The sequence below is a fragment of the Mangifera indica genome, chromosome 11 (assembly GCF_011075055.1).
Source record: "Mangifera indica cultivar Alphonso chromosome 11, CATAS_Mindica_2.1, whole genome shotgun sequence".
In the NCBI taxonomy this organism is placed as follows: Eukaryota; Viridiplantae; Streptophyta; class Magnoliopsida; order Sapindales; family Anacardiaceae; genus Mangifera; species Mangifera indica.
In genome coordinates this window covers 6,607,228-6,661,632 of record NC_058147.1, presented here as the reverse complement: position 1 = coordinate 6,661,632, position 54,405 = coordinate 6,607,228, and the positions used below count along the sequence as shown (strand labels likewise).

At 32.3% G+C, this 54,405-nt stretch overlaps 6 protein-coding genes, 2 long non-coding RNA genes, 1 other non-coding gene and 1 pseudogene across 18 annotated transcripts; 5 read left to right on the top strand and 5 right to left on the bottom strand.

Annotated features, from left to right (window-relative positions):
* The first annotated feature begins 3,088 nt into the window (after positions 1-3,088).
* LOC123229154 (transcription factor MYB56-like) lies at positions 3,089-4,999 on the top strand. Of its 2 annotated transcripts, XM_044654767.1 has the most exons (3): positions 3,089-3,211; positions 3,638-3,824; positions 4,144-4,999. In XM_044654767.1, exons 2-3 carry the CDS (start codon positions 3,668-3,670, stop codon positions 4,923-4,925), a joined length of 939 nt encoding a protein of 312 aa, XP_044510702.1. In that variant the 5' UTR covers positions 3,089-3,211; positions 3,638-3,667; the 3' UTR covers positions 4,926-4,999. The 2 variants fall into 2 exon arrangements, with proteins under 2 accessions (XP_044510702.1, XP_044510701.1); XM_044654766.1 differs by lacking the exon at positions 3,089-3,211 and having other exon boundaries at positions 3,445-3,824.
* A 6,635-nt stretch (positions 5,000-11,634) lies between these two features.
* LOC123229741 lies at positions 11,635-15,258 on the top strand (annotated as a pseudogene).
* Positions 15,259-18,522: 3,264 nt separating this feature from the next.
* LOC123229681 (carotenoid 9,10(9',10')-cleavage dioxygenase-like) lies at positions 18,523-23,536 on the bottom strand. Its single transcript, XM_044655599.1, has 11 exons — positions 23,456-23,536; positions 21,697-21,876; positions 21,552-21,604; positions 21,347-21,454; positions 21,206-21,268; positions 21,062-21,115; positions 19,754-19,838; positions 19,170-19,491; positions 19,015-19,085; positions 18,766-18,906; positions 18,523-18,651 (listed from the first exon to the last, which is right to left on the bottom strand). Exons 1-11 carry the CDS (start codon positions 23,534-23,536, stop codon positions 18,523-18,525), a joined length of 1,287 nt encoding a protein of 428 aa, XP_044511534.1.
* A 2,221-nt stretch (positions 23,537-25,757) lies between these two features.
* On the top strand, positions 25,758-29,142 carry LOC123228684 (ras-related protein RABC1). Its single transcript, XM_044654155.1, has 6 exons — positions 25,758-26,091; positions 26,177-26,245; positions 27,099-27,164; positions 27,607-27,728; positions 27,946-28,074; positions 28,801-29,142. The coding sequence occupies exons 1-6, from the start codon at positions 25,956-25,958 to the stop codon at positions 28,906-28,908; spliced, it is 630 nt and encodes a 209-aa protein (XP_044510090.1). The 5' UTR covers positions 25,758-25,955; the 3' UTR covers positions 28,909-29,142.
* A 1,029-nt stretch (positions 29,143-30,171) lies between these two features.
* Positions 30,172-30,243, top strand: TRNAQ-UUG. The gene has a single exon. It is a non-coding gene; the product is annotated as a tRNA-Gln (tRNA).
* Positions 30,244-30,366: 123 nt separating this feature from the next.
* Positions 30,367-34,213, top strand: LOC123229532 (chaperone protein dnaJ 10-like). Of its 2 annotated transcripts, XM_044655412.1 has the most exons (10): positions 30,371-30,779; positions 31,123-31,182; positions 31,367-31,449; positions 31,751-31,904; positions 32,297-32,426; positions 32,759-32,917; positions 32,990-33,168; positions 33,252-33,332; positions 33,594-33,731; positions 33,945-34,213. In XM_044655412.1, the coding sequence occupies exons 1-10, from the start codon at positions 30,693-30,695 to the stop codon at positions 34,023-34,025; spliced, it is 1,152 nt and encodes a 383-aa protein (XP_044511347.1). In that variant the 5' UTR covers positions 30,371-30,692; the 3' UTR covers positions 34,026-34,213. The 2 variants fall into 2 exon arrangements, with proteins under 2 accessions (XP_044511346.1, XP_044511347.1); XM_044655411.1 differs by having other exon boundaries at positions 30,367-30,779; positions 32,759-33,168.
* LOC123229534 lies at positions 31,542-32,979 on the bottom strand. The gene is made up of 2 exons (XR_006504906.1): positions 32,842-32,979; positions 31,542-31,878 (listed from the first exon to the last, which is right to left on the bottom strand). It is a non-coding gene; the product is annotated as an uncharacterized LOC123229534 (long non-coding RNA).
* Positions 34,214-34,256: 43 nt separating the features above from the next.
* LOC123229533 (F-box protein SKP2B-like) lies at positions 34,257-37,854 on the bottom strand. Of its 2 annotated transcripts, none has more exons than XM_044655413.1 (5): positions 37,714-37,854; positions 36,795-37,112; positions 35,386-35,734; positions 35,162-35,303; positions 34,257-34,879 (listed from the first exon to the last, which is right to left on the bottom strand). In XM_044655413.1, the coding sequence occupies exons 2-5, from the start codon at positions 37,049-37,051 to the stop codon at positions 34,506-34,508; spliced, it is 1,122 nt and encodes a 373-aa protein (XP_044511348.1). In that variant the 5' UTR covers positions 37,052-37,112; positions 37,714-37,854; the 3' UTR covers positions 34,257-34,505. The 2 variants fall into 2 exon arrangements, with proteins under 2 accessions (XP_044511348.1, XP_044511349.1); XM_044655414.1 differs by lacking the exon at positions 37,714-37,854 and adding an exon at positions 37,628-37,696.
* On the bottom strand, positions 36,041-36,787 carry LOC123229535. Its single transcript, XR_006504907.1, has 2 exons — positions 36,276-36,787; positions 36,041-36,167 (listed from the first exon to the last, which is right to left on the bottom strand). It is a non-coding gene; the product is annotated as an uncharacterized LOC123229535 (long non-coding RNA).
* A 6,014-nt stretch (positions 37,855-43,868) lies between the features above and the next one.
* On the bottom strand, positions 43,869-48,925 carry LOC123229967 (ACT domain-containing protein ACR3). Of its 7 annotated transcripts, none has more exons than XM_044656033.1 (10): positions 48,755-48,925; positions 48,451-48,520; positions 46,794-46,883; positions 46,384-46,496; positions 46,139-46,184; positions 45,806-45,920; positions 45,576-45,643; positions 44,698-45,315; positions 44,527-44,631; positions 43,869-44,406 (listed from the first exon to the last, which is right to left on the bottom strand). In XM_044656033.1, exons 4-10 carry the CDS (start codon positions 46,452-46,454, stop codon positions 44,074-44,076), a joined length of 1,356 nt encoding a protein of 451 aa, XP_044511968.1. In that variant the 5' UTR covers positions 46,455-46,496; positions 46,794-46,883; positions 48,451-48,520; positions 48,755-48,925; the 3' UTR covers positions 43,869-44,073. The 7 variants fall into 7 exon arrangements, with proteins under 7 accessions (XP_044511968.1, XP_044511967.1, XP_044511964.1 ...); XM_044656032.1 differs by having other exon boundaries at positions 46,767-46,883; positions 48,451-48,562; positions 48,755-48,924; XM_044656029.1 differs by having other exon boundaries at positions 46,767-46,883; positions 48,755-48,924.
* Positions 48,926-54,405: the final 5,480 nt, after the last annotated feature.

The following is a 54,405-nucleotide window of genomic DNA, read 5'->3' as shown; positions in this document are numbered from 1 at the left end:
TGAAGGTGATGGAGATGGGGTTGAGTCAAAGTAGTTTGTTGAGGAATTTTGGAGGTGTTTATGATGTTAAAATTAGCTGTGGTTGAGAACATAAGGGAGAAATGGAAGTTGCTTATATTGGTTTGTTTGGGGAAGATGATAGGAAAAGGTATATTATAGTTTTCATATTAAAATGACATTTGACGAAATTAATGGAGGTTTACCTGTGCAAGTAACTGAAATGCTTTGTATTTACTGTTTGAAAGCTATTTCAAACCCTTCTACTTATATATATATATATATATATATATATATATATATATATATATATATATATATATATATGTATATATATGCTTTGTGCGCATGTTCATACATACATAATGATCTTGATGGTCTTCATCTTCTTCTTAACGGTCTATTCTCTGTGAAAGAGATCCTCATGATGCCAAAGGAAGTTGGTATGTGCATTTCAAAGCATCATATTTTTGACACTTAATAATAATATGATTAAAACTTTATTATTTCTCATTGGGGTCTAGTTATTAATAAAAATCCTTATCTATATTGAAATTATATAACACTAAAAACTTAACAATTATCTGTTTGACTTTGAGTATGATACGAGAGAATTATACATAAAAAATTAGTTATTAAAATGAGACACTCTAAAGTCATATAAACTCCACACTAATTGTCTCTACAGCTCTGATGTTTATATGAGTTGGTTGTACGCTAATTTTCTGTTAGTCTTGGATGAACACACAATTGTAACTAAGAGATGCGAAGATGATTTTGACATCAAATGATACGAATCTCAAGAAAACCATACCTCAAAAGCTAGTGATTGAGATAAGAAAGTGTAAGATCATATAAATTTCACACTAATTGCTTATACTTTTCAATATAAAATTTAAATCTCATACATTATACTTGTGATTTTAATAAAGTATCAATTCAAGATCTTTTGTTTAATTTAATTTAATGAATGATATATATATATATATATATATATATATATATCCAATAAACTGTAGCATTATTATTATTATAATTATGATGGTGTAAAAGAACGATAACATATTGCTTTCCGCAATGAAGACTTTGCTTTTTTGCCATTAGAATGAAATCCTACATAAACACTTCAACTACTAAATAGATTTTAACTTCATAGCTAGTTCTGTTGAGGTCATTTTCCAATTTGAGGTATCACCTCAACTTGGCCACTTCTTCATCAGAAGATTTCTATATAAAGTTATCCCCCTTAATTACACCCATTAATTTTGACAGTCTATCTTTAATTTTGAATTTGAATTGGCTTCTTGATCTTGATCTTGACTTATTAAAAAATGCATAAAAATAAATTAACAAAATAAAAAAGCAGATTACCATATAGAATGATTCAAGACAATATTTCTCTGATGTGTACCGTTTGAGACTATTGTATTGAAGTCAATATTACCACGTTAATCAGCAATAACATTTCTTTCATGAAATATATGACAAATGCTTTCAAATTCAAGTTTACCCACATTCTAAATGTGAATTTCAAATTACTTGTGGATATATATGACAAATTAAATGCCGAAATTAGAAATATACATGTATGGAAATTAAATTAAAAAAAATACATAGACACTTTGGAGATGACATTTTAACTGATGGTATTATTGGTCAATCAAGAACAATAACATTTAATCAACCTTAGGAAATCAGAAAAAAATGAGAAAAAGATGGAAATAAAATACAATAATTAGGCTGACCAAATAAATAAATAGGCACATCCACTAATTACAATTAGACACCCAATTTTTTATTATACGCACCCATGACCAACTGATGCCTAATTTTCTCAATTTTCATGTTGACGTTAATGAATAAACTATATAAGTGTTCACAGATTTAGATGGGGTATTGTTATTATTATTATTATTATTATTATTATTATTATTATTATTTCAGGTGTTTGATTTCGTGGGGTATAAATAAAATCTTAATCAGTTAAGAAACTTACAATTTATATATAATAATTCAATTATTAAATTGCTATATTCAACAAAATGTTTATTTTCAGCATTTTGTATTTTGACTTGCCATCTGCATGCAAGTATGGAAAAAGGCAGACGGTTTAACCATAGTTTTCCTGATGCTGTCCTTACACGGCATAAGAGCTTGAATTAACCCTTAAGATTGAATAGATAAATCAGTTAAAGGTCTGCTTTCCATCTCATAACTATAATAAGTAAATTAAATTTTATTATCTATTTTTTAATTTCACTAATTGTCATTAGCTAGGTTGAAGCTTGATCGAGCTGAACTGTCGTTTATCATTTATAAATGTCTTTGTTCTGCAACTACCATGTAGTTGATCGATATTTATTACTGTCAATACTTTTCAAAGCATGCACACAGGTGGAGACAGTGTTCTGAACTTTTCTAATATCTCTTCATTTATCATCAAGTTAATGTAAGAAGCTTTTCATTATCAGACGTTTCTTTTTAATGGGAAAAAGTTTGGCTCAATGCTAATGAATTAAGATCCCTTTCCCTTTTTTGTCAATATTTGATATCATAATATATAAATTAATTACTAAGATTATAAATGCGAGGTTCTAATTATGTTGTATTTCTTGGAGTTCAAATTGCAGTGTTTCTCTGGAAATGGTAAATGTATATGCTGTTACAAGAAGGATAACACCTGACCTTTACCTTTGAATATAGCTAATTAAAGTTAATTATCTCACATAAGTTATTCTAACTAAAAGGCTTAATTAGCTTCTCCATATAGCAATTCTGATGATAGTGCATGTGGGTGATTTAAAGCTTTACCAAATCTAGCATAATGTCTTACCACAGGTGTGAAACTTTGAATTTACCAACTCTTACTAATTTAGAGAAACTTTGGCTTATATTTTCTATTCTATTACGCATCATCTATTCAGTCTTTATCACATATGAAGCATATGCACCAAATGCAGAAAAGTTTGATTAATGAAATATTAATTTTCTTTGATACTGACCTCCTGTTATTCTCTTTCTTTTTTATTTCCTAACAACATATATATTACTACAACGAAACTAAATTAATTGTTGCATACAGAGATTAATTATTTAATCCTTAATTAATCATGTAATAATAATTAATGAAAGCTAGGTACCTTGATAATCAAAGGAATTAGGAAGGCAGTAAGCTTTGCAATAGGAGAGCTGTCCCTTTATTAGAAACCTTGAGGTACTCAAATCTCTATAGTTTGGAGTTAACATATTTCAAATATGGTTTTAAAAGGTAAAAAAAGATAAAAACTAAAAATAATATTAAGCAAAAATACTGGGAATTAAGGAATAGACAAGTTAATTCACGGGCCAATTGTATAACAAGAATGAAAAGGTTAGTGATAGACAAATTGTGTGTGTGTATATATACATATAAATATAAATTTATACATAAATATATATATATATATACACACACACACACACATAATATAGGGTTAATGTGTCGTGTAAAACCAACAAAAGTGACTTCCCATCCACAACCCTAAACCAACCCCACTTTCTTATTCTGTTGGTGCTCATTTTCTTCTTCATCTATATATCTTCTTATGCACTACTTCTCTTTTATGTGTTACCTGATGACAAATAGTTCACCGCTGCTCAGCTGCGCAGTTTGTTTCGATCGCGCGGAACTATGGACGATTCTGGAGCTGCTTCTAGTGATGATGCCACCAAGACTTGCCCTAGAGGACATTGGAGACCAGCTGAAGATGAAAAACTTCGCCAACTTGTTGAACAATATGGTGCACAAAACTGGAACTCTATTGCTGAAAAGCTCCAAGGAAGATCAGGTTTATATACGATCTTGATCTGTCTCTCTTATTCTTGCTACATCATGACATGGATTTTGATTCTTCTATATTTCAAGAGACAAAAAAATAATTAATTATTATAATTAAATCTAGTTATTCTTGCTTGATACAAGGGTTCAAAGCTTTTTGTTTAAACTGGTTTATATACACAGGCTTATGACTGATGAGTATTTTCTGTCTTGCACCACCTTGAACATCTTATCAGTAATTTTGGTTTTCTTCATAAAGGAAAAAAAAAAAAAAAATCAAATTTCTCTATTTAAAATATTGGGTTTGGGTTTCTGTTTATTAATTGCAGGGAAGAGTTGTAGATTAAGGTGGTTTAATCAGCTTGACCCCAGAATCAACAGAAGACCGTTTACAGAAGAGGAAGAAGAAAGACTACTGGCGGCTCATCGGATTCATGGAAACAAATGGGCACTAATAGCCAGACTATTTCCAGGTAGAACTGATAATGCTGTGAAGAATCATTGGCATGTTATAATGGCAAGAAAGCAAAGAGAACAATCAAAGCTATGCGGAAAGAGAACTTATTCAGACACTCTTACTAATTCCAATCAATTTAGTAATAATCATATTTCTAGAAAATCGAGACCCGAAGACATGTTTTTTAGCTCGAGAAATATTGGGTTTCAGAATAGTAGAATCTTTGATTTCCGAAACACCAATTCAGATATTAACAGAACGTTTGCAGTCTCGCCTTCCGTTTCTCAGCTTTCTTGGAGTTTCGCCCCACCAATGGTTGCAACTTCAAACAGTATTATTTCACCGTCATCAGTGGATTTCTCAAGAAGAGAAGGAAGAGATTATTTGACTTATCCGAGTTCTTCAGTTTATGGTAGCAATTGGAGTTCTTCTATAATTGGACTCACAAACAACAGGAGAATAGTTCAACGTCCATTTGGCTCTTTTAGAGTTGGTGATCTTCATTATGATAGCCACGGAAAGAAGGAGCTGATTAAATTTTCTGATAACTCCTCGTTGAGAGTGAGTGCAGTGCAGCAAGATCAGGGAGATGAATCTATCAAACATGATAGTGTTCCATTCATAGATTTTCTCGGTGTGGGTATCTCTTCTTGATCACCAAAACATCCATAGTTATATTTAACTAATTTTCTCATTAATATATATTATGGTAGTTTAAATTTGCTTCACTCTTTGCTCTTAAAAAGACTTATAATGTGAATAGCTATTAATCTTTTATATGAAATTTTGTCTTGTTTAAAATTACTTCCATCTTTTATAATCTGTCGTCCAATGTTCTATGCATACTGGAATCAACATTCTAAGAATGTCATCATCTAGACTTATGAATTATTATTATTACAGCACATTTATTTATTGAATGCGGGGGGCACTGTGACATCAGTATGCAGTAAATGGTCAGTCTCAAGAATGTTTTATAAGTAAATGTCTGTGAACAGAAATATGATCACGCTTGTTTGAAATTTGTTTGCATGGACAGTCTTAACTCTGAAGCTTTGGTTGCTTGCTTGAAGGAAATAGAAAAAGATGAATAATCAATGGGATCGAATTTCTCTTTTACATAAATTCCAACAGGTACAATATGAAAGTCATATCAAAGGAAACTCCACGCATCAACGATATTTCTATATTTAATAGCTTGAAATGAGCTAATTACATTGAATTATTATCCTAGTTCTATCGTGCAAGAAACAACGTATATAGGAACAACAGATGTTTGAAAAATTATTGGGGCAACAATTAAATAAAGACTTGTCTTTTGAACCAGTCATTATTGGATGCCGGTTCTTTTCATTCACATTATCCAGGACATGATATTGGAAACTAAATGAAAGAAAATCAGTAAACTGTTTGGAGGAAAGTGTGAGGGTTTTGCTTATGTTGGTCCTGGTAGTATATAAAATATAAATACTGGAAAACCCAGATTAACTAACTTAAGTTTTCTTCATTAATTTTACAGTGGGATGGATTCATATATTATGGATGAACATGGGCTTGTATATGAAAGAGTAATCTTGTTCCAGAATTTTATTTTCTCATCTCACATTCATGGAATTATAGCCACTATGTTTGATTTAAGAGAGAATTTGCAAATAGTTGACTTAGAATGTTCAATTAGTTAAAAGCTTAAAATGTTTTCAAATTAAGAGATAATGAATTTTTGACATTTGGCAAAACTGACGTGGCTACCAACCAAGTTGAAACGTCAACCTTTCCTCTCTTCAGCACTTACAAGGGTATATAAGTCACTTTATAAAGGATAGATACAACAATAATCAACAACTCTAGGGTTACTTGTGTGTACACACACACACACACACTTAATTTTATGTCATTTTCTTCCATGCATTTTCAATTTTTTTTTAAAGTTAATTTTATATATATGAAAAAATATATAGAGTACAAGGGGTATAGTATAGGAGATGCTAGTATAAAGATGCAAAATCTCTCCTTATACAAATGTGATATCAGTACAAGAAAATATTAAAAGAGAAGGTTCCTTTAAACAATAATCCAAAAAATAATCATAAATTTACTATTTTCAACTTCAACCTCTATCATAGAATATGTTAAAATTGAAAAATAAAAGTCTAATTAAACAACAAACTAAGAATCTGATGCAAAATATGAAAATCAAAATACATGCAAAATGATGTCAAGAAATAAAATGTGGCTAATAAGATTAACCATGCAAGAATATGTCTAAAGTTATCTTTGCGACAAAGGTGAGTGATAGTTTATTTGAGCAAAGAAAATGATAGGAGAGTCGGCTAGGCCATAAGTGTCTTGTTTGAGACTTCGCTCCATACATAAGAAGAGGAAGCACAACTCAAGAAAATGTGCTAGTGGGATTTAAAAAAGGATTTGCTTAGCACACTCTCAAATGATATATACAATAAGACTACCTAGAGATGGTCCATGGTGCATAGTTTCCTTTGCGAGGCTAACCAAACAATGAAGGAGTGCCTTGGGATGTGCCTCAAGAACTATAAATGATGGTGAATGGAATTAACACTCTATTTGTCTCTTAATAAATCCTAGGCTAAATTAATTGAGAACTTATCCAATGAATGAGTCTTCTAGACATAGTGGTTAGGAAGCCCCACTTGTGAGGTAATAAAGATCAAGTCCTTAACTTGATAAAGGTCTAGGTTGCTCAATGGAAAAGCCCAAGAGCTATTGGAGATGATATTTAACACCCTGACATCCAAAAATAAGCTCGTGAAGGATAAAGTCTGAAGAGAGAACATCTCTCATAAATGTCCTTATGGAAGCAAATAAATTTGCTATGAAGAGGTTCTTGTCTATCCCCTATATATGAAACCATAAGACCTTCACACTAATCTCAGTTAAGAAGAATCTTCCTCCATGTTTATGAGGCCCTAAGGTTACTTTAATATTCCAAAAGAATTACCTTCTTAGGTAGACTAAACTAGCCCATTAGGACCATATAGATTGATAGTTAGTGAGCAGACATTACCAATACTCTCATAAGAAAGATATAGAAAAAGTGGCAGATGCCAATGCATTGTTTAATGAATAGTGATATAAACATTTATCAATGTTACCCTATGATAACTAAAGCTTCACATCTTCCACTAGATCAAGCTCCCCCATTCCAGTCCACACCTACATTATGTGGACTTGTTTCAATATTAACTTTTTCTTCAAACTCAAAATCTTCTTTTGGAATATCATCTTTCTATGCCCTTTGATTGAATACAACCCAAGTCTATAATTTATCCTTTGACCATGAATTTATTCTTCAACGGTTACATATGACTTTTATACCATCCTCAACATCTTCATCATCAACATTAATGCTCACATTACATCTTTTATCTCCTTTTGGGTCACATTATAGTTGTGTCATTTCCACATTAACTAGCACATGATAGTGATCATTTTTCAATGAAGTGGAAGGTTTTTCTGTGTGTTATTTCTTAAAATATTATTTTTAAAATTTTACTCATTTTTTCTTATAACTGATCGTCACATAAAGCGATTTTTTTTGTAAGCATAGTATATTAAAAAACACATAAAGAGGTGTTTCTTGTTTCATTTTTTAGCTAACAATATCATATATTGAACATCATGATCATCTTAGATCTCGTAACGCAATCCATTGATTGAGTTTTAAAATTTATTATTATGTGGATAAGCTTCCTCCTTGAATTGATTTCCAAATGAAAGCTCAAAACCTCAACCAATCATTCGTAAGTAGTTTTTTTTTTAATTATCAATATTCTTTGATTACCATCAATGTATCTTATTCTATTGTCGTCTCTAGACATTCATTGCTCTTCATATTCTAACCATAAATACAACTTCAATTATTTTTAAAAAAGAAAAATTCCCTCTATTAGCAAATAATAATAATAAAAAATTGGTGTAACAATATTTGTCAAAATACATGACTATGGAGAGATATTTGGAAAATTTCATGCAATGAACTATATATTTGTAAAATATCGAAAACCCCTTTAATTTTGTATGTTTTAGATACATTCAAAAATTTAAATTATAATAATCTCTGGTAATAATGTCGATTTAAAGTAAATAAATCATTTTTAAAACTAAAATTAACTATAAAATAACCCTAATCGACAATAACAATGTAAATTTGATCTCTCTTACCACCTTTATCTTAATTATATCTAAAAATTTAATATAATTTATACCAAATTTAACACTAAATTATATAAATAAGGTTAAAAATTATAATTATAACTCAAATTCACAATTACAATTAAGATAAAACATAAATTGAAAGTGAATAATGAACGCTAAGATTATGACCCATATCTCTCCTACCGTGTTCATATGAAAAAAAAAAATCTCCTTAAATTCTTAAAAAAATAATAAAATAATATGAATTTGTTGTTGAACTTATTTGATTTTTAATTGAATTTTAGATAAAATTGTTGATTAAAAAAATGTTTAAGTGACTAGTATTCTTAAAAAGTTAATGAGATGAATAATATTACGTATATATATTTTTGAGTATATAAATAAATGTATATATAATATGTCATTACACGATTGATTTTTATTTTATTATTAATTTAAAATAATAAAACTATATACACAAATAATATATATAATTTTGCATATAAATAGACACGTCAATTGGGCAGGGTCGAATAGAGGCCCGACCCGAAGCACGAGAAAAAGCCCGGCCCAGTACTGTAGCGGGCCGGGCCAGGCCCATGGGCTTACTAGGCCGGGCCTTGGGCTTTAATATTAAACCCAACGGAGGCCTGGCCCGGCACGACACTGTTTATATATATATATATATATATATATATATATATATATATATATATATATATATATATATATATATATATATATATATATATATTTTTTTTTTTTAATTTTTTCCAGTATTCTGCCGCAAGGCAGCAGAAGCAAGAATTTGCTTCTGCCAAATGGCAGAAGGTGAAAATAAGAAAATGTTTGAGGCTGCAAATTCTCCATATGTATTTACGATTCTGTTGCATAACTTTGAATTGCATTTTTATTGGCTTTGGCCCTTTTGATATATAGATATAAAAAAAATATATATATATTTTTTATTTTGAAAAAGAAAAAAAGAATTAAGATTTATACAAAGATGTACGGTTTTGGTAGACTGTTTTGTTGAAATTATTGATGATTGATTGAAGATGTATGTGTTCCAATAATCAGTCTAAATTAAGATTGTTGATTTCACATGCTAAAATAAAAGAGAAAACGATTTTGCACAGAATGCATGTATGCTTCTAGATAATACATCTAGATTCAATTTATGAATGCGAAAATTTATAAGATCAATAAAACTCTATATATATATATAAAAGTATGTAAATAAGGTTAAAGATAATGTATTATTATATAAGTTAATAATTTTAAATTAATAATAAAATAATATTTAATTATATAATAATATTATTTATATATCCAAAATTATGTATACGTAACATTGTTCAGACAAAAATTAACAGCATGGTTAGGCTTTCCTTTTCACGAAATTTATAATATTTTTTATCATGTAACCACGGTATTCCTCCGCCATAAGTGAGGGATTATAAATAAAATATTCGGGGTATTGTCCTCGATTTTAATAATTAAAAAATAATTTGTGTTTAAAAATTTTAATTAAATTTTTTTTAAATATTTAATAAGGCCCGACCCGGCCCATTTAATAAGGCCCGGCCCGACCCATTTAATAAAGCCCGGCCCGGCCCATTTAAAGCCCGTTAGTATATGGGCCGGGCTTTGGGCCTTGATATTTTAAAGGGCCGGCCCGGCCCGAAGGCCCGTTACTGTTTGGGCCTCGGGCCCGGCCCGGCCCATTGACGTCTCTACATATAAATAATGACTTGTAATATATTATTTTATTTTCAATTTAAAACTATTCAATTCAATTATATATTGATACGTCATTATTTATATACGAAATTATGTATATTATTATTTAATTTACAATTATTAAAAATATTTAATTAAATGATGATATATTAAAAAATTGTATGCAATGAGGACAAAAAGATATTAATTTGGGCATTGGTGCCAATTGTAGAAATATATTCGATTTATAAATATATTGATCAAAATCTATATTACATTATATCAATTGGTTTGTATTAAGATTTAATTCATTACACTTATATACCACTTATTTTACTTATTTTTATTAAATATGTGACTCTTTTTTCTTTAAATTAGATGGTTAACTTGTTATTTAGTTTGTGCTCTTATACTATATTGAAATATATTATGCTTATAAGTGTAAAATCGAAATTCATATTATATAAAACCAATTTATGTTAAAAGTTTAATTCACTACACTTATATATTATTCACTTTTTTCATTTTTATTAGATATGAGACTCTTATTAGGATAATCTGATAAAGAAAAAAGACTATTTTCCACCCAAGTTTTAGTCTTATCTCAAAAATATACCCACTCCTGATGAAAAACCCAAATACTTACCTAAAGTTTAATCTGTTTGGATTCACCCACATATTTTCTGTTTGGGTTAAGGGGTAAATTTGTTATTTTATCAATAATATTAAATAATTAAAATTTTATCTCATTTCCCCCCATTTAATTTGAAAAACTAACATTTGTCTCTTGAATTAAGTTTTTAAAAATTTACTTTTTTCCCCTGAGATGCAACCACTTTCTTCGGCAACGGTGGAGAAGTTTTTGTCCAAAGGTCGACTACCTCTAGACGACAATCGTCATCCAAGAAGGACGAGCGTCGTCTAGATCTGGATGACGAGCGTCGTCCAGATCTGGACAACGGAGAGTCGTCTATTTTGGATGATGTTTCGTCGTCTATTTTGGACAACAAGCGTTGTCTAGAGAATGGACGATAAGCGTTATCCTTTGTCGTCCAGTTAAGGTCAACAAGCCTCGTCCAGATCTAGACGACGCTCGTCACTATCCCTCCAGTCATATCGTCGTCAGTGGCTGAAGGAAAAGTAAAAAAAAAAATTAGGGATTTGGGAGAGTGAAAGTCATTTTTCAAAGTTCAGGGATAGAGGTAAAAGTTAAATTTTAAAATCGGAGGGGAAAAATGTGATAAAATTATATAACTTGAATGTAAATAATAAAATAACGGTTTTACCTCTATATTTAATGAAAAATTTAATGATAGTTTAGAGGTGGGTGAGTATTTAAATTTTTTATCATATGTGAGTATATTTTGAGATAACGCTAATACTTGGACGGGAAATAATTATTTTCCCATCTGATAACTGATTACACAGTGCACACGTGCCCTCATGGCGCGTATCGGCCCAACCGTCCTCTACTTTAATGTCACAAAAATATCTCAGCTATTCTCCATTGCTTGCTAGCATATCGCAATGATGATACCACTCAAACCTACATCACTCCACTACAGCTTAAACGCACCGTCCTTCAATTTTCGTTCAAATTTCTGTCACGGAAGCAACACCAAATGGGCTTATCCAACGGTGAGAATGCAGTCGCGCATACATCGTCTGATCGAGGATCAAGGGATTGTGTTGATGCCGGGTTGTTACGACGCGCTCTCCGCCTCTATTGTGGAGAAGTCCGGATTCCAAGCCGGATTTATCTCTGGCTACGCTCTCTCTGCCTCTCTCCTCGGCAAACCTGACTTTGGTTTGCTAACGTGAGCATTTTTATTATTCTATATTAGTGTGTACATTTTATGGAAAATGAAAATGAAAATTGTGTATTTTCCTGTTTAGGCCTCCCGAAGTGGCAGCAACGGCGAGGTCGGTGTGTGCAGCTGCTCCCATGATCCCGATTATTGCTGATGCTGGTTTTTTTTTTTTTGAAAAAAATTGTTGTCTTTTTTACTGATGTTGCGTTTTGTTTTACATTGCCTACTCTTAGTGTCATAAATTAGGATTTATTTAATTTAGGTTGTCGATTTGATTATGTCCTGTGGAAGCATTGATGCCTAAGAAGTGTTATGGAAGAATCTTGGCTTAATGCGTTTGGATGGGATAAGGATCTAGCTTCATTTGACTTATTGAAATTTATATTGATGTGTTGAAAACTGCATAACTAGTGATGAGAATAGCTCTGTATACACGCATGATGCTCAAATTGTCCTAGAGAGAACAACAAACTTATTGCATTGATATGGTAAAATGTGCATCAATGTATCAAAAATTGCATTGACGCATGAAATGCTAAGAGTGTACCTTAACATGTGTCATCTTGGGAAAATTTTAAATTTGTCGATGGGTTTATAAGGAAGTGTGTTCTTCTCATTAGGTTCAAGTATAGGCTGTTTATTCAAGAGGCTTTGATGGATAGAAATATAAGATAAGACTTGGATGGCTATACTTATAACCATTGCCTAAGTTGGAAATCACCTTGAAAACTTCACTGGTTTTATTATTTTTTTGCTTCAGATACTGGTGGTGGCAATTCTCTCAATATTCTGAGGACCGTCAAGGACTTGATTGCAGCAGGTGCTGCTGGTTGCTTTCTTGAGGTATTACTCTTCATATCAATGTTTTAAGTAGTGAATGCTTTGTGCAGTCTTATCCTTGCGGGAGGAATAATTTTATTCCCAGTGTAAAAGCTACTTTATGAGAGTATTAAATTTTTAATTTTACTCATTTCTTTCATGGAAAAACATTATTATTATTATTTCTTTCTTTCACATTCTTGTTCTAAATTTGTTTATATAACGTAAAGCTTGAATGGAACGTGGATCATAAATAAGCGGGATGTTTATAGATATCAAGATAGAAGGGCATTAGCATAATTTTTCCCAACTGGGTAGCTATTAAAAGCTTGCCCTGAAATTATGATTAAGTTTTGGATGATATTTCTGGTGAGATTTCAAGTTAGTTACATACTGTTTCAAAAGATGCCAGCAATCAAGTTTGAGGTGTTAATCCACTTACTCAGAAAAATTTTGACCCTGATATTGGCATCAGATTTGTGGATATTATGGTAACATTTAAGATGCACATTTCCCATAAAAATAATTAATTACTCTAATTTGTACTTCTTGTCTGTCAATAATTGCAAGTGACGGAGTTTAGGGTTCACATCTATCCAAGATTCGAAGAGCTAATCTCAAGGAGCTGCTGTAAGTGTGAAACAGGGTTGAAATCTGAGGGGTTTGATCGCTCAAATAGACTCCTTTTAATTGTCATCTCGATGAAGAATAAATCAAACAATCATTCCTGTACTCAGATCTAAGTGATCTAACAGTGGGTTTAATGAGACAAAGGAGGCACCTAAGGGAGTAAGGGACAACTAGATTCTTCAGACCGTTAAGTTTGGGTAGAAGAGGAAAATTTTGATCCTAATTGCTCTAATGCCCTTCCATCCACCAACTCTTCTTACCAATTTTCTATCGGCATTACATGATGACATTTAAATTAGTTTTACTAAAGCAAATCCCATTTAAGATATTAGTAATGCAGTCAATTCTGAATGCCTGCCTAGTTGTGTACTTAGGATAAAAAACCTATTGCCATGTTTAGAATGAGACATTTTGTTGCTTCTTTTCCTGAACATGTGTCAACTGGTTTATCCAATAAAGTAAATGTATCAAGTAATTGTGCTTTACCATTCCTTCCAGGGTCAAGCATGGCCAAAGAAGTGTGGTAAGAGGTTCATTATTTTTCCATATTAAATTAAGCTGGGAACAGATAATGATTTCTTTACAATCTCTCTTTAGCATATTATTTACAATACTTATCTTTTTTTTTTTTTTTAAATTGTTTTTATTTTGCCTGGGCTTTCAAACTAGGACATATGTGAGGCAAACAGGTACGTATATAACTCCTTGACTGTGATATCAAGTGATCCTACCAAAGAATGTTATTTTCTTAGTTGAAACCTCAAGTCCTGTGGGACTAGTTAAAGTGTCTGTTTTCCTGGATTTCTTGAATTGTCAGATATACTACAGGTAATACCAGCTGAGTAAATGTCTCGTCAATTAATGAGTAAAAAAAATACATGATCTTCCCAACTGTTCTCACATATACTACAGGTAATACCAGCTGAGGAGCATGCTGTGATAATAGCATCTGCCAGGGATGCTATTGGTGATTCTGACTTTTTTCTTGTAGCTAGAACTGATGCACGAGCTACATCAGTGAAAACTTGTTTGTCAGATGCAATTGTGAGGGCAAACCTTTACATGGAGGTAAGTATTTTGTAATCTTAACTGGGGGAATTTAAGAATCGAATTGTTCTGCATCAGAAAGTTAATTTGTCATATTTGAACAAGAATGGAAATCTTGCAGGCTGGAGCTGATGCCTCTTTTGTGGAGGCTTCAAGAGATGATGATGAACTTAAACAGATTGGTCGATGGACAAAGGGGTTTAGAGTTTGCAACATGATTGAAGGTGGGGTGACTCCCTTACACGCCCCTGAGTAGTTGAAAGCAATGGGTTTCTATCTGATTGTCCATCCACTCACAGCCCTCTATGCATCAGCACGAGCCTTGCTTGATGTTCTGAAGACATTAAAGGAAACCGGAACTACTAGAGATCACCTCCAAAAGATGGCCACCTTTGAGGAATTCAATCAATTGGTTAACTTGGAGTCTTGGTTTGCGCTTGAAGAAAGGTATTCGAATTTGAAGAAAGTTGTCACGACAAAATCATGATTGGGCAGTACTGAGTCAGCCTCTTCTAAGTTACCCATTCATCAATTTCTTGGATACCAAAACCCTAAATCCTTAAATGGAAACTTGAATCTTTAGTTAGATGATTAATCCTTGATTGGTCTGTAATTTTGAAATGGGTAAAACTGCTTATACAACTAGGAACTAGCCCGATAGGAGCTCCCCACCTATCCAAGTTGGCTTACACTTCAACTGAGAGCCTGTACTACGAAATAAAATCTGTATTGAGTTTCTTTTAATAATCACATTAAACCTAATAACATCTCATTGGTCTTTATTATTAGACACTTTTATTAAACAAATAAAAATATAATTAACCCACAAATCCATCGTTACCTCTATATACTAACATAAAATCACTTCAAGATTACCATTTCTAACAACCACATTGTATAGATAACTAGTTTATAGTAACAAGTGATAAAAACACATATTATTCCCTGTCTACCCTAACTGAAATTTCTTTTTAACCTTTATGTTTTAAGAAAACAAGTAAATCTTACAACTTACAGTGAAGCCAATGACTTCTGATGAAACTTGTATGTTTCAATCAACAATCCTGAGATATCATTACAGGAAACATACACATACAATATTCATTCTCTAAACAATCTATATTATTTAGACACAATGTTGTATTACACCAAATCATATGTATGCAAATATATATGTAAGATAAACACACAAGAACAATAATCATGATCAAACATATATCAACTTAAGTAAAAATCATCAGCCAGCAAAACACGCATTAAACTCTCACTAACCCAATGTATCAAAAAACCCTAAACAACTTTATGCTTTCAACATGACCTTTAAGTGTTAAAGGTCTTAGTCCTTTAGATAAGTGGTTAACTAACATCAATTTTGCATTGATGTTCTATACCATGATGTTTCCCTTTTTTTATTAGGTCCCTGATTGTAAGATATTTTATCTCTATAAATTTCGATCTACTAATGAATTTATTGTTTTTAGTGAAGATTGTAGTTGCATCCACTTGTATTACAATAGATTGAAAGTGGTCTAGAAGTAAAGTCAACGACAAGCAATCCAGAAATCTGTCATTCAACCACATAGCCTAAGAAATTGCCACATAGCAAGGAATAAATTCAATGTACATGGTTGATAATACTATTAATGAGCACTTAATACCTTTTTAAGATATGACTGTTAGAATATATGGTACAAACTCATAATTCTAATAAAGATAGTGAAAGCAAATTAAAAATTTTTTATGCACAATATTCGTCTAAGATGTTTAGCCATGATCAAATTATGGATGTTTAGAGGGCTTATGCACGTTTGAAGGTTCTTTTTTCTTTAATGAGAATACATTACATGTATAACTCTCCAATCCAATGTAAGATGGTGCCAAGGTGATCCACACAAGCCACACAAAACTAGATAGTGTATATAAAATTATGACAAAAAGTCTATACAGTTCACAATACAATCTATTTATACTTAGACTTGTGAAAATGTGTTTTTAGAGAAAGAACACTAGTTACAAGTGTGATATAATTGGTACAACTATATAACACATCATTTAAATGATTGTTCCTTAGTCACACACGATTGTTCATGCAATGTTATATCAATTCACATTAAATATGCAATTGATCCATGTGATATGTGATAAGATTTTGGATAAGGTCAACTAGAGATAAGGAGCACCCGTTCATTTGACCTAACACTTATTCTATATTTTAAATCCCTTTAATTTGGATAAAGTTAACTTTTTAAAATTTCATTCAAGCTCCCTCATTTTGGTCTTTAAGCAAACAAAGTCATACTTAAGGCCAATAATCTTATATAGGTCCAAAACATTGTCTCAAATTTTAGGACACGATTCATTCTATTTAATCCAAAGTCTTTAAATTTCATAATCTACTTTTTTTGTGTATAACCTATAGACTCTTCTTCATATTGGTCATAAACGAATTTATGATGAATTTACAATCTATCAACTATTCACACACAAACTAAAATTGTCTATAGCTAGTCATAATAGCCATCTAAATGATGAAGTGTCAAAGATAGAAATGAACATGCCAATAATACAGTAACTATACAATTGAATCATTTTATTAATTGATATCATTGAAATTGAGATATAAAAGTTATGTCTATCTTAGATAATCCTCAATTTGCATTGATTGACTTCTATAATCAATAATTGGACAACACTAAATAAAGTAATAGAATAATCCCACTATGACTACAAATTTAAATGATCATTAATATTCATCAATAACAATATTTATTCCTATATTCGAAAGTGATGAATTTTTTATTGATCTACTATAGTTTTTGTATATCTTTCAATAATAGTCAATCACCATTGTTTAATTTTCTTTTCTCAAGGATAAAGTTGAGTTGGTGTTAAACCATATCAATCATTGTACAAGACAATCATATACCATTGTTTAATAGAAGATATGTTTCATAGACACATAAATTATTATCTATATAAAATCCTCTTAGTGAGTGAGTCCAGTGAACATATCTACTCAATATACTCCAATGTGTTACATCAAATTGTCAAAATCTAAAAAAAAAGGTTATTACATGATAGTATGAATTGTTGTGATAAAGGTTTAGTATGAAGTTTGGTTAGCCATGATAGTATGATTTGTTCATAATGAATAGAAGCTTATTACACATATCTTCTGATGAATTGGAAATGTTGAAGTATGTGTGGAGAAATACATGAACTTGTGAACCGTTGTGTGTGTATGTTCTAATATATTGTGTTTGAATATTGCTTTTATGCAATTTACAATGGTAGAGATTGAATGATGGTATGCATATATGTTAGAATTCACTTAAAGATCGATATGGTGCAAGCAAAGTCTAGAATTTGTGTTCTAGATGTCATGTATGGTCATACTATGGTCAAACATGGTTGTGACATGCCGAAAATAGTTTTATGTTAGGTCATGTACATTCGTGCACGAGGACATGCACACTCGCACATGACTAACCGAGATTTTCACAAAAAATCTTCTAGCAATCGTGTGAAGGACATGCGCTGTTGATTAATGACTCATAGACTAGGATGCATAATATGCTTGTACAACTAGTGTGAACAATCGTACATAGGGTAAAATGACAATAATACCCCAAGGAAGTATGTAAGTTGGAAAAAGATAAGTGTTAGAAAATCAAAGAAGGTTATACACTTGTGCATTCGATCATGCATGCTTGTACATGCCTGTAAGTGGAGTCACAATGAGGAAAAAGAGGAAGAAGGTCATGCATACATAAGAAGAGGAACAGTGCGTGTGACCATGCATGCTTATACATTGAGTTAATAATCATATACACCCGTACATGATGCAAAATAAAAGACCATTACAACCTGCTAGAAGATATAAGACTTAGCAATGCATCTACACCATGGTTGGCCATTACTATTGCTCAAGCTACATTAACTTCTTTCCTTGGAGATTTTCAATCTGGCTTGAATAAGTGCGTTCTAGTTTTTTGTTCTCATTTTGTTGGTTAGAAGTTAAAACTCACAAATTTAAGTGTGAAACAACAGTTTTAGAAGTAATATATATGTATGTATAGAATTGGCACAAAAGTTCCATGAAAACCATATGGCACCTTCTGTGGCAGTGCAATTTTGGCAACTGTTCCGCTTTCCAACTTCTTTGCATCAATTATATGAACCTGCAATTAAGGAATTCCCATGTTAGATTAAACTTCTGATTGAAGAATTTGGAAAATTTATATAATTGTAAAGATATTGCTGAACTCCTTCTTGCATCATAGATATGCACTTACTCGAGTCTTATTAGTCTCCTCATTGTGGACAAAAGAGACAAGCCAACCATCATCTTCTTCACAAGCTCTATGCTTAGCAACAAACACAGTTCCACTGAAAAAGTTGTTTTCTGCAAGCCTATGGTACTTCACTTCTACCAGCTAATTACTTTTATCCCCATCCTTGTTTCATGGAGATGGAGTGATCAGTGCAAGCATTTAATACATAATAACAATAAACTTATAGAATATGTATCAGTTTATCATTACCTCTGTAGGCTTGGGGGGAGCTTGTGGCTCATCAAGGTGTAGCTTTGCTAGACCACCATATTTAGGAAGGCCTATGTAAAGAGAAACACCAATTATAAATAATATGTAACAATGTTTCAATGCCATAGGACAAAATCTTGATCATTTTTTTATACCAGCTATTGAACTTGTTGTAGAGTCTATCACCTGGGTAAAGCCATACTTGTGTTTTAAACCAGTATATTTCTCATCGATCACAGGGAAGTCGATGGAAAAGTCTGTACCAGAAAGATTTCTCTCCTTAACCTCTCCAGTTTCCATGTTTAGTCTCCATTCATATGAATGAGTAAAAAGAAATCCATCTTGTGTCAAATTATAAGGATTTTTTTCAGTCAAATTTTCGAACGTAAATCCCCTTGTGAACCACTCAAACCGGTCTTGACCACAATTAGGACCTAGTAGGATAGGTTGGAAAGATCTACATTGCCTCACAACAACCTGCTCTCATTCGGAAACTGATAAACATCAATATCTATGAGCAGAGATATGTGTATACATTCATTATATAAATGCCTACATAAATAGTATATTATTATGTAATTAGATATCATATATATATTAAAAACACGTAAGCATAATTTTATTAAATATTTATATACACTCTTTGAGTATCTATATTGAAAGATCTCTAACTAAATTTTCTGTCAAAAATCATGACCAATTTTATGACCTAAAGGACAATTTGAAGTGTATTACTAACCTCGTGACCATCCTCAAAGCGGTTGATCGGGTGTAATGAGCAGTGACGTTTTACTTCAAACCATTTTGCTGAATTTGCATTTCCAAAAGGCCAAACGACTATTTCCCACCCAAGGTATGCTGTAATGACAAGTTTTCACTCTTTAATTATGGAAACACCAAATACCCACTCGTGACCAGTTAAATTTAACGAAACCCTAACCCCTGAAAATTTAATCTCATTTTCCCCCTTAAAAGTTTAAAAACTAACATTTTTTCCCTAAGTTAAGTTTGAAAAAATCGCATTTTCCCTCTAGGGTTTAGTTTCCGAACCCTTTCACTTTCTCTGACGCCATCGTTGACCGTCTCCCCCTCCCGATGGTTTCTCTTCCACTGACGACCCCCCTCAACTCCATCCCAACCCATCCGGCACAGAGAGACGTCGTTTGGGAAGAGAAATCGTCTTTCCAGATGAAGACCGCTCGTCTTCCCAGACGACGTCTCTCTGCGTCGGATGGGTTGGGATGAAGTTGAGGGGGGTCGTAAGTGGAAGAGAAACCATCGAGAGGGGGAGACGGCCGACGATGGCGCCGGAGAAAGTGAAAGGGTTCAAAAACTAAACCCTAGGGGGGAAATGCGATTTTTTCAAACTTAGCTTAGAGAAAAAATGTTAGTTTTTAAACTTTTAGGGGGAAAAATGAGATTAAATTTTTAGGAGTTAGGGTTTCATTAAATTTAACCGGTCATGGATGAGTATTTGGTATTTCCATAATTAAAGGGTGGAAACTTGTCATTGCAACATACCTTGGGTGGGAAATAGTCGTCCTAGATGAAGACGACTCGTCTTCCCAGAGGACGACGAGTCGTCTCATCTTCGTTTGGGAAGACGATCATCTTCCCAGACGATGACGACTGGGAAGACGAAATGAAGTTCTTCGTCTTCCACAGCTTCTCTGACGTCAATCGGGTGTCCAAATAGGAGGAAAGAGATCGCCAGAAGGAGAGGATGCTTCGGGAGGGAGAGGCCATCGGCAATGGAGCTGGAGATATCGCCAGAGATTTCAAAACGAAACCTTAAGGTGAAACTGTGATTTTTTAAAACTTAGGTTGAAGGAAAATTTTAGTTTTTAAAGTTTAGGGGGGCAAAAATTGATTCTATTTTAGTTTATTTTTAATATTATAGAAAAAATGAAGATTTTACCCTTATCACCGTTAGAATTTTATTAAATTTAATCAGTCATGAATGAATATTTGATATTTTTATAATTAAAAGATAAAAATTTGTCATTACAACATACGTTAAGTGAGAAATATTCGTTTGGCCTTTCCATAACGAGGGATCACTCCTATTCTTGAACGTCCTTCATTTTCATACTTTACAAATCTGCGTGTCATCAAATCTAAGGTTTTGACGATATTTATGAACAGTAGATTGATTTGAAAAACACCATCCAAGCAAAAGGTCTGTACTCACAGTCCACCACTGAGAAGTCTGTTAAAGTCAGCTGTAATCGCACAATCCATTATTACATTGTACCTAAGCCAGAAGGAATCACATTTAAAAAAAAAAGATTGTGAATTACAGGGAAGAAGTTTAATTAAAAGAATAACTCACTTCTGCGTAACTCCAATTTCATGGCTAAAAATACCCCTATCAAACTTCAAATCAGCCTTATGAGAAAGCTTAGTTCCATCAGCTGAGTGAACAAAAATGTCGTAAAATCCTTTAATTTACGGCCATCATCTTGTGACTTTTTGAAGAAATTGAGAATATCAACATGCAGCCAATTACCAGAAATAACTCCCATCACACATAATATGGTTTCGTTGCATCAAACCCCATAATGACTAGCTCTCCTGTCACTAGATCTTTCTGCATCACATGATAATACTTGGAAAGAAATGTAAATAAAAATACCAACAGCATTTGTATTGTTTTGGTAAGACTGAAACAAATAAATAAACCTTTGGATGGCTAGTGAATGGTCGATTCCAAGCATCATTGACATCCCAATCATCATAAGTTTCCAAGGTAGAAATGTTTAACTCTTGAGGAATGTAATTTTCTGTGATGACATACACCTTCCCTGAATGCTCAAACACGTTTGTGTTACTGATATGTCCGTTTGCATCACCAAATCTCAACTGGGAAATTATACAAATTAGCTGAGTTTCATGTTTATTAATGTTAGAAATATATATTGAGTTTACAAGTATGAAGATTGAAACTCATATTACACAAAATTAATTGGTTTGTGTTAAGGTCCAATCTACAACACTTATATATCACTTCTTATGTTCTATTAATTAGATGTGAGACTTTTTTTCTTTCTTTTTATTTGAGTATATAATTAGATATATAGACAATATGTTATCATATAATTGATAAGACTACCATTACATTTCCTTTGTTGGAGACTATTGTCTTTGTTAGGGGTGTGTATGGTTCGATTTCGTCAAATTTAGAGTGTTTTTAAAACAAATTGAAAAAAAACTATATCTTTATATGCTTCAAACAAAAATAAATCGAAACAAAAAAAATGTAGTTTGATCATGTTTGAAATACAGTTCGGGTATTTAAAATCTTTACTCATGTATGCCTAAAATGATCCTGAGAAAACCTAATTAGAATACAAAAAACAACCAATTTCAGGCATGCATTGATAGTTTTAATCTCCACTAAAAGAATATGCATCACATGCAAATAAGTAAGAAATAAATTTTAATTATGTATTCACGTAGCAAATCAAGCTCATCAGAATACAAAAACCAATCGATTTGTCATTACTTAACACCACTAGCTAATTCCTACATGTCAAAGAATCTCCAACATTAGGAAGAATACAAATAATGTACCATACCACAGGAATATCATAAAAGATACTATTACACAATGAATGTACCTTCACAATATTTTTTAAGTTATAGCAAGAACTATAATCAAGTCGCTGAGACAAAAAAAAAATCAACACAAATGTGCTTTAAACAAAGATATGACTAAGTTATAGATTATTCAAATCTTGTGGGATATTTCATAAAGTTTGTCTCACATATATTGAGAAAATAACTTAAAAAAAAAAAAAAGGAGAAATGCATAAGTCAAAAAGCTTAAGAAATCGTATGAAACCATCATAAAAGCACTTCACTGGTGAAAAATAATTAAATGTGATCAATTATTATAAGTAAAAAAATAGTTGTCCACTAGATTATTTCATACATAAAACCACCATTGTTAGGGTAATAGTGACACATATTCACTTATTTCATATGGTTTTCACCAATTTTCAAACTCATGCAAATTATCTCAAGAAACTCTTCGTCTGGATCTTCGTCTGGATCTTCGTCGTCAAAGATTCTAACTCTTCGTCTAGATTTCGTCTGAATTTCGTCAAATTCAGACATCGTTGGTCAAATACTAAACACTGGAGGGAGTAACGACATTGGGAGGGAGGGAGATCGGCCATCGTTGGCCGAAAATTTGTTGGTGAAATTAGAAACCCTAGGTAGAGGAGAAAATGTCACTTTTCAAAACTTAATTTTGGGTAAAATTGTTAGTTTTTCAAATTATGAGGATAAAATGATATAAATATTAAATATTATTGTTAAATGATGATTTTGCCTTTAATCTTATCTTAATTTTGGAGGTAGGTGTTAGTTTTCCAAACCAAAGGTGAGTGTTTGGATTTTTGAAAATTGGTAGGTGGGAATTGAGAATTCACTATACCTTGGGTAGGAATACATCTTTTGGCCTTTCCCTTTTACTACATCCAAGAAGCAGCCCAACCCTCTCTGTTGCCCACTCCATCGCACAAACATCCACTCCTGCCCTTTTGTCATTGCACAAAAACGTACCCCTCGTCCTCTATTGTCATACCAAGACACCACAAGCAACTTCATATCATTACATAATAGCCTAGTGACATTCACATGGCCAACTCAAATGAACTTAAGTTCGAGTTTAAATTGAGTATTATAACTTTAATTCGAATTTGAATTGATCTAGTTCAAATATAATTCATTTCTAATTATAAGAAAACAATCAATGCAACAAAAAAAAAAAAAAAAGATTGACTTTAGTCCCCACGACATGATCAAGGGTGACCTTAGTGTCTACTCCACTAGCTACAATAGAATAGAAAAAGACCCCCGAGAGTTGGTTTAAATAGTAAAGAGGTGTAACTCCAAAATAGAGAGTTTGAGTTTAAATATTTCAAGTGGCATATCAAAATAATATTATCGGATCTACCACGGGAGTAACGGGTTTTCATCTTTTCCATCCACTTTTCGTGTTTTTCGACAACCGAAAATGACAAATAAGGATAGTACATCATCTCACTTCTTGTTTGAATCAATTTATTGTTAGGATTATTAAGATTAGAGAGAGATTTTAAGGTTTGAATGTTTAGGATTTCGAATCTGAACAATGCATAAAATATTTTGATTCTTAATTGTTTTACTTAAATTTTTTGAGGGGTTTTGTGTTATTGGATATGTAGATTTGATTCGTATTAAAATTAGAGACTGAAATGACGATTTTTAATCGGAAAATGGTTTAGATCTACCAATACTACACAATCTCTCACGGGCGCTCATGGGGTAGGGGGAAATTTAATGTTTTCAAAATTTTAGGGGAAGGGGGAAGAGGGGGAGATCCACGGTGGTCCATGGGAAATTTTACACTGAACCGTGGGGCAGTCCATGAAAACCGTGGGTTGGGTGGAAATTGACTTTTTTAAATCTATAGGATCTGTAGGAGACTGACTTTGAATTATCATAACTTTTGATTTGGAAGGAGTTATGGGGCTTATAATATATCAAATCGAAGCTCGTTTCGAGCTCTATATTGACACTAGCTTCACCAATTATGCCAAATTTGGAGGCCCAAATAAAATTGTTTCAATGTGTATTATGCAATTTTTTTTGTTTTACTAAATTTAGGATTTTTGATTTTTATGATTTTGAGCGTATTTGTAATCAGACTAGACTTTTTTGATATATAATTTTCAAATTTAACATTTGTCTCTTTAGTTTTGTGCTTTTCTAAATATGTTTTATGATGTAATTACAAAATTTTAAATTGATTTTTCAGTTTTCTCATTCCTAAGCTATTTGAACGTGTAGTTTTTAAAATTCAGATTTGTTTTTTCAGATTTTCAAGTGATTTTTTTATTGTTGACATTCTAGAGTATTTCAATATATTTATTCTTAACATGTTATTTAAATCCTTTATATATTGTGTAATATCAAAATGACTCTCATATTTTTCTAACATTTTATTTAACTACTAAATTATTATCAAATATCCAAATGCCTCCTTTACATGACATACAAACTATATTTAACAAATAAAATTAAGTTTTAAGTTAAGATTCATATAAATATTTTTTTTTCACGAATTGATTTTTTTTACTCGGATTCAAAAATACGAACTTTTTCCTTCCAAACAAACTCGTAGTAATTGATATTAAGTAAAAATGAGAGTAAGAGTGAGTGTTTAAGTGATATGAGAAATGTATATAGTGAGAGTTAGAGTGAGAGATTTTATATAAATGTGGTGAAGGGTAATTTTGGTATTTTAAAAAAAATTGTTTAGAAATAGAAAAAATGGACATTTTTGTTTAAGAATTTGTCAAATGGACATTTTTACTTAATAAAAGGGTAAAATAGGTATTTAATATAATTTTTCTAATATTATTAATTGATTTAATTTAGTGATTATAAGATTAGTTATTGAATTTAAAATTTTATTTATTTAGTGTGATTACTTTAATTCTAAAAAAATACTTTGGCTTGGATAAAGTACCTCTTTATTTAAAAAAAAAAAAAAAAAACAGAAGACATAAAACTATGATTTTGGCAGGGTTTCAAATTAGATAATGAAGTCGATTGCGTTTGGAAGTGAGGTGATAGCTCAACCAATGCCATTATTTTAATATAATTGTCAACCAAATCATCAACCATCCTAACATAAAAAAACCTACCGCTTTCAACATCATCAATACCTTAATAACGTGCATTGAAAAGCACCAGATTCTATCCTTAACCCCTCAGGTACGTTATTGGTCGGCAGACGGGCGCAACCTTTAGAAGAAACAAGAAGACTTTAGAGCTTTCTTTTTTCTCCCATACATTTCTTAATATTTGTGTAAAGGTGACGACTTGAAGATTCAGACTCATCAAGTTCATTCATTTCTTTTCTGAATACTTTCAAGTTTGTGTTTTCGATGGCTTCTGCGGCGAATCAGCAAGAATTTGACTACATGTTTAAGTTGTTATTGATTGGGGATTCTGGGGTTGGCAAGAGTACTCTGCTTTTGAGTTTCACTTCTAATACTTTCGAGGAGTTGACTCCTACTATTGGTATTGGTTTTGCTGTATTTTCTTTTTTCTTTTTTCTTGTTTTGGAACTGGCTTTGGTTAAAAGTTTTTTATTTTGATTTTGTAGGTGTTGATTTTAAGATTAAGTATGTTACTCTTGGTGGTAAGAAGTTGAAGCTTGCAATTTGGGACACAGGTAATTTGTCTTTGTGTTACTGATTTTTGTTTTCATTATTATTTTTGTTGCATTATCTATTAAGATCATCAGTATTTTAGTGTTATCTAGAGTATAATATATTAGGTAATTACAAATCTTATTGATTTATTGTTGTTCTATATATATATATATATATATATATATATATATATATATATATATATATATTATTGTTAAGATGCTATTGAAAGTTGAACAATATGTCCTTCCATTTAAGTTCTAATTTGTAAATTTAATATGAAATATTATAGAAAGATATCAATGAGGAGGATATTAATAATGGATAAGCTCACTGCAAATTGACCAAGATTATCATACAATTGGTTAAATTAGAGGCTAGATTGATTCATAATAAATTATGGCAACAGTTATCTGTTTCTTTTTTTCACCTTAAATAAACATGGTATTTCTGAGAAGGTAAGAATTTCATTTTAATGGAAAATCCTTGGAGGTTGTGAATGCTAGTTATTTTTTTAGCTGGTAAAGGCACATGTCAGTGTGAGATAGACTTGGGATCAAAATCCTTTAACTTTTTAAGAGAAGGAACAGTGAGTCTGAACAGAAATTAAACCCCCTGTGCTGTGGCCAAAGTTATCCATTATTCTGGAAGTGCATTTCTTTTTTAATTATGAGACGATTCATTCAGACTGGTGATTTTTAGTGCAACGATTCATTTACTACAGGTGTTTTTAAATACTTAAATTTCAATTTGGATATATATATATATATGTAAATCAAGTTGTTAGAATTGACTATGTTCATAGCATTTTCATAAGTGACAAACAGAATTGCTTTTGTAGATATTAAATGTCGCTGATTTGTTTTGGTGCAGCTGGACAGGAGAGATTTAGAACACTAACTAGTTCATATTATAGAGGAGCTCAAGGGATAATTATGGGTATGTAGATTTATATAATTCATTATTAAAGTTTACTTGCTTTGTAACTATCATACTTGTTCATCTGTTATTATTTTTGTTCAAATATATTGATGTAAGAAACCAGTTCACCTTTATTTGTGATAATGATACTGGATATGTCTTATTTTCTATTTATGATCTGATGTATTTCTCAGTTATAACTCTGTGTGTAAAATTATATCTACAGTTCTTCGGGTACTATACTCTTCTTTGCTGATATAAGAACCTTGAGTTGGACTCTCAGTGGGAGGGGTCAACTAAATAGTATAGATGTTTTCTGATTCCAATCTGTTTGAAAAATGAGTTCTGTTTTGTTTTATTTTCTGAACTGTCAGGTTTGTTTGGATTTTCTTTTCCATATTTTATCATTTTTTCTACTTAGAGGTCATCTTGTCTGTATAACTTTTTGTGATCACTACAGTGTATGATGTGACACGGCGAGATACCTTTACAAATTTATCCGAAATTTGGGCGAAAGAAATTGATTTGTACTCAACAAATCAAGATTGCATCAAAATGCTTGTTGGAAACAAAGTTGACAAGGTATACCTTCAAGAACTTGCATTGTTCTATCTTTCCTTCCAGTTTGCTGAATGTTCAGGCATCCTTTGCTAGTAATTTAGTCCCAAAGTTCACTGATACTTCTCTGTCTCGGGTTCCTATTAGTTTCAGATTAGATGTTTCTAATTTTGTTTCTTGAATCCATCATTATGTTTGCACCACTCAATGCTATCCTTCATGTACAAGTCATCTTCTGCAGGAAAGTGAAAGAGTTGTCACCAAAAAAGAGGGAATGGACTTTGCTAGGGAATATGGCTGTCTTTTTCTTGAGTGTAGTGCAAAAACTCGAGTCAATGTTGAGCAATGCTTTGAGGAGCTTGTTTTAAAGGTACATATGATGTTACATTTCCTACCTTGTTATTATTGTCTTCAACTTTTTGCATTTAATTCAATATGATGTTCTCTGTTTATAATAAACACAATTGAATATTAAATTGTTTGATGCTTTACATGCTGTGCTATCCCCTTACGTAGCTTTCAAGGGTCTATATAATTTTCTGATTGTCGTAGGTCATAATAATAGATTGCAACAATGGCCAGTGTCATGATTAAATACTGACTACTCTGTTGATTAAAAATATAATGATATGGTAGCCGAAACCACTGATCTGGATAAGGTCTCTGCTTCATCAACAGATTTAGATAAGTAGTTTGCACAGTATCCTAGTGCTTGAATGTCTGTGACTCTAGTGTGGCGAGGATCTCTTCCTTAAGAGCAATACTGGTATCTGTGAGTTTTTATCAAATTATACTTACATTTATCTGATTAAACTTATCGTAATTTCAACGATTGTTAATATTTATATGAAAGAAAACAACATTACACTTATTGTGGTGGAACCTGATAGGAAATTCATAATGTTCTTGATGAATAATTCCAATATATTTATGAAAGGAAGCTGCATACAAAAACACATGATCAATTCTATCAATATCATCTCTAATTCACTTACTCTTGATGCATTCTATTGGTGAGCCTTGAGATTCATGGTGCACGGGACAAATAGTTTGAAACTTTAAACTTGGCATTTGATGATTAATGTGTATTTGGCAGATCTTGGATACACCAAGTCTCCTAGCTGAAGGGTCAAGTGATGTGAAAAAGAACATCTTCACACAAAATCCCCCGGAATCTGATGCTTCAAGTGGTTCTTGTTGTTGATGCAATGGTTAATTTTCTTACAATAATCCAATTTCAATGGTTCATGTTCGTGTTGTAATGAATCCATAAATAGATTTGTGTTACAAAATTTCTGTACATGTGGGTTCACACGCTTTGGGCACTTCTGCTTCATGTCTGGGCATGTCAACTTGCAGTTCATGAATCCACAGTCCAAAACGTGTGTCAGACAAAACAATTTTTCTTCCAGAAATGCTAGAACTCCCTATTTAATCATGGTTTATCTTATATTTTATTCCACGAGTCATCATCTCAGTAAACCTCAAGAGACTCTTCCTAGTTTTGGCTTCTTTATAATAAGATTAGCCAAAATTTCAAGATCATGTAGGTTTCATTTTCTGGACTTCGAAATAAACACAGCAGTCAGCAGGGTACCCGTTTTCCAGATTCCGAACGCATTCAAAAATTGTGCCCAGGATTGTATATTTTATCATCTATAAGGCCTTAGGCATGGCCTGCCAAATGGTGGGCTTTTCGGTCCGTGTTGGCATGCGATATAACAAGGACCAAGACACGGTCAGGGTTATCCGGACTAAGTATCCGTGGGCCTTATGTGGATCGGCATACAGGCTTGAGTACGTGGTCTGCCTGTCTACATATTTATTTTTAAAATTTTAAAATTAATAATTTTTAATTATAAACTTTTTAACTTAATTGAAATGAGGAGAAAGCCTCTAAAATTTTATTTACAAGATCTCATTTATAGCAAGGAAATTTATGATTATATTATATAAAAACAAAATAAATTGTACATATAAAATAAATTCAATTATAAAACTTATGAGTATTAATATCAAACTATCATACATTTTTAATCATTTTTAACATTTAAATTCTTATTCTCTCCCACAAATTTAATCAGAATAAGGAAAAAGTTTAACTTCGAGAAAGAGAGAGAATAACAAACAATGAGCACAAAAAATATGATTAAATGTTATTTTATTTTTTATTTTTAAATCATTTAATTATATAGTGATATATTATCGTTTGTATACAAAATTATACTAATTGTTTATACACATAATTTTATTAATAAATGATTTATTATAATATCATTAGAAGTATTTTTTTTAATTTAGTATTATAATGACACATTTTTTTATTATTTTTATTTGCATTTTATTTTATTTTTCTGGTAAGCTCACTCAACCGCTTGCTACAGTTGTCAATGACTGAATGTTTCAGTGATTTCAATCTTAAATACCAATATAGCTGGATTTAACAATTGGAGCAAACATCCCATCTGGTTCTATGGTGTAGTGGTTAGCACTCTGGACTTTGAATCCAGCGACCTGGGTTCGACTCCCGGTAGGACCTTTTTGTGAAAACACTTTGATAAAGGGACCCATGTTTAATCATTTCCGCCATTTACTTTTGGACTTGGGAATGAGCTGAAAATCAAGCCCATATGATCTCAGCTTCAAAACGCCCACCCAAATTTTGATGACAAAGCCCACAGCAGGCCCAAACCTGAAAAGCAATTCAAATATAATTAGTTCTGTACCGTATGATCAGCACCACTATTGTGACAGTTAAAAAACTGTTTTTCTCCCGCGAAAAGTTTTTTGAGGTATTTGTTTATTAGTGTGAAGAACTGGAAAGGCAAGTGAAGGTCCCGGGGCTGGAAAAAAATGGGAATTTTCTCTCTCTCACGGACTTAAACTTTTTCTTATTCTCTCCCTTTTCATCTTTTCACTTTAACCGATTAAGATTTGTGAGTGCTCCTCACCAGAGAAGCGTGCTCATCTTCAAACACATGATCAAGAATGGTGAAGGAAACTGAATATTATGATGTTCTTGGTGTGAGTCCATCAGCTTCGGAGGAGGAGATTCGCAAGGCTTATTATCTTAAGGTTTGAGATTCTCGTTTTGTGCGATTAGAGTTCATATTGAAGTTAATGGTATTTGATTTGGATATCTTTTTTCTCTCTTGTAGGTTTGTTAGTTCTATTAGTTTCTGTGTGTGTGTGTGTGTTTTTTTTTTTTTTTTTTTTTTTTTTTTGTGATCACTGGTGGTTGAATCTAGATGGAACTTTTTTCTGGTTAAAGATGGGGCCTAATGTGTCAAAGGGTTTTGAGGCTTTCTTTTCTTCTATCTTTTTGGTTATTTTTTTCCTTGTTGGGTCCTTTACTTTATGATACATATTTATGCTAAATTTCAAGAATTTCATTAAGGAGATGGCATTATTGATGCAGGCAAGGCAAGTCCATCCAGATAAAAATCCTAACGATCCTCAGGCTGCTGAAAGATTTCAGGTAAGTTCTCTGCTTCAAACTCTATTTTTACTTATCCATCTTTAGCATTTTTTTTTTTTTTAAATTTTATCTTGTTTTCTCCAATAAATCAAGTGGAGCCTAGCAATTCTTGACATAAAAATACTGTTTATTGTCTTTTCTTAATCTATGTTTCTGTTAATTATCTATGTTTCAATTTATACAGGTACTTAGTGAAGCTTATCAAGTTTTAAGCGATCTAATACAAAGAGATGCATACGACAAAAATGGAAAGTACAACATATCTAGGTATGATCTTCAAATTTTGTCTGAATTTTCAGGGGTAAGCTTATCTAGAGTTCTAAAATGTCTTGGATTATGCTAAGTTTCTAGGAAAATTATAGCTTTGGAAGTTGATTCTATTAACTAGCTAGTGCATCACTGAGTATTTACAATGTTCAAAAAGAGGTTATGGTTTCATATATTTGCAGAAGGAAAATATCTTTGGTAAGTGCAAATGAAGATTCTGGATAAATAATGGGATTAATGTCTACACTGAAAAGATTCTGATATTTATCAACTCTGATAGTTGATGTCTTATGTATCTCAGAGAAACCATGCTTGATCCCACTGCTGTCTTTGCTCTTCTCTTTGGAAGCGAATTGTTCGAGGATTACATTGGACATTTGGCTGTGGCATCTATGGCTTCTTCAGAGTTAGCTGTGGAAAGTGACAATCCTGAAAAAATAAATGAAAAATGGAAGGCAAGCAAGCATGTTTTAAAGAACAATTCATGATCATCTTCATAACTAAACATGGAGATCCTTTTTTCTAGATATGATTCAATTGATTGTTTGGTTTGGTAGGTAGCCCGCATATGAAATTTAATTCATTGCATTCACATAGTTTAAATAACTTCTCATCATTACTCTGATTCTATTAAATGAGCACGCCAGCTAAATTTTCTGCTCTCTCACCTTTATCCATCTTCTATCGTTGATGTGGTGACCTATAGAGCTGAAGCTCAAATTTATATGAATAAATCTTTTGCTACAGCTCAAATTTATATGACTAGCTAGTTCTGGAATATCCATATCTTGTATGGTTCCATATAGCCTTTTTCCTAAGTTAGCAGAATTCAACAAATACTCTGCAGGGTGTCCAGAGGGAAAGAGAAGAAAAGCTAGCAAGATTGCTCAAAGATTTTCTTAATCAATATGTTCAAGGGGACAAAGATGGATTCTTACAGCGTGCTGAATCAGAGGCTAAACGGCTGGCTGATGCCGGTAAATTAAGCTGCCCTGGTTATTCAAGTTTTGTTTTTCGTTCATAGATGGCATAGATGACGACAGATACAAGCTATATTCTGTGCATATGTATTTAATTGATGGGGGCTTTTCAATTTTGTGCTCAGATCAAAAACAGTCTGTCAAAAAATATTTGTTAGGAAGAAACTGCATCAAATGTTGTGTAGAAGTTTCTGTAATATTGTTCTCAAATTTAGGCATTAACCAAGTTATTGAAGTAATGAAAGCTGAAAACCAGTAGGGCAAATTACAGTACCCATATGCAGTGAATCATAATGCTAATTACTAAATTCTATTGCCTTGTGAAACAGCTTTTGGACAGGATATATTGCACACAATTGGCTACATCTATTCAAGACAGGCAGCTCAAGATCTTGGAAAAAAGGCCATTTACCTCGGTGTTCCATTTATTGCCGAGTGGGTTCGCAATAAGGGACATTTCTGGAAGTCACAGATAATAGCTGCTAAAGGTATCATATTACCACCTTTCGAAATTCAATATTTACTTTGTTCACTTGATCATGTTGAGACAATAAGTCCAGGTGCCTTCCAATTTATGCAACTTCAAGAAGACATCAGCAAGCAATTCAAAATGGATGGCACTGGCCCTGAAAATGATCTCGAATCACATATCCGCTTAAACAAAGAGACATTGATGAGCTCATTGTGGAAGTTGAATGTAGTTGATATTGAAGTAACCCTTCTACATGTGTGCCAAATGGTAAGTTTAAAATTCTTTGCCCATCTGCATGAGAAATTTTGGATCAAGAACATCTCATGACTTTAAAGTAAATTTGTTTGCAGGTGCTAAAAGAAAACAATGTTCAGAAAGAGGAACTCCGAGCTCGAGCTCTTGCTTTAAAAATTCTAGGGAAGAAATTTCAGGTACAATATTTATAACGGTCCAATGTAGAATCTTATGATTATAGCTCAAAGAAAATATGGGTAAGAAACTGCTTGTGCTTATAGAAACATTCTGCTTGAGGGGTTTCTTTTTTTTGTACATAAATAATTTCTTGTTGGAACAACATCAGTCATGCAAATAGTCCAACTTCTAAAGTTCCTGAAGAGCATTGAATGCTCATGGTGGGAAGTAGAGGATGAATATAATGTATGACCAGAAACCTGGTTCTGCTTCCTAACCAGGAAAAGCAAATGGAGAATGCTGGAACATCAAAGAAGAAAAATGTTGCTGATACAGATGATGATGGAAATAGTTCTGACAGCTGTAGCGAAGAAGAATCACCAAGAGCTCTTTCCTATCGAACTCCTCTGCTCACTCAGGTATGTATGTTAAGAAAACCTTAGAAGACTCGACTTCTGTTTTGCTGTGCCAACAAAAAAAGTCGCACCCAAAAAACCAAACACAAACACAAGCACAAAATGAATGATAAGACACTTTGCCATTTACCAGAAGCTATCTTTCCTAGGAAGAGCATCCATTTTCTTGAGGCTGAATGAATGGTGGTTTAGCTTCTCCATTTTCTTGCTTTGCAGGGCATTGGAAGACTCTTTAGATGCCTCTGCAACCCGGCATTTGATGTGGATGATGATGAAATCGTGTATAGAAGAAAATGATGTCGAGTTGAAGATTTTGATCAGAGCAGATTATGCCACTAAGGAATGAATTATGTTGCATGATAGTGTAATCATAACAGAACGCTACACCGGTGCTGTATTAATTGATAAGCTTTTATTTGGAATTGAGTTCGTTGTAGAAACAAGTATTCAATAATAAATTATATTTTTTACCTCAATGTGGAAGTCAAGCTGTTATTACTGCAAGTATTTGCCTTCAGAGCCAGCAAATTTTTCCACGAACAAAATCAGATTTTCATCAGACTGATTAGGGAATATTTAAGTAGAATGTAATTACACAAGGCATATATGTCCTCAACATTTAAAGCACAACTATCCAACACAGCTTTGAGCATAGCAAGAAAAATAAAAAGCCACAGTCCTAATATTCAACACAGCCATATGTACAAGTACAACACAGGGCCATTATATTCCCTTCTCTCGAGCCTTGATCAAGGGATTCTCAACCTAAAGTGTGATTCAATGAGCTGGGTGAGGAATAGAGTTCGCTGTGCGATGTGCTTGGATCGCACAGGCACAATGTACAGATGTCAAATTCAAACACCCACTCATGACAAGAGAGTGCCTCCAAGAGCAGGTATGGAGTGCAGGAAATGTATCACATAATACCTGAACAGCTGAAGGGGTGAGCGCTGTGCACTGGCTGATATTGAGACTCTTAAGTCCTTCCTCATCATACCTACTCTTTTTCATGGATTCCCAAATCGTAGGTTTGTTCTTCACTCGACTATGGGCCAGAGAATACATTGCTCTGTCTGTGATGTTGCGACAATAGTACAAGCCAAGGGATCTCAGATGGAGACACCTATTTGCCAATGCAATCACACTGTCATCTGAAATAAAACCAAGACATGCAAATTAACTCCAAATTGAAAAAGCAACAATTGTCATACTAAACTTCCTTATGAAATCAATGAAACTGAGGTCCATAATCCAGTAACATGGTTGAAAAAGGATAGCTATTCCCTTTCTCAAAGAAAGGAACCATAACAAATTGTTTAGTGATATCTCATTAGAAGGATACCCAAGTTTAATCAAACCAAATCTGATTACGTGATTTAACCAAAACAACCCAGTATATACTTGATGGCAAACACAACAGTTACACAAAATACCTGTTATGTGAACACAGCCACACAAGTCAAGGGATCTGAGATCTGGACATCCATATGCTAAACTCATAACTCCAATATCCCCAACATTCTCACACCATCCAAGATTTAAAGACTGCAACCGGCCACAGTTACGTCCAATAGCCTGCACATAATTAATGCAAATTAGTGGAGCCATTTCACATCTTACTAGGCACAGAACATTTTAAGCAATAAATTCATTACACCTGCAATGCATAATCAGTTGCAGCTTTTACACATCCACAAAGATTTAAAATTTTGAGTTTCCGACAATGCTCAGTGAGATATGCAAGAGCATGATCACTGAAAGCTGTACACCCACTGATGTTGAGTTTAACAAGATTAGGACAACCATCAGCCAATGCACCTAATGATCTATCACTAAGCTTGAAGCTTTTGCTAAGGTCCAAGTCCTGCAAATCATTACAAGAATTTGCAATAACTTCAACTGCATCATCCTCAAGTTGTGGTTTATCCTGACGCAACACCAGAGTTTGCAGTTTTGTGAATTTTGGGGCAAGCGACAGAACCAAATTGTTCATGTTTTTCTTGCACCTGAAAGTACAGTAGTGGCAGCAAGTGATTAGTAAGTAGAATATTCAAGAAATTCTCAAGAGGGGAAGCACAAAACATAAAAGATTTTGCCTCATATTTAAACACACACTAAACATACATAATGGAAACATACGTAGAGACATGCATACAAATAATTTACATAGGATTATAAACAGGCAACCAATTAGATAAAAAGAAAGAAACAAGACACAGTTAACATACAGGACTTCATCTAGCCAAAAAATCATAACAGTTTCTCAAGAATTTGTAAAGATGTTGCAGAAAGATTCCGAAGAGAATCTAGCAGCACCTTAAATGAATGTAAGAATCCACTCAAGATAAATTGCAGCCAACCTGCTGCTGGCCCACCGGAAAATTTTATTAATAACTTTTGTCAAGGCCAAACTAATGTGTAAAGAGACTATCCAAGCCCCTGTGCAAGTTACAAACACTATGTTAAAGACCTGTCCAAACAAACTGAACTAGGAGAGAAACAATTTTGGCTAGGCATAAACATAAAATTATTGAAGGAATATATTACCCTAATCTCAAAAGTATGTGAGCACTTAAGTGATATAATTCTACACCAGAATTCAGGTTTCTGATTTCTCCTATTAAGAACTGAAAAAACCAATATGGGAACCCTTATAACTTAAGAGCCCTTAAAGAATCTGAAAAGACAAACAACTGTACATGCTCTTGGATGTTAACAAAACATATACATAGCCAGGGATAATTTTCACAGAAACTGTATCTGCAAAGAAACGTCAACAAGAATCAACAGCACAACCCAACTAATAGTTTTAGGTTCTCCACTAGTAAGTTGAAATCTAAATTACAGCGCCAGAACGGCGTGCCCTGGAAAGGGAAAAGTAGTCCTGTAACACAAACAGATGGGAGTATTAAATCAATCTCCACAATAATTTCTGAAAAGTGGAGTTCGTTATGCATGATTATCACTTCAGTTACATTATTTCTCATAAAAGAGACATACGTTAAACAAAGAATAATCACAAAAATCAAAAATAAAAAACTTGAAAGAAGGTACAACGACATATACCAAGAGAGGGATAGATGCGTGAGGCCCAAACATATGGCATCTCTCCACCCACTGCAAACCCCAGAAGCTATGACGACCGTCCGATCATCAACAAGTGAAACGATCCTCAACAAGAGCTCCATGGGAATATCTTTCCACTCGATGATTGGCAAACCCTCCATTTTCACAACCCCACTATTATTACCACCCACCATCATCAACTTCTCAAAGCACAAGTTCAAGTCTTCTCTCCTCAAGTTTGTTGCTTCTCCAACCATCTTACTCCCTCGAAGACTTGATACAACAACACCGCCTTGTTCACAAGTTAATGTATTTGAGCTGACAAGAGAGAAAATTGGGTAAGTTCATCACAAATACCAAGACATAGACATAGAGCAGTGTTAAAAAACTCCGCGAGTCAGACAACGTAAGGACTGTGCAGGCCAGAAATGCAACGCATAGGTGACAAATAAACAACCCATATTATTAAAATCTAATAATTATTTAGATAGAAAATTGAAAAATCATAACTCAGAGATGATTAAAACAACTCTATTGAAGGAAAAAAAAAAACCTTTTCATGAATGAATACAAAAACCATACCTATCAATCAAATCAAACAAAAAAATTAAACTTGAACTTCTCGATTAAGTTCAATTTTGAATAAAAACTGTAAAAAACTCTTCTTTTCGTTTAATCATACAGAAATGACAGATAAAACAGGCACAAAGAGTTGAATTTCGTTCAATACCAAAAAACAACTGATTCTAATCAAAGGAAACAATAAAGTTGTTATTTTTAAAAGTCAAAACTCAGACATAAAACCAACTAAAACCAAAAAAAAAAAATCACACCTCTATCACAATAAAAAAAATTAAATTGATCAGTCAAATTAACAAAGCATTAAATTGAAACAAGATGGATGAAGCTCTGCTCATACCTTTATTTATTTATCTAATTTGGAAGAGAGAAGAAAATTGATGAAGCAGAGAGCAGAATTAATGAGAGACAAAGGAAGGAGGGAAAAAGAAAAAGGAAGGAGAAACGTACGGGAAGAAGATTAGCGAGGTAAATGATGCCACGTGGCAAAAGTAATGACCGATGTGATGGGAAAAGGAGTTTGCCCCACGTAAAGGTAAGACCTTGATGCATTTTGGTGCGCTTGATTTAATTAATGAGGATAATAAGAAAGATTCAGTCAGCAGAAGCACATAGAAAGAAAAGAATTTTAATAAATTGAAAAAAATTGTAAATTAAAATTAAAAAAAAAAAATTAGTGGAGAAATACTAGAAGGTTCCATTTGTGCAAAACCGAAACCGCATGTAAAAGCAATGTTGAAGGGTGAGTTGGTGAAATTATTCGATGCAAAAATCAATTGCTATTATTATTGATTCTGTCCGATTATTAATATCTAAAAATCAAACGAAAATGATTTAATTGGATTTAATTTCCCTAATATATAGAATAATTTATGCCAGCAGGATAATCAGGGTCTTTTATCTATTAATTAATAAATTAATCTTATAATAGAAATTATTAATAATTTATAAGACATGCTAATACGTGGTAGGAAGAATTAAAAGGAGATGCATTATTGTAGGTTGTTGTCCATTTCGAGAAGAGCGAGACGAAAATGCTTTCAGCTGGGCCTCGTGCAGGCTCTGAGCAATTAGCAATTATTAATATACGGTTTGACTGACTCCGTTTGTTTGTTCCCCTTATACATCAGAAAAAGCACAACACTACCCCCACTTTCCAAATTTAGATGTTAGCTCTACCGTCCATTCTACGTTACAATTTATGAAATACAAGTCTAGTGTTGTGTAGTGTTGGCTGGTGGTTGTACTCGAAATGGGCGTTTAATTCCGATTAATCTTTTATTATCTTGTAATATATTTTTTATAATTAATATTATCTTATTTAATTTATCAAATAACAAAATATTTTAATAATTTTATTATTAAGAGTAATATGATAGATAATATAGATGATAATTGAACTAATATCTTCGTATTAGATATTAAAATGTAATTTCATTACGATTTTATATTTACTTATTAATTATTAAGGATAAAAATACTTTTATTTTTAATTAAAATAACATAAATTATATAATCTTTTTGAAAAAAATATGTTAACCATAAAATAAAAAATTAATTTAATTAATTAATTTTATAACTTGACAACATGAAAAAATTATAATATATTATTAAAATTAAATATTTAGAAAATACACAAAGTAAATATTTGATATATGTTAATTTTACTAAATATAATACTATTTTGGGATTAATTATTTATTGCATATTCATTTTTATTAAAGGGTAGATGGCAGTTAGAGTAAGGTGTTGTGTTTAGAGTAAAAAACAACACTGAGTAGTGAATGTTCTCCCGTTCGAAAATGTTATCTTCCAAATCAAACCTCGATGACACCATGCTTGATAAAGAATGGTTTAATTTGTACCATCTTTTGAATAAGAAGATGAATACATGAGATAGGTCGAAAGATGGCTTTGATACGAATTTGTTATGCTTAAAGTAGTAAACAAAGAACCGGTGCTAGAAGGGCAAGGAAAGAGAGAATAAGAGAAGAATAGAGGAAAAGGGAAAGAATTTGATCAATGCATTTATAACCATAATTATGAGTATTATATGATACACGATACGATAGAAGTAAAAAACGATATGTATCATACAATATATAAAAAATTATCAATATAGTAGACATATCATACAATACTGATATATATTACGAATACAAATCGTTACACTATTTTAAAAAAATAATAACATGATTAGGAGTGTACTTAGAAAGTTTTAAAATTTCAGTTTGTATTTTTAATATTTTCTAAGATAATAACATAATAATTATATTTTTTTATTATTTTATTAATATTTTATTATTTTTATTGCAAAAAGTTATATCTTATGATACGATACTTAATACACTATACAAACAATGAAGTTCTCAATATTCGATTTTACTATTATGTTCGTAACCATTTTGTTCCAAAATATACCTATATAACTGATTGAAATGGTAGTGTGGCAATGTGTTCTTTCATGAAAGGAAGGGGGGCCAATTAATTCTTTCATCATAGATTGGGGGTCAACATGTAAATTTAATGGTCGTATTCCTTGCACGTATCTACTTCCACTTTGTCTATTCTTTTCATTTGTCCTCTTGCGTTCACTGCTAATTTGCTTTTTCCCATCGAATCTCTTTCTTTCTGTCACTAAAACACCATACACAGATGATCTTTTCTCATCAAAAGAATAATTCCACTTGTCATCACTTGTCTGAATTCTCAGTTATTCTTCGTCTAGATTCATTCTACATCTACACTCACCCTCTTCATCATTCAAAGTACAAAGCTTGTTCCTGGCTCCACCATCACTGTTTCATGTGGAGGCTTGTTCTTTTTTTTTTTTTTTCTTTTTTTTTTTTGAGTAAAAGGATAATTTCCACCTCCCACTTCTCAATGATTGAGAACCTTAACATAAATCTAGGACATGTGTAACTATGTCTATGTATACGATTGAATATTTTCCATCCCCTTCAGCTTCACCCCCAAATCAAGCAAATGAAATACTATGAATATTATGTCAAAGAACAAAAAAATTCTACACTGCCAAATTCTGTCTTCTCTAGATCGATTATTGCCCTTTTAATCTGTCATTATTCAGTTAATCTTAGTCTAAGTCAAGAATAGAGATGTGAAGGGTTTGATTTTGAATGGCTGGAGAGATTTTTCAAACCAAATAGAAAAAAAACAGTTTAAAAATTTTTCAACTTAAACCAAATTATTTTAAGTTACAAATAAAACTAAACAAAACTTAAAAAATTACAGTTTAATTCAGTTTAAATTACGGTATAAACCAACTAAAATAATTCACTTCTAAATATATATTATTTAATAAAATTAATTGAAAACCATAGTTTTTTAGAATATAATATAAACATATAAAAATAAATATGAAATATGAATGATACAAGTTGTACACATAATTACTTATTAAAAAATATTGTCAAATATAATTATATTATATATATGTATTTGAAAATCGTCCAAGTCACAACCGAAACTGAAAACTGTTTTTTAAAAATTTATCAACTCAAACTATTTTACAAACTAAACTGTAATTTTTAAACGGTTTGATCTGGGTATACCGTTTGAATTGAATTATGTATACTATTAGTCAAAAATAAAAAAATTCTTTTAAGTAATTTTATATTCTTCATTAATCATTCAAATCAAAATTATATGTATATACCAGGAAAGTAGGTGTAGTTTATTCAAACCTAAAGGGCATATTCCAACTTGTTTGTTTCGAGTTTTCAATTTGAATTTCTTTTGGTATGGTAAGACGTTTTGTAGAAGCTTTGCTGAATTTTTGGAGAATTTGACTTTGGGTAGCCATTTTGCAGGTTGGTTGTCGTGTTAAGTTTCTTCTTATACATCAATAGCTGTCCTGAGGTTGTCAATGAATTTTGGATATTCTTTTCTTACATATTTAATTAGCTAAACCTTCCTTTGCTTTTGGGATTAGCACATGCCTGACTGCTTGTTTTGTGGAATTATAATTTTCAGCATCTCACAATATTTTTTCATTAAAATTTGGAACATATTGTCAAAAAGTAACGCTGGTATATAAATATATATAGATTTAATATATGTTATCATATAATTGAATAATTTTAAATTAAGAAATAAAATAATATTTAATCATACAATGACATATAAATATATATTTATTTGTATGTTTAAAATAAATATATATAATATTACGCATGCTTAAAAGGAAAGCATGCAATTGGGAGAGATGGGGTACACAAAAAAAAAGAAAAGAGAAAAGGCTAATTAATTATAGTTACGATATAACTATATATACCAATTTTAAATACATAAATATATATATACATATATATATACATATATATATATATATATATATTATTATTATATGATTTGATAATTTTTAAATAAAGATAAAATATCATCTAATTATGTAATAATATATATAAGTATATATATAATTATGTATCTAAAATAAATACACATAATACTGTTCTTATAATTTTAACCGTGAAAATCAAATTCAAATCTTTGGTTTGTTTGATTATGCAAGTTGCTATATTTTTCACATGAAATAACCATCAGTTTTCCTTATCAACGCTGTCCGTTTGAATAATTTTGTTACGGTCTAGGAATGAATTGAATTGACTTGTTTTCTATCAAATATTCAAGTGGCCGCCGCAGGTGGCGGCTTACCATGCCCCAAAGTTATGTATATAAATATAAGGGAAAAAGAACTATTTTCCACCCAAATTTTAGCCCAATCTCAAATTCATATCTACAAGAAATGAAAAACTAAAACTTTCACCCATAGTCAAACTTCTGTTAATTTTTTCTGTTAAAGAGAGGGGTAAAATAGTTATTTTACTATTTATATTAAAAGTTATAAAGTTTATTACTTCTCCCAAGTTTTATAAATTAATATTTTATTTTTATTTAAAGTTTTTAAACTTTAAAAAATAATATTTTTACCCCCAAACCTAGAGTTTCCATATTTTTCAAAACTCAGTTGCCCCCCATAACTTTCAAAAACAATAGTTTTATCCTCACTCTTCAACTTTATTTTCCGACATCATATTCGACCTCCTCCTTTTCTTGGTGCGATAGCGGTGGTGCGACAAAGAGATCGTCATCTCCTCGTCGCACGGTGAGATGAAAAGACAAAGATATCTTCGTTGCACAACTCATATGACGAAAGACGACGAAATATCATCTTTTATCTGTTCTTCCAGATCTAGATAACGCTTTGTTGTCTAAATCTGAGCGACGAAGGACGAACCTTCGTCGTCCTTTGTAGGTAAAGAAAGGAGATCAATGGAAAACGTCGGTCATCGGTGGTGGCCAGAGAAGAAAGCAAACTCTATAGGTGAAATATACAATTTTCAAACTTTGAGGATGAGTTGAAGTGTTTGTTTTCAAAACCTAGAGGGGGGAAATGATAAAAATTTTGAAGTTTTAAAGTTTATAGGTAAAATGACGATTTTTACCCTGTCTCTAATTGAAAATTTGGATGACAGTTTAGTTATAGGTGGGAGTTTGAGTTTTTCATTTTTTGTGGGTGTGACTCTGAGATTGAGCCAAAATTTGGGTGGGAAATAGTCCTTTTCCCTAAATATAATTTATACAAGTGTGGACATCTACATCATTTACACAAAATATATATATATTTTTTGTTGAATGAATCAACGTGCATGAGAACTTTGAAAAGGTTAAACAGCTGCGTTAGAAAGAATATATTTTTGCCTTTTCATAGCTTTTACTTGTTATGGACATTAATTCTCATAATTAAAAATCTCAAGTTGTATTTATCAAGTTTAATTTAATTCATGGTTATCTTCAAGTCCTAAATCTGGGTGATTGCGGCATAAGCCCAAGTTTCAGCCCTTGAGGACTCATGAGATGTCAATTGCTTTTGTTTAATTCTTAGGTGTTAGAATTCGAAGTACAGGATCAAAACTTTGACTTATCCGATTTGTATTTTGTGCGTATTTGATGGTGATGTCAATTTGTTGATGATCCGAGCCTTCGGTGTATATTTTTGCAACACTTTTTGCCTTTTATGCACTGTGTTTCTGTGTGTTTTAGTTTCTCCTATAACACTGCAGTACAAAGAAAATGCAGAGGAGAAAAGAAGAGTTCTTGGCTTCCAAATTATCGTCTTTTTCTATAACTATCATGCGTAGGTTGATAAATTAACACTAAATTGGGTCTGAGTTGAATCAACTCATCATGGGTGAATCAAATTCAATATTAGACTTATAAAACTTTTCCATGTCCCATTGAGAAAAAATAATCAAAACCAAACTCCACTGATCCCAAATCACACCGATTACTGTTTTATAATTATTTTTAATCCTAAAATTAATATCAACTAAGAGTAATTATATATATAATGAAGTTTTAAGCCTAAAGTGTTATTTAACTTTAATAATAAACGATATTTCTGTTCCTTAGTGTCTGGCCCAAAAAATTAACAAATTTCATAGACAAAACTTCGCTACAGGTGGGAAAGTATCATTTTTAAAGTTCAAACAAGAGAGTTTGCATTCATTGATGAATGTCTTTAAAGAAGTATACAATTACAAAGGGGCATTCTACCATTACAAGCCTGTCCATTTTTTCTTGCACTGAACAGTTTTTGTTATTCTATACAACTTTCATTGTATCTGGTGCAGTTATATGGACATATTTATATATATATATATTTATATATAAGAAATTTTCAAGCCAAGAACCTCTCGAAGAGATTTCCGAAGAAGAAGCTTGTTTTGGCCCATCCAGTGCTTGCCTGATATTGAGGTTCCTTATTGGCATTCAGTGGATCCTTCTTCACATTAATCATCATTGTATGTCCAATATCTTTTCGAAGTGATTCGATCGTCTTCATGTCTACTGGTTTCCCTGAAGCATCCCTCACGTAAAACACGTTCATCGCTTGCTCTCCTATTGTCGTCACACCTGCCCTTGAAACAGATAATCCGTTCTCTCGCAGAATTCTTGTTACTTCTGATAGCAATCCTACTCTATCTTTCGCACATAGCTCTAGGCTGAGACCCTGTGTTGTGTTCAAAACAGATTTTATTAGGCAATATTCTCCATGATCATAAGACTGATTTCTGCTTAATCTGTTATGAGGCTAAATATGCAGATAGTTCTTACAAGGCAGTTTACTTACCTCGCTTACTCTCCTCTGAATTGCAGCTTCTAGGCATTTGATGACCCTTTCCTTCTCTCCTTCTGTATCCAGTATGCATCCATCCATGTGACGAATATAATATTCCTGCAAGATTATATTACATTATATAATTTGCTGATACATAGTAAAATAATTAGGTCGTTTATATACCTGTGATGCATAGGGGCCATCAGAAGAAATGCTGGCATGAAAAACAACATATTGCATATCTGTTAATGTGCACACAATGTCAAACATCAGCTTGGCCCGATCCTTGCACTTGACATTAACTACGGAGTAACCCTTGTCCTGGCAGCGCTCTACTGTGATCTTTGGTTTGAAGGAGGGAGGATGATCAGCCTCAGTTGTTACTCCACCGCCTTCATAATCTCTATCAGCGAAGAACATTTGGTGAAGCCGTCTATCGACATGAGTGAACCCCATGGAGAAACTGGTTCGACTCACTTTGTCATCATCCTCACACCCGCGTAAGATGTTCTTGAGCTGCTCCTCCATGGCTGATAATCTGGTAGGATCATCCACAGCACGACATGTGGTATCATCATTGACATAGACAACGCAGGCTATCCGCCTGTTGTGAGTCCAAACTTCAGCGGCCACCACATTGAATCGGAGGTTGGCAAGGACAGCAGATATCTCGGATAACAGACCTGGGCGGTCCCTGCCAATGAGTTCAATGGCTGTATGATCACCAACGCAGTGCACCCCGACCTGTTTGCTTGGCCAAGCCTTGACTCCATCATTGATGTGAGCCTTTGGTCCTAAAGCCTGTTGTTTCAGAAATAGCAGAAGAAATAATGCCCCATTATGTCACTAGAAAAGCTATAACATGCAAGGGTTCACCCGCTCTGCAACTAGGACCAGAAAAATAAAAAATTTGGTACTATATTAACATGGAAAGGGTACTTCTGTGTTTCTTCGTTTATTGGCACGCTCTGCAGCTATGTATAAATTTCCAATTCAATAAGTTGGATTAGATATCCCCCGCTCTAATTGAAATTTATAAGGGAAATAGAAGGCACATTTACCTTCTCTATGTAGTCAATCATTTTGCTATCTGTAATCTTTTTCCCCTGTTGATCAGTGACATGGAACACTGTTCATTCACAGAGAAATAAGAGAATTGTCAGCCAGTTTACCGTGACAAAAAAGGTTAAAACATAGACTCATTGCTGCTGTAAAATGTTGATGGGTAGCATAAAATCAGGCATCCCCGCATATATCAGGAGAAAATCTAGTTTTATGGAAAGATGCATACCGTCCATGAACCATCCACCATCAGAGGAAATGTAAGCCTTGGTGATAATAAGGTCAAGGTCTGATAGAATTTGCACAACTTCCAGCAATATTCCTGGTTTGTTCACACTGTCAACCTATAAATCAAAGTCCATAATCTTTGTCATTATGGACAATAAAGCATACAATCATTTTATCATTAAACAGTATGGTAAAGGAATGTTAAAAGCCTAGATCCTCATTTCTAATTTACCCTTGATCTAGCATTGCAAGAACTTGGTTGATTCAATAAATTTCTGTATCCTGGCACCTAGAGGTCAATAGTTAGCAAAATTTAGCTATATATGGGTATTACCTTGACTAGAGTACACTCACGGCAACTCGAATTATCAACTGACACCCTGCAAACCAAATCAGAGTGGGTTAATGACGCAATTCAAGATGACTACTGCAACTTAAAAGCTACTGAATCTGCAGAATTCATTAGTCCCATTAGTTTCCGTAGAGAAAAATCTATAAAATTCTTTAACTTCCATTGAGGCATTATGAAAAAAGGATAGTTGAAATTGTATATTAGTACAACAAGGAGAGATACTGAACCTTGGAGGATTAATTCTGATGCTGAAGTTTTCATACTCGGGATCGAAGTAAGGCCAACAAGCACTAGCCATCTAAATCAGGCTTTCGTCAACCAGAATGATGGCCTTGCCTTCCTGTTTCACAGATAGGATTTAATACTTTGCAACATGGAGTATCATAAATCAGCCGTAGAATTCTAGAAGGAAGAAATTCTTACAAGGAGACAATTGGAAAGTAAAAGGAAATCATACGTATCAAATACAACCCAGAAAACGATGAGGAATGGATTTATAATTGGAGAGAAATTAATTCACTTTTAACACTCTCTGAGAAAAGTAAAAGGTTGATGCACGAATGCCAAGCTGTGTAATTTAACTGGGATGGGAAAGTCATTTGGAAAGTACCTTGCTTACGAAAAAAGATGAACTTATGGAGGATTTGGGCGGCACAACAATCCAGAATGGCAGTCACAAAGCCAATCCCTTGTTTGCAGACATGCTCGTTGAGTCACTACTTCATTGCTAACAAAGAAAGAAAATATGATTGGCCTCGTAACCTAAAATCCCTCACAACCCCAGATATTGAAAACACAACACCATATGTTTCATAATATCTTCTTAATGAAGCAGTATCAAGATCTTTAATGGGGGGCGGCGTTACATCATTGTGTCTTTGACCTAAAGATAACAATTAATATACTAATACAAAATCACAAAAAAACCCTACATATTTGGAATTATCACCAACGCCCTCCACAAGTATTGTTATCTCCTTTAACAAAGCCAAAGGGGAGACCAACGTTTTTATACAAATCTCAGGGGATCTGACTGATAGTTATAGGAAAAATCATCTAGGGGTACAAGTACACTAAAATTAAGAGAAGGTTTCCAAATTTGTTGTTGAGAAGACGAATGCCTATGGCTGAGGCTTTGGTACTAGTCTTGAAAACTAGCAAGAGATGACCCTCTTTGTATGAAACTTTGAGAGTTTAAAAAAGAGTGAATTAATTCCCCCTGTTCCCACCCAAGGTTTGGGGATATCTCTATTCCCACCCTTTGAATTTTTAAACTATAAATTTTCACATGATGTCTAACTCTATTGATGAAGAAAAGAGTCAGACATAATGTTAAACAAGAAAGTTATCATAGTACCCTAACTTACTTTTATGCAATTACCCTATCATCCCTTATTGTGGTTGTCGATAATTTGAGTTGCATCCTATGGTTGAAATTGTACTAAATAGGTGAGATCACACTTGTTTAGATGTAATTTAGGCAAAATCGCATAAAGTATTATGTGATATTGATGCATGAATCAAATTTGTTTAGTGCAATTCTCTCTAAAATCATACATTTTTAACTGCGTCTAAATAACACTAAAAAATATCAAACTTTATTATATTGTATTTATTATATGCGATTTCAATGAAAATTGCATATTTTCATGTGTAATTATATTGAAATTGCACTTACAAAAATTCAATCTTACTATATCATACTTATCTAATGTGATTTTGACTCGATTACACCTTTGTTAATGTGACTGACAATTTGTGTCAATTTTTTTTCATTTATTGGGTGGGAATTTGAATTCGAAAAACCTTGGGTGCAGAAAAAGTACTTTAAAAAAAATAGTCACCAACTAGGAGACGAAAACGACTTGCCTGAGTTGACAAAAATAAAATTAGATTCCAACTTTAATAAATATGCCCATACATCACCCGAATCCATACAGTTGCAATAATCACCAGAGGAACCTTCATCCGTCGCCATCCATCTGTCACCCCTTACTGCCAAATTAAGCCCCTATCATTTAATTCCACAGCTTTTCCTCAGCTGTATTTCCTCAACCTTTATTCTCACATGCTGACACCTCCAAACCCTCAAATTTTCCTCTGTTTTTACTCTCACTGTGTCTCTATTCTACTGGTTCCGCGTAAAAAAAGAAAAAGAAATACAAATTAAAGTTTTGCTGGAAAAAGAAAATTCAGAGTTCCACTTGTATTGATTATAAGAACAACGAGATTCGTTGCTATCAAAATTCTAGCGTTGAAACTGATTGTTGTTCGTAATAAAGTTGAGAACTTACAGAGAGACCTGAGATGGCGAGTTTGCTATTAATTAATTGATTTGTGTAGGCGAGGAAATCTTGAAGAAACCTGCGGTGAGGCACAGAAGCCAAACAAGGATATAATTCTTCGCTGAAGAAGATGAACAAGAAAGCATGAATTCTTTTGTGAAAAGTATCGACAATTTTTTTTTTTTTTTTGACCGAACAAAGAATTCATCAAAGATTGAACAAGTAGAAATTGAAGAAATCTGAGAATTGGAATCTTAATACAAACGAAAGTAAGAAAGAAAGTGGAGATATGCATGCATAGTAATAAATTTACCTTGAAATGAAAGTTCCTCCGAAATTCCAACAGAAAGCAAAAGCACTTTCACATCTTTGAACTCGGAGAATTACAGAGGAAGGAGCAGAAGAGAGTGGTTTTATAGCTTTAAACTCTTGCTTCTTCCTACTTTGGAAAAGCACTTTTGACTTAACAGGGGCTCTGAAAGAGATGTTCTATTCGGAATAGAAAACCTTTCAAAATATATTTGATTAATTTTAATTAAAAATTTAAGTGTTAGTCAGCAATGACGCGGCGACCAAACACCTTTGCACTGCCATTACCGTCTCATCTAGTTTTTATCATACTCTGTGTCTATCAACTGGAACCACGCTCTTCAGTTCCTACTAACAAATGACAAGAGAATTGGCAGGCACGGATGTTAGGGCGCGTGACAAGTGACAGAGATGCACAGTTGTTTTTTGTTGTTCCTTGTGGACGCACATTTGAAGAAAGCGGATGTGAATTAACAAAATGATAAAGGCAAGGGAGGGCGTTGTAGAGAATGTGAGCTTGATCACCGTTGATTGATGATCAGGATGAGATGCTTTTAACTCTGATTGATGAGATGCCTAAGCCAAAATGGTATGAAATGTAGGGTGGTGAATTAACAAAATGATAAAGGCAAGGGAGGGCGTTGTAGAGAATGTGAGCTTGATCACCGTTGATTGATGATCAGGATGAGATGCTTTTAACTCTGATTGATGAGATGCCTAAGCCAAAATGGTATGAAATGTAGGGTGGTCCTTGCCCTAGCACAAGATCAGGCAAAACTTGCAATTTAAGCTAAGTGTTACCCTGCAACAGAATATTACACCTTTTTCTTTATTTTATATTTATATATACCTTTTAAAAAGAAATTATAAAAAAAAAAAAATTGTTTTTTGAATAATTTTATGCAATTTTTGGAAATTATGAAATACCATTCTTGATATTATTATGAACCCCCCATAAAATATGGTATTTACTAGTATTAGATTGATGTAAATTATTACAACCAAGAGAAATGGAATCGAATTTGAATGGATTGTAATTGAATGTAAAGTTGCTTTGGTCTTTTCCAAGAATCGGGATCACATGCCTAAACTTTTTTAACCCAATCAAAGAACACCAATGTTATCTCAGTTACGTAATTATTTAGAAAAATCATGGTTCCTTTATTTATGGCAAAAAGCTTATTCTAAGTCAAAGTTTGATTTATTCTTAAATTCCCACCTATAAAATTTCAAAATTTTAGATATTCACTTTTCTATTGCCCATTTAGTTATTATTATTCAGTTAAAATATTTTTTAAAAAATTAAATTTTTATTTTATTATTTAGTTTAAAAACTAATAATTTTTTTCACTCAAAGTTTAAAAAATTATCTTTTTTTCTTAGGGTGTTTTTCTCCTCCTCTTCCAACCATCTTCATTCCATCCATCAATCGACTTTCCCGTCATCTCCTTTTCGATAGTTTCTACACCAAAAAACTACCGAAAAGGGAGAGAGGGTATTAATGGTGAGGTTAGCGACACATTAAAGTGAATCATTGGAAAGAACAATTGTAAGAAATAGATAATGTATTTTTTGAAGTGTAAATACAACGTTTTGAATTTTAAGGGAACATTGTTAATCATAATATATAGAAATCGTAAATGATAAGGGTGAAAAATTAAATTTTTTAAATTAAGGTAGAGAAAATTATTAATTTTTAAAACTGAAGTAGAAAAATAAAATATATTTTATTTTTTTGAAATAAAATTATTAAATAATATTTTTATTTCTAATACTAATAACAAAATTTAATAAATAAGTAAATATTTAAGTTTTTAAAACTTAAAAAATGATAATTTAAGAATAGCTTAACCTTGAGTGGAAACAAGTCTTTTGACCTTTATTTATTTAAAAAATTACAAGTCAGCTCAACTGCAACTACAAATATAATTAGATTGGTCGTATCAGATCTTCTTCTTCTTCTTCGTCTTCTTCTTAATAGTATAAATTTCAAAAACTCATTTATAATTAGTTACAATAAATGAACTTTTGTTATTTAAAAAACTTAATTATTTTCTATTTTATTATTTTTAGGTATATATGTATTTATTTATATTGAAATATTAAAATAAAAATATTTCGTTAAATATTCATAAGAACATTATTTTTAATAGGAAACTGTTTTTATTAGGGATATTATGGTAAAAGGCCAATTGAGTTGATGTTTTAATTCAAATTAAATTCAAATAGAGCTTATTTAAGCTTGGTTCGAATGAGTCTAAAACGAGCTAATCTCAAACGAGCTCAAGCTCGAGCTGTTCGTCAAGCTCACAAGTTAAAATTTTTGATATAAAATAACATCGTTTTAACTAATATGTATTAAAACGATATCATTTTAATAACGAATTAGTTGAAACTCGAACTCAAATCGAGCTTCAGTCAAGCTCGAGCTTATTTGTAGCGAGCTCAAGCTCAATTACTGCAAATCCAGTCAAGCTCGATTTAGCTTGGCTCGAATTCGACCCTAGTTTTAATTTCTTTTAGGCCAAAAGACTTATTCCCACTTAAGAGATAGTTTAATTTCAAACTTACATTTGTCAATTATTAAAAACTTAAATTGCCACTTATAAGCTAATTTTTCTTAAAATTTTTAATTATGATTTTGGATAAAATCGTTATTTAACAATAGTAATTCAAAAAATAAAAGTTTATATGAATTTTCCCCCATTGGTTTGAAAAACTAACAATTTTCTCCTAAAATTAAGTTTTAAAAAGTGACATTTTCCCCTACCTAGGGTTTCAAATTTCTCCAACAATTTTTCAGTGAACATCAGTCACTCTCTCTCCCTCTTATGCTTTCTCTTTGTCTGAAACTCTCTCCCTCCATCGAAGAACGTCTAGATTCGTCAAATTCAAACAAAATTTTTTATTTGAACCTTCGTCATCCAAACGAACCGATTCATTTGGATGACGACAAAATGTCTAAACTAAGGCATTGTCTTCATCTGGACAACACATTAGTTTGAGTCATCAAGACAAAACCGATTCGTTTAGACAATGAATGTCTGAACAAAGAGTTTCGTCTAGATTGAATCTAGACATCTTTTATTAGAAGGAAAGAGCTTCAAACGAAGAGAAAGTGCCAGAGGGAGAGAGAGTAGCCGTCATTCACCAAAAAATCGTTGATAAAATTTGAAATCCTAATAGGGGAAAAGTCACTTTTTAAAACCTAATTTAGAATAATATTTTTAATTTTTTAAATTATAGAGAGGAAATGATATAAACTTTTATTTTTTAAAATATTATTATTAAATAACTTTTTATCTTTAATTCTAGTTAAAAATTTTAACAAAAATTAATTTATAAATAAGATTTTAAATTTTAAAAAATTAATAGATATGAATTTAAACTTACCCTATATCTTGTGTGGGAATAAGTCTTTTGGCCTTTCTTTTATAAATATGTAATATATAAAAACAAAAGATGCTTAATTAAAGGAAAGACGGAATTCAAGTGGGTGGGTGTAGAAGATGCGCAGGGGCCCCCGTTGCAGGATTTGTAAAGATTCTGCATCATGGTTTGCAAGAGGAATCTCAGCCGTCCACCGTACCTTTTGAGGGCCTACTGATTCCCTTCAATTTCATTTCCCAACAACTTCTATGTTGATCTCCTTCCTTTGATTTAATAAAGGCCAAAGTCTTGTCCCCACCCCAGAGATTGTGAAAACCCAAATGATTTTTTTTTTTTTAAATTACAAATAAAAATATTATTTAATTAAAAGATTTAAAAAATATAAATTTTACTTTTTTTCCTTCCTAAGTGTTAAAAACACTCACATTCACTTGAGAGAAAGAAAACTCTAAGTTTGGGAGGATATTATTATTTTTTATTTTAAAAAATAATAATATCCTCCCAAACTTAGAGTTTTCTTTCTCTCCACTCCGACTGCCATCTCCAGCAAATGATGGCTAGTCTTTTTTTTTTCTAGTGATGTCTCTCGATTTAAAACCCTCACCTCTCAAATGAAATTCAAACATCTTTTGTCGAGACGATGAGTATTATCCCAGACGATGATGTCGAGACTAAGGTTACATCGTCATCTGGGATGATGATTCGCTTAGACAACGCCTTCATCATCCATACAATGGGCTCTTTCATTCGGATTTTTCAATCCAGACATCATCCAAGGGCTTCTGACGAGAGACATCATCGAGAGAAAGAAAGTTCGGTAGTCATTCGCCGGAGATGGTGGCTAGAGTGGAGAAAAAGAAAACCTTAAGTTTTTTTTTTGAAGGGAGAACGTTACTTTTCAAAATTTGAAAATTTTAGACATATATGAAATTGTTAATTTTTAAAACTTAGAGAGAGAAAAATAATAAATTTTATGTTTTTCAATTTTTTTATTAAATAATGATTTTATTCTTAATTTTAACTCAGTTTTTTAATAGAATTTTGTTTATAGATAAGTATTTGAGTTTTAAAAAACTGGCTAGATCACTTGGAATTTTCTCTATACCTTGGGTAATAACAAGTTGTTTGGCCTTCAATTCAATCCGAAACCGTCTGACAACTATTCCTTAGGATGATGGTCATTTTCCCACCCAAGGTTTGGGTTAAAAACAGTTTATTACCTACTATATTCATAAATCATATTTTTCACCTAAAACTTCCATTATTATACTACCATACTATCCCTAAATATTTCACTTTTGTAAAAGTTTCGCATTATCCGTACCAACTTTCACCCGATAAGTGACCAAACCTGACTTGAAAACAGTCACCAACACCAACCAATTAATTTCCTTCTGTCCTTTTTCATCCATTTCTCTTTTCTTTTTACTAGTGAAGAGTTTATCTACCTACTTCCCGATAACATTTGCCTCCTGAAAAAGAGCCCTAGACACCTTTTTATTAAAAAGAAAAGAAAAGAAAAAGTAGATTGAAAGAATGGGAATGAGTTGGCTTTACACATGATTTGAACCACTCGCATATACTTTTTGTTGTGATAAAGCTCATTCCGTGATCTTTACACATCAAATGAGTTTGTTTTACATTTTTATACTAAAGACTAAAATAAGACAAGTGAGCTAATAACGTCACTTTCATCTCCAACACTCACAAAAAGAATAAAAATAACAATAACAACAAACTCTATTATTTAGTGTGAAGTTCATAAATAAAAAGGTAATGAAATTTGTTTAATTCGAGGATAATATAATATAAAAATAATTTAAGAATCGATAACATCGTGATTTAAGCAACATCTTTTGAGTTGTAATCTGATCAATTGTGACTTCAGGTGTTAGTTGGGTTGAGATATGACCAATCACGATGTGGGTGATACTGTTTAGACTACTTCTTGACTATATCATGGTTTAAACTATATTGTCTAGGTTGAAATCTAGCCAAATTGAGGTCTTCCATGATTGTAATGTTTCATCATCACCAGAGCATTCCATCCTAAGGTCTTCTTTTGTTGTGGTCGACTTTGCAAGATGTGTATTGTTGGCTTGATAGTTTAGGATGGCGAGTGAGGGTGGTTCGATGACGTTGGAAGATGGGGTGGAGGTGTTTTTGTTTGCTCGGGTTTGGTTTAGTGTGATTTTTTTTTATTTGCAATTTGATTGTATTTTTTTATTTTGATTTTGATTTGGTTTTTATTTAGCAGCACCTTGG

Coding starts and splice junctions, on each gene's coding strand:
- LOC123229154 (XM_044654767.1), top strand. CDS start 3,668: ATGGACGATTCTGGAGCTGCTTCTAGTGATGATGCCACCAAGACTTGC. Junction 3,825..4,143: donor AAAGCTCCAAGGAAGATCAG/GTTTATATACGA, acceptor TATTAATTGCAG/GGAAGAGTTGTAGATTAAGG.
- LOC123229681 (XM_044655599.1), bottom strand. CDS start 23,536: ATGGAGTGGGCAACAGAGAGGGTTGGGCTGCTTCTTGGATGTAGTAAA. Junction 21,877..23,455: donor AAGATGTATTCCTACCCAAG/GTATAGTGAATT, acceptor ATAATTTCCCAG/TTGAGATTTGGTGATGCAAA. Junction 21,605..21,696: donor CATTCACTAGCCATCCAAAG/GTTTATTTATTT, acceptor CATGTGATGCAG/AAAGATCTAGTGACAGGAGA.
- LOC123228684 (XM_044654155.1), top strand. CDS start 25,956: ATGGCTTCTGCGGCGAATCAGCAAGAATTTGACTACATGTTTAAGTTG. Junction 26,092..26,176: donor GGAGTTGACTCCTACTATTG/GTATTGGTTTTG, acceptor TTGATTTTGTAG/GTGTTGATTTTAAGATTAAG. Junction 27,165..27,606: donor AGCTCAAGGGATAATTATGG/GTATGTAGATTT, acceptor TGATCACTACAG/TGTATGATGTGACACGGCGA.
- LOC123229532 (XM_044655411.1), top strand. CDS start 30,693: ATGGTGAAGGAAACTGAATATTATGATGTTCTTGGTGTGAGTCCATCA. Junction 32,427..32,758: donor TAAACGGCTGGCTGATGCCG/GTAAATTAAGCT, acceptor CTTGTGAAACAG/CTTTTGGACAGGATATATTG. Junction 33,169..33,251: donor TTCTACATGTGTGCCAAATG/GTAAGTTTAAAA, acceptor ATTTGTTTGCAG/GTGCTAAAAGAAAACAATGT.
- LOC123229533 (XM_044655413.1), bottom strand. CDS start 37,051: ATGGTTGGAGAAGCAACAAACTTGAGGAGAGAAGACTTGAACTTGTGC. Junction 35,735..36,794: donor ACGCATCTATCCCTCTCTTG/GTATATGTCGTT, acceptor CTGTACTTTCAG/GTGCAAGAAAAACATGAACA. Junction 34,880..35,161: donor TGGCTGTGTTCACATAACAG/GTATTTTGTGTA, acceptor GTTTTATTTCAG/ATGACAGTGTGATTGCATTG.
- LOC123229967 (XM_044656034.1), bottom strand. CDS start 46,454: ATGGCTAGTGCTTGTTGGCCTTACTTCGATCCCGAGTATGAAAACTTC. Junction 46,185..46,383: donor ATCAGAATTAATCCTCCAAG/GTTCAGTATCTC, acceptor TTTGGTTTGCAG/GGTGTCAGTTGATAATTCGA. Junction 45,644..45,805: donor TGGTGGATGGTTCATGGACG/GTATGCATCTTT, acceptor GTGAATGAACAG/TGTTCCATGTCACTGATCAA.